Below are 72089 nucleotides of genomic sequence, written 5' to 3'. Positions count from 1 at the left end.
CTCGTGTATCCGAGGCAGGCACTCTTGCCACTAGGCTATATCCCCAGCCCCATTCCTATATATTTGAGTTTGATTTCTAGGTCAGTTGAAGTGACTACATGTGTTAAATATTGTCTTGTCTTTTTTCCTTAACTAAAAACTAAATTGCATCAAACACTACAAAATCATTTTGAATATTTTAACACACTTTGTGTAATTGTAGTTACTTAATACTTAACACTACAAATTTGACCTCTTCTCTTGCTCAAGACTAGTGCTCTACCACTTGAGCTACAGATCTACTTCCAGCTTTTTTTTTTTTTTTTTTTTTTTTACCAGTCCCAGGCCTTGAATTCAAAGCCTGAGCACTGTCCCTGGCTTCCTTTTCTCAAGGCTAGCACTCTACCACTTGAACCACAGGGCCACTTCTGGCGTTTTCTATGTATGTGGTGCTAAGGAATCAAACTCAGGGCTTCATGTATGCAAGGCAAGCACTCTACCACTAGGCCATATTCCCAGCCCCTACTTCCAGCTTTTTGATGGTTAATTGGACTCAAGAGTCTCACAGATTTTCCTGCCTGGACTGGCTTGGAACCTCAATCCTCAGATCTTAGCCTCATGAGTAGTTAGTATTACACTTGTGAGCCATCCCGCAAAAGGGGATTCTTAATTACATATTTATCATTTGCTTTCTATTTATACTGTTTAATAACCTTGGGCATAACTTGCCAAACTCAAATTCTCTTTAGTGCTTTTTGAAAATTCTATTGTTCACAGCTTCTAGCTACGGAAGTATTGCTAGGAATTGCTTGAACACTAAATTTTAGATGTGCAGCATTAAGAAGTGGATTTAACAAGTCGGATAAGTAATGTACTTGCCTTACATATGAAACTGTAACCCCTCTGTACTTCACTTTGACAATAAAGAAGAAAAAAGAAGTAGATTTACCTTATCACTACTACAAGAGAAATGTGCTTAATGTATATCACTATATGCTGTGTACATGTTAATTTGTTTTTATGTGAAAAGTTGGCTAATTAGTTCACAATTTCCTTACAACCTCTTCAAGAAAGTGTTTCTTTGCCTTCTTGAGCAATGCTGGTGGAAAACAGAGTGGAGTGGAAATGGTAGAAGCAGAAAATCCCTGCTTCTAAAGGGCAGCCAAAAGACTGAGTTTCTGCACATGATAGGACTTCAACCTTTCTTTCAATATGGTTCTATTTTGTTTTTCTTCTATGTGATTTTAAGTGTATTTTCCCCACAAGACTGTTTGTTACCTTTGATGTACAGTGACTGTATAAATCACTGCTTTTAGTGATAATCTCTAATCTTCAAAGTATAATACATACCTTGGCTGCATTGCAGGTGATAGGAATATCAATATATCAGATGGAAAATCTTGTTTTCAAAATAAAAAAGGCAGAATCTTATGTCTGTGTTATTTTATAAATTCACTTTTAAACCTTTTAACCAAGTAGCATAACAGAACCACAGAATAATGACTACAAGACTTGTCAAATAGGGTTTGTAAAGGATGGCTGATGAAAGACATGTTAGCTTCAATACCTATTTCTATTTATTTTTTTCTGAGTTGTGATCGTTTGTGTAAAAAGTCATTGTGCTTATAAACTGACATGTTGAACTGACATCACTTCGTAAAACTACTTAAAGATAATTCACATTTTTAACAGAAGTCCAGATTCATGCATAAAAGTCATTTAAAAAATTGTAAGCTTATTTACTTATTTATTTGTTTGTTTTCAATGTTGGGGTTAAACCGAACCCTCATCACATTATACAACTATCACTGAACTATGTCTTCAAACCCTAAGTGGCATTAAAAAAAGTTAGCACCTGTTTAAAACTGAGTATGCTCTTCAACTAAACTGATTCAGAAGTTTGAGAGGATGGTCACAAATATTTGTCTTTAAATTGTGTTACTAATAAAATCTAAGTTTGTTCTTTACCAAAGCAATGAAGAAACACAGAAATTGGAAGTGGTGCTGTGGCTCAAGTGGTAGAGCGCAAGCCTTGTGCACAAAGACAGTGCCCAGGCCCCATAACTGACAAAAAAACAAAACAAAACCAGAAATTATTTCACTTGTTACAACACAACATTTACCTGCTAATAGGCACACATGAAACAGACATCTCTGTGCCTCGCCTGGTATTTCACAATGGGCATGCATGTCATAACAGTGTGTTTTTCTTTATACAGTTTGATGAGTTCAGACATGTAAAGCTCTAAATTAATATTGAGAGAGGAGAAAAAGCTGAGTCAGAGCACAATCAGTCAGTCACCAGCAAAACAATGCAAGAAATTGAACTACATTAATCTAGGTGGCACAAAAAACAGAATCTTTAAATCAGATCATAAAAATCTATGATCGAAAAAATCTATGACTTTCTGTAATCCTCTCTTTTGAATATGGGCAGAAACTTACACATTTGTTTGTTTATATATTTATTTACGTATTTATTATTTATTCATTGCTGGAAATCAACTTGGGACCTCATGTAGCCCTTTAAAGTTAATTTTTACCAAGGGCAAGAGATCTAGAGGTGAGAACATCTCTAAAGGACCTAAGTAATCATGGTCTACACTCCTGACCCTCAGAAATTGTGTGATAATAAATGTGAGTTGCTTTATTCTGCTAAGTCTGTGGCAATTTAATTTCCAGTAACAGAAAAATAACTTCAAGGCTTTATTCTCGGGCAAATGAAGACTGAAATGTCCAGAGCTTTCATTCCGTTTTAGCATTTCTTTTAAAATCAGAATTGTAGCTGAGAGTATTGCTGAAATTCACGTAAGTAGAAGAAAGATGCAGGGCCATTGAACAGTGTATACTTAGATCTTGAGGAAAAATAGTGAACTGCTTGTTAAATTCTCTGGGAAAAAAAATGAGTAAACCTTGCAGAATAAAATGGTTTCAGTGACCCGGGAGCCAGTGGCTTGTGCCTGTAATCCTAGCTACTCAGGAGTTTGGGATCTAAGGATCTAGATTTCAAGACAGCCCCAGGAAGAAAAGTCTGTGAAAGTCTTATCTCCAATAAACTACTCTGAAAAAGCCAGAAGTGGTGCTGTGGCTCAAGTGATAGAGCATTAGTCTTGAGCAAAAGAAGCTTAAGGACAGTGCCCAGGCCCTGAATTCAAGCCTCATGACTGGCAAAAGGAGAAAAAAAAAAAAAAAAAAAAAGGAAAGTTTCAATAGATTAACCTACAGTTTTTATCATGTGAGTATATATTTTATCATCTCTTTAATTTTGTAAAACTATATACTTAAATATGAGTGTATTTCAAAAGTAAAAAAATGTAACAAACACTATAGGAGCTTTGACCAAAAGATCAAAGTTAGGAGAGATGGGGAGAATTTTGTCACTTTGATATCTATTTTTTGTCAGTCATGGACTTGAACTCAGGGTCTGAGTGCTATGCCTGATCTTTGTCACTAAAGACTAGCACTCTACCACTTTGAGCCACAGTGCTACTTCGGGATGGGAAGAATTATGAAAGGAGTGATATTGATTACAATGCCTTATGCTCACAAACTGATACATTGAATTGAAACCCCTTTGCATAACTACTGAAGGACAATAGTTCTAAAAAAGAGATAAAAGTTATTGTCATTAATAATAGTTCAAATTCAAATCCTGTGTCAACAGGATAGTGCACAATAAAAGGTACATAGTGTTTTCTCTGTGTTATTTCTGCCAAAGATGCCCATAATATGAACATAATCATGAGGATACATCAGACAAATCCAAATTAAAAGGTATTCCACAAAATAACTGACCTGAAATTTCAGAAAACTGGAGCCATAAAAATCAAGGAAAGAATGTGACTTTTTTTTTTTTAAAGTGAAGCATGGTAAGAAGAGACATGACAGTCAAATGCATCGTATGATTTGGAGCTAAATTGTTCTGCTGTCAAGGATATTGTTGGAACAACTAGAAGAACCTGAATGGGCGGGAAGGATTGTAGTAACATTTCAATGTTTATTTTGTGATTTTGATGGCTATATTAGAGCTATCAGAGAGGAGAATGCCTTGTTTGTGTAAAAAAAAAATTCACACATTTTAGTGTTTGTAAGCATGAAATGTCCATGAGTAATAACAGTTTAGAATGATGAAAAAGGGCGTTCTTGAGCTCATTCTTGAGATTGTTTAAAATAAGAAATACACAAAAAACTAAAACTTAGACTTAAAAATGGATTAATTGGAAAACCCCTAGAGAAACTACTATGATACACTGTTGTAAAACTGTTTTGTTTTTCTTTTTGAAACATATGACAACTCTAAACAAAATTGTTATGCATGCAGCAACCACATAGTTTTTCTACTCCTTTTTTTAATTGTAAATTTTATGTTCAAATTGTGCTTTCAGTAACCAGTTAATGTTTCCTTTTTCAGTGATTATGATTTGCAAAATAAAATACCTTGAAAAGGTTGCAGGAACATTTTCTAGCAAAAATTATTTTCTCACATCTTCATGTATCTGTTTTATATTTTTCTCTAAAATTGGTGTTAGATTTTTCACTTACACATCTTTACGTATTATTAACTGTAATATTGTGTAAGTTGTAGCACGTATAGCAAATCCATCATAGATACACAAATGTTTAGCATAAATTACAAAACATAGTTTGAAAAATAATTTCTGATCTACATTTAGATGATTAAAAATTTAAGATTCCTAACTTTCTGCTATTGTTACTAGATTACAAAAAGTATCTTCATATGCACAATCACTATAGACAAATTGCATGTTTCAAAACATTATATAAATGGTTCTGTTTATATGTGTGTTCTAAAGAAAACTATTTTCCATTAAATATTTGGACATCAATATTCCTTGTTATCATCATAAAACTACTATATTGGGATCATTATCCCCAGTGAATAAAGGAGTAATAAACAAAGCAAGGAAAGGAATGAAGGTAGATTTCAAACTAAAACAGCAAGGTTTGCTCTCTTCTGGCCTGCAGCTCTAATATTTGGCTCTTTCATCACTGGGGCTGCAGAGACTCTGACTTCCTAGATACAATTCACCTTCTTCAATTTCTACTTTCCAAGAAAATGTGCCAATAAATACTGAAAACTGAATACTGTGAACATAAGCTAAAGCTTATAGCTGAGAGCAATTTTTGAAACCCAGAGTAGCAAAAGAAAAAAGAAAGGAGTCCTTTAAAAACTGTACAGTAGGGGGCTAGGAAAGTGGCTTAGGAGTAGAGTGCTTGCCTAGCATGCAGGAAGCCCTGGGATTCCTCAGCACCACATAAACAGAAAAAGCCAGAAGTAGCGCTGTGGCTCAAGAGGTAGAGTGCTAGCCTTGAGCAAAAAGAAGCCAGGGACAGTGCTCATGCCTTGAGTCCAAGCCCCAGGACTGGCACAAAACAAACAAACAAAAACCAAGAAACAGAGCTGGGGATATGGCCTAGTGGCAAGAGTGCTTGCCTGGCATACATGAGGCCCTGGGTTCAGTTCCCCAGCACCACATATACAGGAAATGGCCAGAAGTGGCGCTGTGGCTCAAGTGGCAGAAAGAAGCCAGGGACAGTGCTCAGGCCCTGAGTCCAAGCCCCAGGACTGGCCAAAAAAAAAAACAACAACAAACAAACAAGAAACTGTACAGTAGGTAACAGCAGAAGAAAGTCAGTTACGAACTCGAAATGTTGATATAAGCATTGGGAACTAAACAGACAGTACTGACCCAGACATATATAAAACCTTCACAAGGAATAATTATCTATCATGCAAAAACTAAGATTACACATAAACCAAAGGAAGGCTGCATTTCACTCCAATGTGTGATCAAAGAGCTCAGGTTTTAAACAAGATGGGTCTAGGCTCAACTGTAGCCTTATTATAGCCAGTTGGATAAACTCTGATGGGTAATTCAAACTCTCACTGCCTTAGCAGCCTTGTCTGTAAGCTGACGATAATCATGTCAGCTTTGTGTGGTGCTGTGATGATTAGATAAAACACATGGAAAATATCCAGTCAAAGGGACAGCATGTAATAGGCACTTAGGAAAATAATTATCCTTCCTACCATAACGTTGTGAGAGAAGGTACCAAAGGCAAATCCCACTGTAATGTGTAAGAATTGTTTTTATTAAAGTAATAGATTCACATGACTTTAAAAATGAAATAGTACTGTACTAAATATAAAGAGAACTGTGCTAAGTATAAAGAGAGCTAGTTCCTTGATCATCTCTCTTTGTTCTTCAGTCTTACTGCTGAGGGAAAACAAATTTCTGCTTTTTTTCAGCTTGTTTTTCTAGTGCAGATTTATGTTCCCAGTTTTTATTCAATCACTCAAATATTTCTACATATTACAAAATAACACAACTCCATGACAAAGATAATAGTTTTTCTGCCAAAATGCATGCTAGCCTCCAGCTTTTCTCTTAATATACTATAGAATCCTTTCTGATTTACCCCCTCCCCAATCTTCAAGAGCTTTTAAACATAATTTCTGCATAGCCATCAGAATCAATTACCAGTCATCTTTACTCATTTAATCTTCCTAGAGATATTGCCTCTTGTGTTTGTTCCTTGTGGACGTGGCCCATTTTCTGAGCCTGTTGTTTAAAGAGTAAATAGCATCTACTCGAAATGACATTATTTTGGCAGAGAAAATTTCCACATTGTCATGATGATCCTTTCAGGAATCTCACATTTCAAAATCTGATCAGAGATTATTCCTTTATTTCAACTTTTTCAAGATAAAGTATATCTAGGCAAAAACTAGACCCAAATAAAATGTTATTTCTTTTATATCAAATTACTGACTTCTTATGTTCTCCCCAACTCTGTTACAAACATCCAAACTTGTTTACTTGAATGAACTATTATGGCAGTACCATATGTTTCTATTTTAGGAGATCATTCAAATGTTATAACTGGAGATAACAGATCATTCTAAAAAGTGTTAACACTCTGGAAGGTCTGAAAATTTTCTCACCAAACAACCCCCGCAAAGCCCTTGCACATGTGATTTTGAAATGTATTGTTTAAAGGGACAATTTTCAATAGTCAAAAATGATATCACTGTTAGAGAGAGGAATGCCTCTTTTTTTAAAAATTGTTTTTTAGCAGTGAATTCTTTTTTTACTCTTCACATTCCTAATCACTGTCTCAACATAGAAGAAAGGGAAAATGGTGAATTTGGAAAATAAAGGAGTTCAAAATGGAAGCAGCGTCTTCACATATGAAGGCAAGATGTGGTTGTGAGAATGCAAAAGAAGTCCCTATTCCTAAAATTCCAGGAAAACCTACATTCTATTACTTTTTGGTGATTTGGGGTTTAAACTCAGGGTTTAATACTTGCTAGGCAGGTGCTTTACCACCACAGTCATAATTTCAGCCCTTTATTGCCTTGGTTATTTTCAAAACAGCATCATACTTTATGCCTAGGCTACCCTGGCCCACACAGTCTTATACTTTCCTGTGTTGCTGCAGTGGACACACACCACTGAGCCCAACCACTGTAGCTGAGATAACAAGTACAAGCCGCCACACCTAAGCCAGTAAGTGAGATGGAGTCTCTTTAACTTTTATGCCCAGGCCTGGCCTCAAACCTGGATCTCGGTATCTCTACCTCCCAAGTAGTTACAATTAAAGGCTGAAGCCAGTATTCATTTCATACAAAGTACTGCAGCCCTAGGTTCTCCAATGAGGAATTAAACTGTTGTTCTGAAGATATGTTAGCATCTAAAGACACAAAACTAGCTTAACCATGTTGTATTTATGGCTGTTATAAAAGTATAAAGCCTGAACACATTTGTAAGTTAAGTACAAGTGAAGTTACTGAAGTAATCAAATTGAAGCAGCTTTCTGTGGTGGATAATATTTTCTTCCAGAAACCAAATTACCTATCCTAGGTTTAGTTAGAACTTTAAAAACAGAGATTATATTTGAAATGAAAATTTGATATCCATAATTTTTTGGTAGAGAATTAGGAAACTGAGGTATAGCTCAGTTGTTGAAACAAAAAAGCTTTCTTTCTCCATTCCTGTTACAAAGAGAAGAGTTCAAAGATGGATTGTGGGGCCATACTCTTGAGCTAGAGCTTTCAATATGCCAAGCAAGGTGGTTAGAGACCTAGCAAAGATGGTGTCTTGGAATATTTTCTCATCAATTAGGGAGTGAAAGAGAGGCCCTGGGTTTGCTACTGCCAGGGGAAAAGCCCGTCAGAGCAAGCCTCCCCAGATCTATGGTCCTCTTTCTCCCCGATTTCCTCCTTTTACTGATTGCAGTATCTTACACAAGCCTTCAAGTCAGGGAGATGTCTGAAATCTAACAAGACTTAGAAATTGTATCTCCGCAAAGAACATGTTCTGCTTTAAGTATCCAAAATCCTAACAATGACTCAATCTAAAAATGATCACTGCCTCTCATACTGCAAGAAAGTGGGAGATAAATAGTTGCAAGTCTCTCTTCAGCTGCTGGATAATGCACAGTAAGCTGTGTGTTCCTTGCTTCATAGTTGCGAAATGACTGGTAGTGTTCAGAATCATGTTCCCACTCCCTCAGGAACAAAGGGAAGAGTTAGTGCCACCCAATCTTTTTGCTCTTTCCTCCCCTTCTCTTCCTTACCCTTCCTCCTTTGTCCTCCTGTCCCCTCTCTGTTTTCACTTAAGCTAGGCTTGGCGAGTATTTATGTTTTCTAGTCACGTAATGGAGGTAGGCAAGGGAGCTTCAGGTTGGTGGTGGGTGTTAGGTTATGACAACCAATATGTCTGTCACAGATGGTGACAAAGAAAGTGCTGAGCCATTGTCGTTCCCATTCTCCACCCCAGAGGACAGGCTTCCAAGCCCTGCAGAAGCATATGCATGTGACAATAATAACAGAGGCCTGGAGATAAGCAACGGGGTGTAATTAGGCACAAATGTACAGTTGTGATTAACTTGTTGAAGGGTCTTCAGACAGTTGAAAGGGATATAAATTAATATAAAGTCAAAAGCAGTTTGGAATGGTTATCACTGGAACAAAGTATGGGCTCTATTATTTTTTAAAGCTCTGCTGAATGTGCCCCAGATTGGGGGTGAATCAGGAATTAGCCCAAACAGCATATTCTAGAGATGAAACAGACCCCAGAAGAATGAAAAAGAATATCCTACAGATAACATTTGCAATGGATCTCCAAAGCAAAAACAAAACGCACAACCAAACAAAAGAAAAAACTCAAAAAATATTGAAATATTTATATAGATACAATTTTAGAAAATATTAGGAGGATTCATTGTTTGAAAAACCAGCAGACACAGATATTTAAATTCAGGGATGGTTGTTTAAAAGCAGAGTCTCATTTTGTGTTTATTTTCATAACATATATTTCCCAAGAATTTTCAGTTCAAGTTAAACTTGATGTAGAAGACATTAAAGGAAACAATTTTCTTATAAACAGACATGTTTGTAAACTGAATTTCAGGCTTATTTTAAATTAAACTTATTGTTTTGGAGTATGGAAACCTATCCAGATTTTCTGAGATTAGAAGGATGTTAGTATTCTTTTTTTGTCAGTCATGGGGCTTGAACTCAGGGCCTAGGCACTGTCCTTGAGCTTTTGTGCTCAAGGCCAGCACTCTACTGCTTTGAACTACAGTTCCACTTCTGGTTCTTTATCGGAGATAAGAGTGTTACAGACTTTCCTGCCTGGTCAGGCTTTGAACGGTGATCCTCAGATCTCAGCCTCTTGAATAGCTAGGACAGGCATGAGCCACCAGTGCCTGATAGAGAGCTCAGAATTTTTTGTAAGATGTATTACTTTGTCAGGAATCTAATGAGTCATTCCCAATGCCTGACCAGTCCAGCAAAAGGCACTGAAAAAGTAGTGGAAAATATAAAGAAGACAAGACAACTAGAAAACTAGGATAAAGTACAAATGGATGAGAGAAATACCTAATAGTTGTGGGGCACACAGAATACCACCTGGAGTATTTGTGTAGGAATAGGGAACTGAGGATGTTAGGAAAGTTTTCTTAGACCTAGTAATGACTAAAGTGAGCTGGAGGGAAAGAGCAGAAACTAGCCAAATGAAAAGCACCGAGGCGGGGGTATTGCAATCAAATGACAGCAATTTAAGGATGAAGAAACCAGGCAAAGTAAGGCAGTTTCCAACAGCCAAACCAGACAAGGATCTCAACCCGGGGTCAGGATTTGGCTTGAAGACTTAGTTCCATTATTTGATAAGACTCTGAAACATTGGGAAATCCACTTATAAGCATAAGGTCTCTTTTGATGAGATGTGTTTTCTGATTGATTTACTGTTGATTTTTTCTTCTCTCAATGTATATGTAGGATACACAGCCAACCCTTCCCCACCCCCCCCCCCCCCCACACACACTTTGTTGCTACTGTTTTCTTTTTCAGTCTCCAGAGTGGCTGGAATTAGAGTTGAGTACCAAGACCAACATAAGATTAGACCTTATTTCTGATGTATCATGGGTCCTAGGCTGGTGTTCTGTAGCCAGGACTACAGTTTGAAACCACATTTAAATGTATCAAGTAGTATTCCAGGGCTCTAAAACTGAAAGATCATCTTCTCTTTACTAGTAGCATTATGTTTTTCCTTTAATTTGTTTTCACTTTTAGAGAGTCAAATCGAATTAGCATCACTTCAACTTTTAGTCTCAAACATTTACTTATGGCTAATGTTATAACAAGGAGAAATTAAAAGAAAAATAAGTTAGTTCTTAAAATGATTTCCCTGGGTTCAAATTTACCTACCCCTTCTTGTTTTTGCTTGCTTTTTAGATAATTAGCTCTTTTCTTTTGAATTTGAACTATGCAATGCTAGATTCCTTTGTAGTCATTCCAAGTAGAAGGCTATAAAAGAATCTTTATTAATACTGCATGTACTTGAAAGTGTCATCTGGGCCCTTGACATGTTGTGTCGGCAGCATTTTTAGTTGGGAATTAGGTGAACTGTAGTGGAGCCAACTGAATGAATCATGAGACCTGCTAATTAGAACTGGAAAATGTATTTTTGCTTGTGCCTTTACTCGTATATAAGGCAGTATAAACTCGAACTTTACCGACTGAACTCAGCAAGAGAGAGAAACGATACCCTATTACCACTTGATGTAAGCATGCTCACTGGAAAAACATAATGCTTTGTAATATTGGAGTCTTTTAAAATTCAGTAGTTTATTACAGCCATGGATTCAACTCTGTTGTCTGTCAATAAAATATACCTAAAACAATCTAGTCATTACCTCTTCACAGTTAATTTTCACTCCGTGAATTTGTTCATTTTCAAAAATAATTCTTAGAAATCTAAACATTTGTATTGTAGTTTTAAAGACAAAATGGAAATTAACACTTATTTTTCTCAAAACATGACTTTTTTAATGATGTAACCTTAGCTTCGCCTGTTAAATTAAAAATGAAAGAATGGATACTTTTTCAGGGGTGACAGTTGGTATGGGAGCACCTGCCTTTACACTTGGGAGTGGTGATCAGAGGTGATTATCTCTATTGTTTGATGACTGAGCCAGATTTCATACATAATCTAGGCTTGTTTTTGTCTTTTATTTTCCTTCCAAACATAAGCTAGCAAGATCTTTTTCATAGTAAGAAAGACAAAAAAAAACCCCAAAAATCGGGTGACAACTTTACAATATTACTGTGCTTCTTTGAGAAGTAATATAAAATGCATTTCCTGGACTTATAGGAGTTTCATCTGGTATTTGAAGAGAAACATATTTAACATATATCCTCAGTACCTTTAGGGCTATCATCTGATGAGATTTGGATGAGAGCTGGGTATTTAGTGTTTCTTTAATTGGGATGTTTCCTCCTTTTAATGGGAGACTAAATAAGTGTCTTTGACTTTTTAAAAATTTTTCTCTGTGGTATTATAGCAGAAAAATTCAAGTGTGACTGAAAAGCTTTAGGAATATTTGAGATTTTTTTTTTTTAAACAGAGGAATACTATACCTACTGGTACTTAGCAAATGGAATCTGGTGGTAGAAGTCAAAATAATGACCAGAAGTTCAAGTGACTTACTACTTTTATGCTTTTATGAGGCAAGCACTTTACCACTAGGCCATATTCCCAGCCCAACTTTTATGCTTTTAAATCTCCTATATATCTGATCTATAACTTTAATAGGCACAACATAGAAAGGTGAAGTTACCAACCATGTATTTTTCCCCCTCTGTTGTTTCAATTGTTGTTTCTACTCAGATTTGGTTCATGTTTACTTAATAGTCTTTGTTGGTTGTGGTGCTAAGGATCAAACCCAGGGCTTTGTGCATGCTACACTCAAGGCTCTACCACTGACCTACAGAGTAGGGTCTTTCAGTTGCTACCTTCAGTAATGACAACTAAACACTAAGGTTTCCAGTAATTACCTCATGCCTGAAGAATTCCAATTGAACATCCTTTTTTGTTTGCTTGTTGCTTTTGCTTCTCTCATTTCCAGATAGATTTCCTGTAGAAAGCTATAACTTAGGATCATATAATTCTAATTAAGGACATTAAATGAAACTAGGGACAGGCAAGTTGTGTGTTTGAATTAACATTTGCATATCGAGGCAAAGCAAATAAAATTTGATTTTTCATTTTTTTCTCGTTATATTAAATTTGGTCTTCAACTTTTAGGTTGTCATCAAAAATATGCTTTCTACTTTTTGGTCTTCCAATTATTTCATAGCCTATCATCTTGAATTTCAGTAGCACATTTCTATAAATATTGAACAGTTATAAAATTGTTATGTAAGCTGAATTACTTGGAGGCTGAGGCTGTAGGGCACTTGAGTTCAGGAGTTTAAGGCCAGATTAAAATCATAGTGAGATTTCCTCTCTGAAAAAATAAACAAGACAAAATGTAAGTCACTTCCCTGGATCAATTTATCATGATCCTTTAAAATCACCCTCCCCCGAATAACACTTCGGCTGACCCAGATAAATTCTACGCACATATCCTATAACGAGCTAACTTTTAACTTTCCACGTAAATACCGATCAAGTCAAAGGTCAGGTGACTTTTCTTGTGACAACTAAGTAAATTCCTGGTGGATTAAAAGAGTAAACACTTTATGTTTAGCTTTATATAATGAGAATATGAAATAATAAACACTTTAGGACTGGAGGAAACACCCCCAGTAATCATTCCCTCCCCACACTAAAAGTCCCAGGAGAATTGACAATGGGTCAGGGTGGTCGGCTCCAGCCCTTCACCTGGGTTCCCAAGTGCAGAGGTGGGAAGGAATGATTTAGTAAATACAACATCAGATACATTTTGCCTGTAGTTCACTAATTGGCCATCACCCACAGTTAACCCTAAACAATGGAAGGCCTGGACCCCATTTGAAACAAAGTAACCGCAAGCACTCCCGACAGGGCCTCCCCCAGACTCCGGCCTTCCCAGCTCTGAGCCCGCCCAGTGGGCTCAGGACCCGGAAGGGCGCGCCAAGAGGCGGGGCTAGGGGGTCCTGGAGGCGGGGCTAGCCGCGATGGGCGTGGCCCCGACGGGGCGGAGACAAGATGGCCACCCTGAGCGCTTGGAGGACCTAAGAGGCGGAGTCCGGGGCCACGCCCCGGGCGGGAGGGCCGCTCTGTGCGCGCCCGCTCTATGATGCTTGCGCGCGTCCCCCGCGCGCCGCGCTGCGGGCGGGGCGGGTCTCCGGGATTCCAAGGGCTCGGTTACGGAAGAAGCGCAGCGCCGGCTGGGGAGGGGGCTGGATGCGCGCGCACCCGGGGGGAGGCCGCTGCTGCCCGGAGCAGGAGGAGGGGGAGAGTGCGGCGGGCGGCAGCGGCGCCGGCGGCGACTCCGCCATAGAGCAGGGGGGCCAGGGCAGCGCGCTCGCCCCGTCCCCGGTGAGCGGCGTGCGCAGGGAAGTCGCTCGGGGCGGCGGCCGTGGCCGGGGGCGGTGGAAGCAGGCGGGCCGGGGCGGCGGCGTCTGTGGCCGTGGCCGGGGCCGGGGCCGTGGCCGGGGACGGGGCCGGGGCCGGGGCCGGGGCCGCGGCCGTCCCCCGAGCGGCGGCGGCGGCCTTGGCGGCGACGGCGGCGGCGGCGGCGGCTGCGGCGGTGGCGGCGGCGCCCCCCGGCGGGAGCCGGTCCCTTTCCCGTCGGGGAGCGCGGGGCTGGGGCCCAGGGGACCCCGGGCCACGGAGAGCGGGAAGAGGATGGACTGCCCGGCCCTTCCCCCCGGATGGAAGAAGGAGGAAGTGATCCGAAAATCTGGACTCAGCGCTGGCAAGAGCGATGTCTACTACTTCAGGTATCCCCGGGTGGGGGGGGGGCGGGCGGGGTCAGGTCGGGGTCAGGGGTCGCGGGCTGGCCCGGGGTGGGGTGGTTCGGTGAGAGTAGGGGTCCTGGGCCCGATGGGGTGGGAGCCAGAATCCCACCCTTCCCACCCCACCCCCCACCCCGGGGTGAGATTTCACCTCACGTCGGTGACAGGCTCAGCAACCGGCAGGTGAGGGCCCGGCTGGGGTGGGGGTGCAAGCCGTGCAATGCAAGCAAAGGGTTACTGGGAGCGATGCTCGGCTGGGCCACCGAAGGGTTAAAACAAGGTGTAATTCATCGAAACAATAAAAGCCAGTCATCCTTGGCTCCTGTCCCAGCCTGTCCCAGATTCATCATCCCAAGGGTGTTTAATCATGCACATGTGGAGGCATTAGCTATCTACACGAACCGAGTTTCAATTACTTTGTAGGAGCCAGGAAAAAGTTTCCTATGAAGTAGCCCATTCGGGATGCTTCAAGTTTTTCTGTTGTTGTTGTTTTTTTCTTCTTCTTCTATTTTTTCGCAACTCCTTTGTATGCTGGAACATAGTCCCCTTTGACAACGGAAACACCGTATTAAGTTGTTAAGACTTCTAGATCAACGTTTGCCCCCTAGGGATCATCTGGCAACGTCTGGAGACGGTTTGGGTTCTCGCACCTGGGAAGTGGGGGTGCGGCCCGGCGTCTGGTGGGTAGATGTCAGAGTTGCTGGCAAGCTCTGCTGTAAGATACAGGGCGGTCTCTGCAGTAACGAATTTTCTGGCCTCAGATGTTCCAAGGGTTAAAAGTTTCACCTGAATGTAACCTTGCAATCCTGTGGTCATACTGCCCATGACCTTAATTTGTATCATGTACAGGAAGTGATCTGTGGATCATATTAGAGACTTATGAACAAATTTGCTAAATTTTATTGTACGTCATTCTATTTATAGAAGAGAGTATAAACATATTCAGTGGTTTGGAGGGGCCTGTTTAGGGACTGAACCATTTTTTTCAGGGGCTGTATTTGAATGTAGGAGCCGCCATTTCTTTCATCCTCCTGAGGAAATATGTATACATATATATTATAACTTTTATGAGTTGCGAATACTCTTAGGTGTAAAATGTTAAAAAAAAATAAAGCGGTCTACACACAATGTTGTATAAACAGACATACACTACACTCAAGAATGTGACTACTGCTGCTACAGCATGTAAATATGATTATGGCTTTCCCCTTGTCTATGGTGCTGGGAATCAAGCCTAGGGCCTTGCACATTGTGGATATGCTATCTACCACCGAAAATTCAGAGCCTTGGGCACTATCGGTGAGCTTTTCTGCTCAAGGTTAGCGCTCTACCACTTTGAGCCATAGCTCCACTTCCGGTTTTTTGGAGGTTCATTGGAGATTAGTCACCTGGACTTTCCTGCCGGGCAGGCTTTATCCCCGGATCCTCAGATCTGAGCCTCCTGACTAGCTAGGATTATAGGTGTGAGCCACCAGCCCTGGGGTTCCTGAACACATTCTTGATGGTCTCTCACATATATGGATGAGTAGTGTCAATTTGTTTCACCTCTCAAGAAAAAAAAATAAAAAGAAATGAAAATAGTGTTGCATGGAGGGGGGGGGGAGAAAAAAAGGAATTAAAGTGGTGTTTCATTACAACATTTCACTTGACTTCAGAAAGCCCAAATAGTAAATGGGAGACTTTTTTAAAAAAAATGTAGAGGTGTGTGATTGTCTGGCTTTGCATTTCCTAGTCGTTACATATTTGATTTACTGTTAGGGAATGGTTTAATGAATGAAAGTTGCTGTGATTTTGAAAAAAGGGTATTCCAAGTTCATTTGTTTCACAATTGTTCATTTTTGGTATTTCATTTACAGCATGTTCTATTTTCTAAGTAGGCAGCCTCCAAACCTTCTGGGAACTGTGTGTGTGCTGCTGCCTCATACACGGTTACATTTGACGAAAAATTCTGAGGGGTTGAATTCTTTGAGTAATGGATCTATTCCTAGTTGAACACCTTCCTCCCCCCCCCACCCCTTGTCTGTCCTGGGTCTTGAACTCAGGGCCTGGGTGCTGTCCCTGAGCTCTTTTGCTCAGTGCTAGTGCTCTACCACTTTGAGTCACAGCTCCACTTCTGGTTTTCTGGTGGCTAACAGACTTTCCTGCTCTGTCTGGCTTTGAACCTTTATTCTCAGATCTCAGCTTCCTTAGTAGCAGTGTTAAAGGTGTTAGCCACCAGTGCCAAGCTCAATTGAACATCTCAAACTTTGAATTTCATGCCTTGTGACAGTTCTCTTGGGGTGTGTTTGACATGGTTGGGGATGATTTGTTTGAACTAGCTTTTGATTATTTCAGATTTTTTTCTTGTATCTGGGAAAAAGCTGGAAAAGTTATTTTAAAAAAGTGAAGTTTGTCAGGCACTGGTGGCTCATAATCCTAGCTCCTCAGAAGGCTGAGATCTGAAGATCACTGTTTGAAACCAGCCAGGGCAGGAAAGAAAGTCTATGAGACTCTTATCTCCAATTAGCCATCAGAAAACCAGAAGTGGTGCCTTTGCTCAAAGTGGTAGAGTGCTAGCCTTGAGCATAAAAGCTCAGGGGTAGTACTCAAGCCCCACAACCGACCAGAAAAAGAAAGAAACAAACCAAGAGTGAAATCTAGTAAGGTTTGGTGGTTATAGGCTGATTAGCCCTGAGGTAGAGGAATGATGATTATGAATTTGAGGCTGACCTGGGCTATATATATAGGTCTATCACAAAAACCAAACCAAACAAAAAAAAACCCCAATGAGTCTGAACAATAATAAAACAACACCAAAAGAACAGCAGTTCAAAAGTCTAATCCTAGCTCCTCAAGAAGCTGAGGTAGAAAATCACTTGAGTCCTGGGTTTGAGGGCACCCTGGGCCACCTAGAGAGAGACTCTGAAAAAAAAATCTTGAACTTTGGGCTAGTTGAGTGGTAAAGCTCTTGCCTGGGTTCATTCCCCAGCACCACAGGGGGAGAAAGATTGCTGTGCTGCTCATTTAGTTTTGTGGCCAAATACCCTCAAATGTTTTGTAACTTCTTATGTTAAATTTTTGTATGAACTCGATAAATACATTATTGTAACGAAATCTGATGTGATCAACTTAAAACAAAATTTCTAACATTCATCTTATAGAAAATGTATTCCTAGTGTTTTAAACCGAGAATCTTTTTGTGAGTTTCTGGAGCACGATTGGCCTTTTACTTGTTTGAGCAAAATGGAAATACTACCTTGAACAGATTTGTGCCATATGTGTTGAGTTCAGAGCTACAGGGAATATTTTCGGCAGCTTATTGACTACCTCCACTGTTAGGTTTTGTAGGCATTCCTGATACTTGCAGTACTGTGACTCTTGAAATAAGTTGTTACTTGTGACTGTAGCTTGCAGTGAAGAATGGTGGGCTCATGTACTGGTTGTAAAGGGGGAGAAGTTATTTTCAGCCCACACTGCTTCACATGCTTCCCCATGTACACCTTGCCCTTATAAAAAGTGGGCAACTCACAAAGCCTCTGCCGTGTCTGTTAACAGATGGGTTAAGAGTGAACTCCCCTGTTGATAATGTGAACACCTGCAGCCAGTGGCTCACAAAGACTCTAATAATGTTAACCCCTGAATTAGCCTGCCCCTGGGGAGATTAAACTGACTGGGGCTATTAATGAAGGGCATGGCTGACACGTATTGATTGAAAGGAAATTAAAGAGAAAGCCTCACATTTTGGTAGAATATTTTTTACGCCTTTTTCCAGATGCTGCCAAGTTCTAATAGGAAGATGTGTCTCTGGTTGCCAGTTAAACAATGTAATTATGCCTTCTGTCAGGATTACTGATAGTGCCGTGGCAGTTCATATTATCGTCTGAAGTGTGTTTTTCAAAAGGGTGTGGTTTGTTAAATTGTTGGGTCCAGTGGTATAGTTTCTGAAAAAGTTTGGTGCCACTGTTTGAACACAGTGTTTGAATAGTAGTTTTATACGCTTGTCATTCCCAGTTCTTGGTTTCCTGTACTTGGTGGTTGGTGTTTTTAAAGTATTTTTCTCCTCTTTATAGGAGCCTTTAGTAACTTTCTCCTCCTCCTCCTCCTCTTTTTTTTTTTTTTTTTTTAAATCAAGTTTAAATGTGTAGGTTCTGACTTGTTCCCAACTGGGGTGAAATAACCTGGGAATTATGGCAGAATATTATCTGGTTGAGTATTGGAAATGTAATAGGAAACCATTTTTGACTTTTAACAAAACTATGATGCATTTGTGTCAGATTGCTTCTCTGAAAAATAAGAGTGGGACCAGAGCATGAAAATAATTGCTTGGAGCAAGCATATGAAGAGGCACTAAAAAGATTTCTTGATCTTGAAAGAGGAGGACTCAAACGTGATTGAGTGATATTAATAAAAGTGGGAAGTCGATAGGGAAGACATCAGAGCTCTGAGGCCGAGGAAACCTGGACTTGGTAGAGGCTTAAACAGGTTATTTAAATTCTCTATGGTGCTTCTTCATCCTTTAGATGAGTGCAACTATCCCCTGTACCTTTCTGTATGTGCTACAGGGACTCACTTCCACAGCACTAAGAAAAATATCTAGATTTCTTGGAGTTTTAGACATATTGAAGAACTAAGAAAAAACTGAATTCAGTAGCTAATTCTTGTTTTATGGGTTGAACTTACAAACAGGTGTATATATGTGTATATGTGTGAATATATATTATATATAATTTGTTATTATGGTGCTTTAGAATTTTGAGCCAATATTTTTGGATTCTGAATAAAGGCTTTTGAAATCTGAATAACTGAAGATATCACAGTTCAATTCTGACCCTTCCCTCCCCACAATTTTGCCTCAAAGACCAAAACAAAATGTCTCCAGGTAGTATTTGGAAAAAAGTGGCCTGAATAGATGATGTGACCATTGTTAAAGCTCTGACATATATAAGTTAAAGTCACCTTGACTTTTAAGTAAGAAGTGCTTTCCCACATTATAGATCGAGCATCTCTGATTCAGAAATCTGAAGTTCAGAATGCTCCAAAATCTGGAAAATTCTTGAGTGTTGATAAGATACAAGTGGAAAATTTCACATGTAATCTCATATAACAGGTCATAGTCAAAACAAAGTTATATCATTTCTATTGTGTAAAATTACCTTCACGATATGTGTATAAGATACATGGAATATGATGCATAATATGCATGTTCTATCGCCAGAATACTTCATTGTGTAATTTGCAAATATTCCAAAATCTGTGAAAATCTAAAATCACAAACACTTCTGCTCTAGCATTTCAGATAAAGGACCCTTTTTTTTTTTTTTTTTTTGGCAGGTACTAGGGCTTGAACTCAAGGCCTGGGCACTGTCCCTGAGATTTTTTTGCATTCAAGGCTAGATTTCTACCATTCTGGCTTTTGCTTTTTTTTTTTTTTTTTTTTGGCAGTAATTGGACTGACTCTTATTTTCTTGCCTCTGCTGGCTTAGAACCTTGATCCTCAGATCTTAGCCTCCTGAGTAGCTAGGATTACAAGTGTGAGCCACTGGCACTGAGCTTACGTTCATTCTTGAAGATAGCTTTCTCAAATAAATTTTTTCTTCCCCTTAACCACAATGCTGGACACACAATTGCTCAGTGAGTATTTTCCTATTGATGTTACATTTTCCGTTTTGTAAAGTAAGTCTTAAGTGACTTAATTTTTCTTTATTTATATTGAGGTGTGCTAGAATAAAATTGATTGGGATATTTTATTACACCTAAACATTTTTTATTTTTATTTCTTTTGGTTGGTCATGGGGCTTGAACCTCAGGGTTTTGGCACTGTTTGTGTTTTTTTTTTTTGTTGTTGTTATTTTGTTTTCCTCAAGGCTAGGACTGTACCATTTGAGCCACAGCTCTACTTTTTGGCTTTTGTGTGTGTGTGTGTGTGTGTGTGTGTGTGTGTGTGTGTGTGTGTAATTAGTGATAAGAGTTGCACAGGACTTTCCTGCTTGGGCTGGCTTTGAACTGTGATCTTCAGATTACAGGCGTGAGCCACTGGTGTACATTGTTTGTCTCATACAAGGACAGAAAGTCTTTTTCTGGGCTTTTGGATATTGGAGATACAGTGCAAGTGCAATGTAGGATGTTCATTGTGCATGGGCATAAGTAAGAAGTCAGCATTGGAATTTCATTCACTATATGGCATGGGATTAATATAGGCATAATGTGGGCATTAATTCTATGTGTTATTTTATGTTAATTTATATCTGTCCTAGGCACCTGTGCCTAGGACAGGTGCCTCCATTTTACAGATGGGATGTACGTGTAGGGAAGTTAAGTAATGTGTTAGGGATTGTACAGTTGGTAAGTATACAGTCAGTCCTGGAGCAGTGACTGCCTTACCTGCCTGACACGCAGACCTGTGGTTGAATTCTCACGTATCTCACCTCATGCTTAATACACTTTATTAAGCTGCTGTGTCGCCAAAATAATTGTTTACTATTATATTCATATTACAAAGCTGTTAAAAGGTAAAATTTAAATCATATTTGGTAGTAAAGCCATTGTACCAAAGGATGATTTTTCCAGGTTTATGTCATACTGGAGGGAAAGAAAAACGGGAAGAATTGTGGTAAATTATTGTAATTAAAACAATATTTTTCTGGATAATAGAAGTGATCGATTTGTTTAGAAATACATATTTTCATATTTATGTGCATTCTAAGGGTTAACACTGTCACTTACCAGACATTTAGATAGTCACCATATTCTCTAAAGGGCAAGCTACAGTCTTTATGTTAAAGGCTTTCACTTAAATTTGAAAGTCAAGTTATAACCTGGAGGCTAAGTGTAGCTTATGAGATAGTTTTGTATGGTTGCTGAGGATATTTGTTTCTTTGAGAGTTGAGGTGAATTTGAAATGTACCCAAAAGATCTTTATTTATTTATTCTTTCTAATGCTCTTTAACTGGAGAAACGAAAGACAAAGGTTGGCTTGAGTTTTGTCTTTTTCCCTGGTATTATTTGAATAAAGCCTGTATCCAGAGATGAAAGATATAAAGGTGCGGAAACTGTTCTGTCATACTTCTTTCTCAGCTGTATCATCACATCTCTTTGTGGTATACTAGAGGAATTGTTAAGGTGCAACATTGCCATCTGTCTTACATCTGATTTTTATAACCTGACATGCAGAAAGTCCAACACCTACACCATCAGGGTTAGAGCAGGTGCATAGCTCAAAGGAGCAGATTAATGTGCATGCTAAAAATGATGAACTGAAATTTTATGTTTTTTGTTTCATTGTGATACACCTTTTTTCAGAATAATTGCTTATTTATTGTCAGAGTGATGTACAGAGGGGTTACAGTTTCATATGTAAGGCAGTGGGTACATTTCTTGTACAATTTGTTTCCTCCTCCCTCATTTCCCCCCTTCCCTTTTCCCTCTCCCCCCACATGAGTTGTTCAGTTGGTTTACATCAAATGGTTTTGCAAGTATTGCTTTTGGAGTTGTTTTTTTTATCCTTTGTCTCTCGATTTTGATATTCCCTTTCCCTTCCCTAGTTCTAATACCAGTATAAACAGTGTCCAGGGTACTCAGATGAGATATAGTGATAGAACGGGGACAACCACAGGAAGGGATTCAAGAGGATCATAAAAAAAAAGCTATAGTTTCACATGGCATGTTGAAATTAATTACAACAGTGATAAAACACTCATTTCTATAACATGGAGTTCATTTCACTTAGCATCATCTTATGTGTTCAAAAGGGCTTAGCTATTGGGCTCTTGTGATCCTCTGCTGTGACTAGCCTAAACCTGTGCCAATTATTCCCTATGAGGGAGACCATAGAGTCCATGTTTCTTTGGGTCTGGCTCACTTCACTTAGTATAATATTTTCCAAGTTCTTCCATTTCCTTACAAATGGGGCAATGTCATTCTTTCTGATAGAGGCATAAAATTTCATTGTGCATATGTACCACATTTTCCTGATGCATTCATCTACTAAGGAGCATCTGGGTTGGTTCCATATTTTAGCAATGACAAATTGTGCTGCGATGATTATTGTTGTCCTGGTGGCTTTAGTGTATTCTTGTTTGTAATCTTTTGGGTTGATGCCCAAGAGTGGGGCTGCCGGGTTGTAGGGGACTCTGTGTTTAGCCTTCTGAGGAATCTCTATACTGTGATATACATTTTTTTATAACTTAGTTTTGATTATTAGGATACAAGCAGATAATTTGTAAAGGACCTGATACTTTATTCTTACATAAATTTGATAATGTGACTTATGGAAAATTCACATACCTAATGAGTACCTAATGAGAAGTAACTTTTTTACTCATGTTTGAGATTGTCTCAAGACTTGCATGATTAATTAGAAACCACCTTTTTTTTTTTTTTTTGGTTGGTTTTAGGGCTTGAACTCAGGGCCTGGGTACACTGTCCCTGAGCTCTCATGCTCAAGGCTAGTGCTCTACCACTTTGATCCACAGCACCACTTCTGGTTTTCTGGTGATTAATTAGCGATAAGGATCTCATGGACTTTCCTTCCCTGGTCTGACTTTGAACTGTGATCCTCAGATCTCAGCCTCCTGAGTAGCTAGGATTATAGGTGTGAGCCACCAGCACCTGGTGAAATAAATCAATGTTTATTTCATGAGCTCTCTGCTCCTTTTGAAATTTAAAGCACTCTTTAATTGCTTTTAGATATTTCCACTAAAAAAATGAAAAAGTTGTATAATGAACTTCTATTGAATTTCCCTGCAACTTTTAAAAAGTAAAATTCCCCAAAGGCATGAAATAGAATAAAATTAAAGGGATACCTATGGATGTTAGGGTCTTACTGTCTTCTTTCTCAGTATAATACCAATTGAACCTCATTGGTTTGGGAATGGTGGTAAATGAACTCCAAGTTATGGAAACAAGTGGTATATCATTGTTGTTATTTTCAACATACTTTGTGAAATTATGCCCTTTTTTGTATTTCTTTCCTGTGGTTTTACCCGATACTACTGTAACTGGTTTTAGTACCCTGGATATTGTATATACATGTATTGGAACTAGGGAAGGGAAAAGGAATACCAAAAGCGAGAGACAACAGATAAAGAGACAAACCAATGCAACAGCAATACTTATAAAACTATATGGTATAAGCCAACTCTACAACTCATTGGGGGTGGGGAGAGGGAAATGGGGAGGTAGAGGAAAATGAGGGTAGAGATAACAAGTTGGATAAGAAATGTACTCACTGCCTTACGTATGAAACTGTAACCCCACTGTACATCACCTTGACAATAAAGAAATGAAAAAAAAAAAAAAGAGTCTCAGGGACTTCCTGCCCTGGCTGGCTTTGAACTACTACCCTCAGATCTTAGCCTCTGAATAGCTAGGATTATAGGCATGAGACACTGCACCCAACATCTTTAACAAGCTTACACATCTTTAAGAAAAAAAACTAAAAACAAACTTTCTCCAGAGGCCTACAGGAGAAACAAGCTATTATTTAGGGATTTTAAATATATTTCTATTAACTCTTCTCATATTTGCTTTAATGTTTGGCAGGTATTTGTTTAGCAGATTCAGAGCTTTTCAAGGTCAGGGGCTGATTCAGCTTGAGTTTTTGGTGTTGGTGGTAGGGGTTATACTCAGAGCACCAGGCCTGCTAGGGGAATGCTGGCTCATAATCCCAGCCCAGCTGGATTTTTTCCCCCTTTTTTTTGGTCAGTTGTGGGGCTTGAACTCAGGGCCTGCTGTTGATGAGCCTCCTTGTGCTTAAGGCTCTCTACCACTTGAGCCACAGTGCCACTTCCAGTTTTTTTTTTTTTTTTTTTTTTTGCCAGTCCTGGGCCTTGGACTCAGGGCCTGAGCACTGTCCCTGGCTTCTTCTCGCTCAAGGCTAGCACTCTGCTGCTTGAGCCACAGCACCGCTTCTGGCGGTTTTCTGTATATGTGGTGCTGGGGAATCGAACCTAGGGCCTCGTGTATCCGAGGCAGGCACTCTTGCCACTAGGCCATATCCCCAGCCCCCACTTCCAGTTTTTGAGTGGTTAATTGTAGATAAGAGTCTCATGGGGACTTTTCAGCCCCTGCTGGCTTTGAACCTTGACCCTCAGATCTCAGCCTCCTGAGTAGCTAGGATTATAGGCATGAGCCACTGGTACCCAGCTGGATTTATTTTTGAATCTTCCATACCCAGCCTGGTATCTGTTAGGTGGAAGTTCATATCCCCGCGCCCCCCCGCCCCCCTCCCCCCGTTCACGGCCTCCATTTGAGCCTTGCTTCTAGCCTTTTATTTTTCAAGTAAGCTTTTTTCCTTTGCCAATTTTCCTACCTCTGCCTGTCTAGTAGCTAGGATTACAGTCTATGCGTCACCACACTTGGCCTTGGAAGATTTTTTATGAAGTCTTGCTGAATGAAACAGAAAGTTAATTTGTTTATCTATCTGAAATTTCTGATTAATGCTGGCTGTAGATGGGCTTCACTGCCCTGCAGTGGTGGGAATGTGTAGCCTGTAAAATCATTTGTTATGTCATGGGACAGACATGCATGCTTCTCCTTAGCTTCTGGAGGGAGGCCTGTCTGCCTGTACTGATAGTTTTGTATGGCTTACAAATGATGTTATAAATATATAAAATTGTCATTGGCAGGAAATGGTTCCCTACTCCTGTTGCAGTATCTACCCTGTGTCCCCCACCCTGCCCAGCATCATGCCTTGTACTAAGTCAGACACACATGCACTGAGTAGCTGAATAAACACTCATTTAAAAAAGTGTATGTGTGCCCATGTGCATGTGCGTGTGTGCGTGTGTATGTGTGCCTGCCAGTCCTGGAGCTTGAACTTTGATCTAGGTGCTATCCTTTAGTTCTTTTGCTCAAGGCCTGTACTGACAGCCTCATATCTCAGACTCCTAAGTAGCTAGGAATACAGGCCGTAGCCACTGGCACCCAGCTGGAATTTTCCTTTTTAATATTACAAATTTGCTTGCCAGGAGAGTTAGAAAATAGAACACTGGTGTTTCCTTCATTGCTGAACTTTTCTAGTGCTGTAGCTTACAGAATTTTTAAAGATGAGGACTTTATTACTTCCCCTAAGTACTTCCTGATACTGATGGGGAGTGTGAAGTACCTCTGGCCTTGCTCATTGGCGGTGTAGGTAGCCATAGCCATTTGTGATCTTTCTTGTCACAGACAACTTCATCTTATTCTACTTTATCTTAGTAACTGGCTTGAAGATATATTTCTGTTTTCTCTTCATAACAATTTAAACATTAGCATGATGACCTAGGTTATAAAAATAACATGAAAATATGATATGTTGTGTTGTCTTATGGTTAGATCCAGGGTGTAGTTTCACTGGCTTGCAGCAGGTCTTGTAAAGATTGGAAGTGTGATGGACATATCTTCCTCAGGCAGTGACAACTATAGGTGGGTTCATAGTGTGAGAGAAATGTAAACACCACTAAATTAAGGTGACTAGTTTAATTAAGTATTCTGGTATTTCTGTTACTTTTTACTTATTTCATTTTTATTTTTGCATTTTTATTTAAACTGAGTTGCCATTTAACAAAGCAGTTTATGAATACAATGAATGCATTTGATCAATGACTTTTAGATTTAATTTCTTTTTGAAAACTTATGCTTAAAAAATCTCTAGGATGAAATCAGGATTAAGAATTGCTTTGCATAGTTTAATCAAAATGAAAGGAAGCGAAGTTCAGGTGATTCTGTGTTCTTTATGACCTGGAAAAACACACTAGGTCTTTTCAAGGTGTTTAAACAGTGGGTAGGAGATTAAAGGTGTGATCACAAGTTCATTCAGGAGCACTCTGTTGGGGCAGTTGATTGGGAATTTTTTGTGTGGTAGAAAGTGAAATAGTATTTCATTGCTGGCATTAAAAGTCATCACTTTGGTCAGAGAAAACTGAAAATGACTAATACTCTTCAACAATCTAACAGGGTTAAAAAAAACCCAAACAAAATATTTCCATTAAGTTACTAGAGTAAAAGCTTAATCACATTTTAAATCCTGGTGTATCTGAGAGGAGGTGTTTTTGGAAAAGGCTAGAGCTTATATCCTCAGCTCTCTACTTGGAGAGTTAGTTTGCCACTGTGCAGATGACCTGTATCTCATGAGTACATTTACTGCTTCCCTTGGGCTTTGTACTTCCTTAGCTTACCTCATCTCCTGCCCAGAAAGGTCACTACATTGTGTTTTTTTGGTTTTGTTTTGGTTGTTCTGGAACTCAGGGCCCTCACTTGCCAGGCAAGCACTCTAATGGGGTTGCCCTGACCCCAGGGTCCCTGGTCTCAAAATCACTCGGGGCATGAATCTAGGTTGACTTTTCCTCCAAGTGGGATGTTTAAATTATAATAAAGTAAAGACAATGGCTTGTCTAGCTGCTTTGGAAGGCAGCAGTCTGCGTGAGAAGTATCTGTCAGATGCTTCATACAAGTTCAGCTTTAAAATGGCAGGCGCCGGAGATTCAGAATGAATTAGAGCTTGATATTCCAGGTTCCTTTTGGATATACTAATCGTTATTATTTACAGTTTAACTTCTGCCTTTGTTTCCTTGTTTGCCAATATAGTTTATTGGTGGGATATTGAGACTTTCTTTTGCCTTTCCTTTCCCTTCCCCTTCCCCTTCTACATCTGTTTCCCCTTTCCCTTTTCTTACCCTCTCTCCCTCTCTCTTTCTCTTTCTTTCCCCCTCCCTTCCCCTCCCCTCCCCTCCCCTCCCCTCCCCTCCCCTCCCCTCCCCTTTCTTTGTGATTGTGGGTCTTGAACTCAGGGTCTGGCCACTGCCCCTGAGCTGTTTTGCTTAAGGCTTTGCCACTTTGAGCCACAGCTCCACTCCCCCTGTTTTGGTGGTCAGTTCGAGTCTCATGGATATTTCTTCCTGGACTGGCTTTGAACTGCAGTCCTCAGATCTCAGCCTCCTGTGTAGCTAAGATTACAGGGGTGAGCCATCACACCCAGCTTTTTCCTTCTTGTTAAGTAATACCACACATTTGTTCTTAAAAATCCACAAAGACCAGAATAATTTTGTGCCATGCTAAACTGCTAAACTTACACAGTCATGTTATTGATTTTGGAGGTATTTAGGGAATGGTGTGTGAAGTGGATTGCTTCCTCTGTGTTTTGCTCTAGGGAGGAATGTCCTCCAGGAGGGTTTCAAATGACATTTCAGTTGTTATGTTTAGGAACTACTTATTGCAGATCGAATTTGTGGATTTTTTCAATTGATTCTCTCAAAAATGACTTAGGGTCTAAGCAACACACTAAGAACTGGTACTTATTTTGGTAAAAGTGGCTGCCTGAATATTTTCATCTTATGGAAAATTAGTTGAAATAAGGTCCATTATTGGGCTCACTCATTGTGCTGAAGAGATCTTTTGAAGGAAATTTGTTTAGAATTGTCATTTTAATTTGTGGAGAGATTTGTTTTTATTTCTCATTTTTGAGGCATATCAAATAACTCCTTAGCTTTTCTGTAATGACAATGTAAGTATCTGATTAGAAGTTCTATGACTATCCAGCTTATTTAGAATTAATTACAATTATATAAGTGATCCAAGATAGTTCTTATCAACTTTTCACATAGACTTGATCATTTAGTAAGACTATACACAAAATGAAGTATTACTAAATGATCAAATCTATGTGAGAAGTTGAAATACTTCCCAGTTCAGGTTTTAAAATTTCACACAATATAACTTTTAAGCATAGGATTTATCTTTCCTAAGTGTGTGTAAGTGAAAACCACATTCTTGATTTTTGTTGATAGGCTTGTTTTTGTCCTGGTCCTGGGGCTTGAACTCTGAGCCTGGGTGATGTCCCTCAGCTTTTGTGCTCAAGGACAGTGCTCTACCACTTGAGCCACAGTTATACTTACAGCTTTTTGGTGGTTAATTGCAGATAAGAGTCTCATGGAATTTCCTGCAGTGACTGACATTGGACTGTGTTTGGCCTCTGATAAGGCTCTTTGCTTACCTTGTTGAGTAGTTGCCTGTATATGATATTTGAAGTTTTTTTTAATAGTGGAATCATTAAAGAAATGTATAGGAGTTGCTATGAAACAATTACAGAGAGTAGTAGCATTTTCTTTTCTTTTTAAAATATGGACTGCCGAAAAACAGCAGGCTTCCTAGAGGAGGTGATGGTTTAGTTCTCCTGATAAGGCAGGATATTAATAGCTTGTGTTTATTCTTCCATCTGGAAGCACATGTCTGAAAGAGTCAAAGGTGAATGCATGTGTACTTGGTTTGGGAATGCAATATCAAAGCTGTTGGGAAAAGCGTCTGCAAAATAGATGTGTTAGGGGCTGGGGATATGGCCTAGTGGCAAGAGTGCCTGCTTCATATACATGAAGCCCTGGGTTCGATTTCCCAGCACCACATATACAGAAAATGGCCAGAAGCGGCGCTGTGACTCAAGCGGCAGAGTGCTAGCCTTGAGCAAGAAGAAGCCAGGGACAGTGCTCAGGCCCTGAGTCCAAGGCCCAGGACTGGCCAAAAAAAAAAAAAAAAAAAATAAATAAATAGATGTGTTAGATTGAAAGCTTTTTTTTTTTTTTTTTGGCCAGTCCTGGGCCTTGGACTCAGGGCCTGAGCACTGTCCCTGGCTTCTTCTTGCTCAAGGCTAGCACTCTGCCGCTTGAGCCACAGCGCCGCTTCTGGCCATTTTCTGTATATGTGGTGCTGGGGAATCGAACCTAGGGCCTCGTGTATCCGAGGCAGGCACTCTTGCCACTAGGCTATATCCCCAGCCCAGATTGAAAGCTTTTGATGTGCTATTACTAAGGAGGTGAAATTATTTTGTCAGCATTAAGGAGTCTCTGAAATTGTGTACTTGACATGTGGCTGAGGAGTGAGGTAAGCTAGCTTGGAGTTTACATGCTAGAAGGGCTATGGTGCCACTAACAAAGATGAGAGGAGTACAAGTGGATAGGTAGGCGTGAAGGACTGTGATGGAAAGAGAGGATTCAGGTTGTAGAGAGCATTAGAAATGACGAGGGGGCCAGGAGCCAATGCTCCCGTCTATAATCTCAGCTCCCCAGAGGGAGATAGTAGAGAACCATAATTATAAGCCAGTATGCACAAAAAGTTAGACCTCATTTCATCCCTCAAGTTGTGTGTTTCCACTTACATTGGAGGAAAAAGGGGAAGAATCACTGCCTAAGGGATAGACAGGTTTGTCTTAGGGAAAACAATGCTAGAGACTTGTGGAAAAAGTTGGAAGCATTGTTCACGTGGTAGAGCCCATGCCTAGAATAGACATTGCCTTGAGTTTAGATCTCAATATAGTTAAAAAAAAAAACCAACCCTGAAAAACTTGCTATTACTGAGCATATTTGTAAGTTTAGGTTAGAATGGGTGTTGAGGTTTGCTCTGTATAAACCCTCTGGTGTGTTCTGGTTGTTACTTGAATTCTTTTTCAAGAATACTTGTGTTACGTGATTTGAAAAAAGGTCATTGATAAGATCTTCAGTTGACTTAAAGTTTGTGATGGCAGACAACTGTTTGCCTTTGTTTTGATTTGACAGGTTTGTTTTTTTTTTTATTGTCCCAGGGGAACATTTTATTGTTGGTTCTCCAGCTGTTTTACTTGTGTTTGAATTAATTCTCCTTTGTGATCTGATGGCAATATTAAATTTCAAATGACATTCTGGCTTTTTAGAAAGTTTTTCTGAAATTCTCAGAATTTTCTTCTGATGACATCAAACTGGCTAACAGTCTAGCACATTTGGCTCAAAATTTATTAGATAAGACATTGAGGACATTTTTCCTATAAAAAACTTATTAAATGCAACACAGGGAAACATCTTTGGAAAGAGTAATTTTTAATCTTCAGTGTCATAATGCTTTCACAATTTTCCAGTAGTGGCAGAATTTTTTTTCAAGAAGTAAATTATTCTTTTTTTAAAATGGCGATTATAAAGATGATGTACTGAGAGGTTACAATTATATACGTCAGCTAAAGAGTACATTTCTTTTTGGACAATGTCACCCTTTCCCCGCTTCCTTCGTTTTTCCCTCCTGTCCCTACCCACAAGTTTTATAGTTCATTTTCAACATAGTGTCCAGTGAGTACCATTGCTGCATTTGTTCACCCTTTGTGAAGTGAATTATTGATAGGTAAATTATTCTCAAAGGTAGCAGTTTGTCATGTAATAATTGTATAAATAGGTTCAAGGATATTTGCCCTGGCTGGGAATGTGGCTTAGTAGTAGAGTGCGCACTGTGGCTCAAGTGGTAGAGTGCTAGCCTTAGCAAAAGAAGCTTAGGGACAGTGCCCAGGCACTGAGTTCAAGCCCCAGGACTGGCCAAAAGAAAAAAAGAAAGGATACTTGCCTTGTTTTCTTTTTATTTTAATAGTTATGGAGGCATTTAAATGTTAAAAGTTTAAGATTCTTTTTCCATTGTAAATGCTCTGAGTTGGACACCATGAATATGTGTGTTTTTAAAAGGATTATTGGCTTTCTGAAGTTTTTGTCTGGTTCCTGTTGATACTTCACAATAAAGAAGCAGTAGCCAGCATTTTCAGAAGTGAATTTGGAAAGACAGTTTGTAAGTTTGAAGACATTAATAATTGCCATGTTGTGCTTTGCTGCAGGTTATATTTCAGTTTTTTTCTGTCATTTGCAGAGTCAGTGATTAGTGTAGTCATCTGTGCAACATCTGTTCAGTGCAATTTGTAGCATTTCTACTTACTTTTTGGACACGATGTTGTGTTTTTGACTGGGTCACTCTGGGCTGTGATCCTCTTGTTTACAACTCTTTGTAGTGGGAATGGCAAGTGCATGTCCCCATTGGTTAAAATGGAGTCTTAACTTTTTGCCTAAACTGCCCTCCGTCTTCAGTCTTAGCCTTCTGGAATAGCTATGGTTACAGGCATGAGCTTTCACACCAAGCAAACTTACAGTATTTCTTTAAAAATGAACCTGTAAAACTGTAACAATTGAAGCAGGCAGAGAAAGAAACACAGGAGGAAAGGACTTGTGTAGAGATACAGAATGTTATTACAGCCTTTTGTACAATTAACATTGTCTTTCTTTTAGTCCAAGTGGAAAGAAGTTCAGAAGCAAACCTCAGTTGGCAAGGTACCTGGGAAATACTGTTGACCTCAGCAGTTTTGACTTCAGAACTGGAAAGATGATGCCTAGTAAATTACAGAAGAACAAACAAAGACTGCGGAACGATTCTCTCAATCAAAATAAGGTTGGTTAATTTATTATATATGCCATTTCCAAATATTTCCAAAAAGTATCCTATGCTGTAATTATACTATTGAAATTTTGGCTGTCGGAATTGTCTTTTGCTTTCATGCTTTTCAACTTGTAAACATGATTTTCCATTATTTGGAAGTATACACATACAGAAAAGGCTTAAGTAAATTCTGCATAGTAGAATATGACATTTCTCTGTCTCTCTTGGACAACATGCATTACACTTTTTGACCTATTGGAACAATTTACAGAAGACTTCTTTGTTATTATTGTCCAGGTTTCTTCCCCCCTCCCCCTTAAGTTTCTACTGCTTTAAAAGGAAAAATTTTAATGTGGCAGGTATCCTTAACACATAGATTTTAACTAGCTTAGAATTTTTCAGGTTCAGAATTTGAAAAAGGGCATTTTTTTGAGTTTTGATAATATTGAGAGCATTGAATTTCAGGCACAATATTCCATGATTAGAGATTTACCATTAGCTCTTAGTTTTACTGAGAAGCTTGGTTGATAGTTTATTGCACAGCACTTTAAACATGTCACATTTGAATTATAATAGTGATTTAATTGTAATAAAGCACCCACTATTGTTATATGGCAAACTTCTTTTCCTCCAAGTGCAACTAAACCTGTGTCACTGCAAGTGACTCATTGACTTGTCCCATCCTTGCAGGTTGTCATGCAGATGATTTCCCTCAGTACTCAGCCAGAAATGGAGGTTGAAGTCTTCGTTACTGATGCAGATGCCCAAGTCAGCTGTTTTAGTAATCTGATTATCAGTTGCGACTTTTTTCATCCCTATGGTTTTTAGAGATCTATGTGTATGTATTTTGACATTGACACTATGTCAAGCTACAAGTATGAAAATAATAGCAGGAATGACTAATACAGTCCTTTTGAGTGCAGTACTGATTTTGGGACCCCAGAGGCTGTGTGGACCCCGAGGCTTTGGACCAGGTAGGCTTGGTTTGGTGAACTGACTACTACCCACTAGCTAATGTGGTCCTAAGCAATTTTCTTTGGTTTAAGACTCAGGCTTTTCATTTGTAGAATAAAGATGCTAAAAAGTTTCCCTTAGCATTACCATTATATAATGGAATTCACATGACAATATAAAATATATGCCAAAATATTGAACTACATTAAATCCTTTTCTGTCTCCCCTTCCCTGAGCTATCATCTGCCTTAGCACTGAGTTACCTTGATTATCAAGCTTAGTGTCCAGTGTAGGAAACTTTCTGACCCAAGCTATTTTCTTTGCAATTTTTCACTTTGTGTGAAAGGTTAAGGTATTTCTACATCATACTTGGAAAAACAGGTATTCAGAATTGGATTTAATAGGTTGTTTCACAGTAGTTCATAAAAATTGGTTTGGAGGTCAGAATGCATTGTTTGCACTTGCCATAAATTATCTGTCACTGGCTTCCATAGGGACATCGGCAGTTAACTTGTTTGGAGAGGCAGCATAGGAAGGGAAGGCTAAATTGCCTTTACATTACTTAATTTTGGAGTTTGGACTAACACTTGTGAAAGTATTTAGAGAAATAAGAGATAATAATGGAAGTAAAAGGAGCTCAAGTTGGCAAAAATAGGATAGGTGATTTCATCTATAAGCTATGATTTCAGTTTAAAGAAACCCCTTTTTGGGAGTAGTTATTATGCCCATAGGTGTGACACTACATGCCTGTAATCCCAGCTACTTGGGAGGCAGAAGTACAAGGAATGAGGTCTGAGGCAAAGTTAGCATGAGACACTATTGAAAAGCATACTAGATGTAAAAAGCTGAGGGCATGGCTCAAGTGGAAGAGCATTTGCCTAGCAAGTACCAGGCCTTCAGTTCTAACTCATCAAAAAACAAAACAAGGGAATATGGCTTAGTGGTAGAGTGCTTACCGAGCATGCATGAAGCCCTGGGTTCGATTCCTTTGCACCACATAAACAGAAAAAGCCACAAGTGGCTCTGTGGCTCAAATGGTAGAGTGCTAGCCTTGAGCAAAAAGAAGCCAGGGACAGTGCTCAGGCCCTGAGTTCAAGCCCCAGGACTGGCAACCTCCCTCCCCCCAATAATCTGTCTATCTAATCTATCTATAAAGTAAAACAGAAAACTAAGATTTATATCTCCTAAGATTTATATCTATATTTTCTTTTTAAAACTAGCCACAGTGCCACATACAGAAAGGTTCCATATATTCACGAAATGAAGAACATTCAGATTACCTTTGTTATCAGACATCAAAGTTTAGCTACGTGTAGTGTAATTTGAAGATTTACTTCCTAACAGTTATGGTTCCCCATTACAAATCCAAACCTAATTCATCTCTAGTTTGTGTACACCTTTCTGCTCTAGTTTCGCTGGACCACTCATCCTGCAGCATGGCATGTGCTTTCAAGATTCTGCTTGCTTATGTGCTGTTTCCTCTGCTTGGAATGCGCTTCCCCTTCCCCTCCATCTGGCGATCTACTCATCCAAGGCCCAGCTCCACTCTCTCCATGTCTGGGACGCCTATCCTGCATTCTCCAGGCAGCAGCAGCCCTCCCATAATGCTCCCTATTGCTTTGCCATTGTGTCTGTGACTGTCTGCTTCAGCTAGACTGTGAGCTCCTTGAGGGCAGGGCCATGTCTTTTTTTGTCTGTGAGTTACAGTTTTGTACATGTGGTCCAAAACCAAGTTCATGGTAAGTACTTTAATAAATGCTGCTAGATGTTTAACTCTACCTCTTTTAGAGTCATGTAGTGGTGATAAACATTTATTTAATAAATGAATATGCCATACAGTATTTTGAAATGCCTTTTATTTTTATTTTCTGACTTTATTGGTGAAGATTTGGGGACCTGGTCCAGTTTTTTTTTTTATCTTGATGTATTTAAGTACTCACACTGTAGAAATTTGTGTTTTTAAAAAGCTCTCTTCTGAGGTATTAGTGACTTAATAATTCTAGCTTCTCAGGAGGCTAAGATCTGAGAATCAGTGTTAGAAGTCAACTCAGGCAAGAAAGTTCATAAGACTCTTATCTCCAATTAACCACCAAAAAACCCAGTCAAAACAGAACAGCTGGAAATGGAGCTGTGGCTCAAGTGAAAGAGTGCCAGCCTTGAATGAAGAAGCTAATGAAGAAGCCGCCCAAGGTCCTAAGTTCTAGCTCCAGTACCGATACTAAAAAAAAGAAAAAAGAAAAGCTCACTTTTGGAATAACAACAACACTAAGTATTTCTGTTAGGCAGAAAATATATTTGTGACTTTTTCTTACTTTTTAAATGATAGTATAAATATGAAAAAAGCTGGAAGATTTAAAGCAATGGAAATTGGAGTGTTTTCCTATTTAATTGTAAGTCTGCTGAAAGTATATTACTGTGATTTATTGAGTGACATTTTAAAGATTACAGAAATAGAAGACAAAATAATATTTGATACAGGCTCAATTCCAATTTTTATTGAGTATAAGTTATCTTAATGTAACTTCTGTGCCAAAGGTAAGATTATTGGTGATAAATATTTCAACTGTGTTTAGAAAGATAGCTTAGGATATCTTTGCAAAAATATTTTAAAATTACTTTAGGTTGACAGTAGGGTGGAGAGGGCTTTGTCTTGCAAATAATATGCACTGCTAATTGTTACTACTTATTTCTACTTGTCTCAAACTCAGTCTTACCCTTACCCTAAAAATCAATTCCATTCTTGATTACACTATACTTTATTGATTTCCTTGTCACTGCCATAACCAACCACTCAGCTTTCTCATAGTCAAAGCAGAGTTGAACTCAGACAATTGAGCGGAGATCTTACATTAGGATAATGGAAAAATAAACCACAGAAAGATTTGTAAGCCATCATCAGTCAGAATTGAACTTGAAGCCAGCAACATTCTTAGAGCTCACTGCTAGGAAGGTATTTCAGAACCACACAGCTCCTGGAACTCCAGTGATGATGCAGTTCCCCGAGCCACAGCTACCAGTGGCTGTAGAATGCTTGATATGTCTGGTATGACTGAAAACCTAAATGTTTATTATTTTTATAAGTTTAAATAACCATATTTGACAGTACACTCCAACAAAAGCTAGATTTCAAATGTCTAGATAGGCTTAGACTTTTCAAAGAAGAGATATTCAAAGTTCTGGAGAAATGACTCAGCATTTCAAGGAGAACAGAGCAGAGACAAGTGGATAGTTTCTAAACGAACTTAATTGGAAGCAGTTTATAATTAGAAGAAATAGTGATTCTGAAAGCAAAGTATGTTCAGATAGCTTATTTTATTTTATTTTTGCTGGTTATAGCCTTGAACTTTGGTCCTGACTGAACTTTTGCTCAAGGCTAGTACTCTACCACTTGAGCCATTGTACCACTTCTGGCTTTTTCTGTGATTAATTGGAAATAAGAGTCTCACAGACTTTCTTACCTGGCTTTGAACTGTGATCCTCAAATCTCAAATCTCAGCCTCCTAAGTAGCTAGGATTACAGGCAGTAGCCACTGGTGCCTAGCTAACTTACCTTGTTTTTGTTTTTGTTTTTTTTAACTGTAATTTGTAATGTTTTATATTGGAAAACATCAAAGTGAATTCCTTTTGTTTCTAGCTCTTAATATCAAAATTATATAAATTAAACCTACAAAGCTAATAAAATTCAAATTCCCTAACTTATATAACTTATGATATATTTTTTCCATTGCTTATAATAAATACAGTATAGAACAAGTTATTTCAAATTTGACTTGACAGTTCTAATACTATTGACTGACATAGTTCCGTCATCACATTTATCTATGCACATTTGACAGATTTGGAAGTAAAGAGCATCGTATTTTTTTGCATGGGATCTGCTGTAAAGTCTGCCATTATTCACTTCTCATAAATCGTCCTGGGTTAAGATGCATAGTGTATTATCATGCTTATAAGTACAGACTTAGATTCTGTATGACTTGTATCCTAAGTTCTCAGCTATGCTTAGAAGGTGCCTGGTTTATGTATTTGCACAAAATATTTAAGTGATTGAGAGAGGGGGCTAGACTAGTATGTACAAGGTGGTAGTTTCCACTACAACATAAAAGCATACTCTCATTGCCTTTCGAATAACAGAACTTTAGAGAAGGGAATGTCTTCAAGGGACAGTGTCATTTCAGTAAGGCCAGCAATTGGAAGTCATATTTAAGAAAACACTGAGGTTGTAGAAATGTCTGCTAATCAGTTAGGAAAACATATATCATGTTAGTATTGAGACTAGAATGATAAGGTTGTGAGGATTAAACTTCAGATTATTACTATAATGGCTCATAGCTAGAATTTGAAAACTATACAAGTAATCAGTGTGCATCATTTTAGTACATTTGCTTTAGGAGACTTTATAATACATACTTGTGTGTACTAAACAAAACTTTTAGCTGAAGTACAAATATTTAGAAGTGGATGAAAAGTACTACAGGGATGAATAATGGATGATTTGTGATCTGGAGACAAGCACATTTAGTTGATCTGAATAAACAGGGTTGGGAGGTGGAATGGGATTCATTTGGGTAGAATTTTGGCTAGAATTGTGTGCACAAATCATTCTTAGAACAACTACGACCAATGTGAGCCCCACAAATACTGACTTTATTCTTGGCCTTGATTTTCAGACTCCTATATGGTGATTTATAACCACACTGTTCATTATAGTACAGGCTCCAGAGGAGAAGAGTTGAACATTTGGCTAAAGTTTGATTATTTAAGGTTTATTAGTATCCAAGGTTATTAGCTGTTTATTTCTAAGATACAGATTATTATTATTTACCACTTACCCCTTCTGTACAACTTATCTAACAGCTTACTGTCAGCATCCTATTATTTGACCATACACTTTGTACTTTCCTTTGAGATATTAATCTCCATACCAGTCTTCTTTGTCTAGAACCACTGTGCTAGAATTTAGGTTACTTTCTTTCCTAACCATACAAGATAAAGCTATTGTGGTATGTTACAGTGAGAGGATCTAAAATTTGTGATTCATAATTGAACCCTTCTGGACATTAGTTCTTTTTTTTCTGTCTCTTTCCCTCCCTCTTTCCTTCCCTCCTCTCTCTTTCTCTCCCTTCCTTCCCTTCCCTTCCCTTCCCTTCCCTCCTTCCTTCCTTCCTTCCTTCCTTCCTTCCTTCCTTCCTTCCTTCCTTCCTTCCTTCCTTCCTTCCTTCCTTCTTTCCTCCCTCCCTCCCTCCTTCCCTCCCTCCCTCCCTCCCTCCCTTCCCTTCTCCCTCCCTCCCCTCTTCTCCCTCCTCCCCTCCTGTCCCCTCCCTTCCTTCCTTCCTTCTCTCTCTTGCCTTCTTTCTTTTGGTGTTGGTTCTGGGGCTTGAACTTGGGGGCCTAGGTGCTGTCCCTGATTTTTTTTTGCTAACACTCTTACCATTTGAGCCATCACCACCACTTCACTTCCAGCTTTTGTTTTGTTTTGTTTTGTAGGTTTATTACAGGTAAGAGCCTCATGGACTTTGCTGCCTGGAATGGCTTTGAATCTCAATCCTTAGATCTCAAACTCCTGAGTAGATTTACAGGTGTGAGCCTCCAGTTGCCAGCCAGTGTTTTTTATCCAGTATACAGTTTGTTTTGATGTGTTAGTCTTGTTTGTAGTTTGATTTGATAGATTATTTTTCCATTCATAATACAACAGTGTATGTTTTATGACTTTGCTAAAACCACCATTTGTAGTTTGGGTTATTTTCCTACTGGTTGCTTTTGTAAGGTTGATTGATTCAGAGGAAGTTACTGGCCAAGTTTGTCTTTAAGTGTAATTTAACATTACATAGTAATAGATGGAACAAGTCTAGAGAGTTTCTTTGCCATTGATGAGCTGGAGGTAGATAATACATATAACTGCATTCTTGGCTTAATAATTTTGGCATGGATCATACACATTTAATTATCTAGTTATTTAACACCTGTAAGTTTAAGGAGACAAATACAGAGCTTGCACAACATAGGACCTAACGTCATAGCATTTTACACATCTCCAGAAGTTCTAAAACACATTCTGTGTGCTTAGGTATGATTTATTATTATTTTTAATCCTGGGCTTGAACTCGGGGCCTGTTGTCTGCCCCAGAACCTGTTTTTTTTTGGTTAAGATTCTATCACTTGATCCAAAGCAGAATTCCTGTTGCTGTCAAGTTGGCTGGTTGAGAATAATTTCTTTGATATGATAATAGGTTTATCATAATATTGGGGCTTTATGTGTGTTTACTGATAGTTTTTGAGACTTGGATATCATACAGTAGTAAAAGGTAGATTTGGGGATATTATTTTCTCATATTATGGCTTTGATAAGATTTAGTTTGAAGCTCAGGTTTCTCTTTTTTGAAGTCTTTGTTTCATGGAATTTTATAAGTCCTGAGCAGCTTTCCTAACTTTGTAGGTTCTAGGTCTGTGAGAATATTAAATCCTACAGAAAAGCTTTGATGTGACTATTTGAAATCTTGCTAAGAAAAGTCATTTTTACAACATATAGTGGTAAATCCTTAGAGTTCAGATTGGTATGTGAAGGTGTGGTGTGGATATTTCCAGTGAAAAAGTGATTTGAAATACTGGATTGAGAAAATGAACACATCTCAACAATAGTTCTCACAAACTTTGGAAAATTAGTTTTTGCTGGCTTTCCATATGATATGGTAACAACTCAAAGAAGTTCAGAGATTTGAGGGACATAAAATGTCTTATTCTACTCACTTATATAAACAAGGGTTTTCAGTGTTATATCTATAAAAAAGAATGCTAAGAATAGAATTAATGCTAAACTCTTGTCGCAGTGTAAGAGCATGAAGTTGCTTAAATTAAAAAAAAATTTTCCCCACAAGCTGGTGCAGTTTGTTTACCTGTAATCTGAGGTACTTTGGAGGCTCAAGCAGGAGTACCACTGGAATCCAGCATCAGGGGCAGAAGGGACACCTTTTCAGTTACCCACATTCATGTATCTTTTCATTTTCTATTTTATGTTTAATACAACCATTAACATTTTCAGTAGAACATTATTATTATTTTTTTTTTGGCCAGTCCTGGGCCTTGGACTCAGGGCCTGAGTGAGCATTGTCCCTGGCTTCTTTTTGCTCAAGGCTAGCACTCTGCCACTTGAACCACAGCGCCACTTCTGGCCATTTTCTATACATGTGGTGCTCAGGAATCGAACCCAGGACCTCATGTATAGGAGGCAAGCACTCTTGCCACCAGGCCATATCCCCAGCCCCTCAGTAGAACATTCTGGGAGGCTTACATACTAGGAATTGTAATAAACCAGAAAATGTGACAATACATAAAGCTTTTGAAACTTAAAATAGGAAGGAACTGAAAATGAAATTTTTAACTCAAGAAGAAGAAGGAATAAATGAAATTTTAGCTACTCAGGATGTGACGTGTAAGAATTGGAGGTAAAGCAATACAAATTTGGAGAAGCCTGGGAGCCAGCGAGCTTCTCGCAGGCTCAAGATCAACCATACTATATAGGAAAAGAAAAATAAAAACAGCCTCTGAAGAATTTACCATGTGTAAGTTCAGATTCTGTTACATTTAAAGTAATAGAACAATTTATTATTAAAGTGTCATGTCAGTAAGGTACTTGTGGTCAATACATTCTTTGTAAGTTTATTAAGTAAAATAGATGGTCCTGATCTCCACTTTAAAATGGAGATATATTTTCAAAATTCTCTCCCAAGGTAGGAATATAAAAGATCTTTGACAAGCACTTGTCTATGATACATGCTTTCATTTACCTGTAAGCCATTCTGTAACCAGGTTCGATGAAGTCCTCAGAATCACTGTTACCAGTTGTTTTTACATTTTTAGCTTTTATGGAAGGTTAAGGAAGAATGAAGCACTTCAAATGTGCTTCCTATTCATTGTGTCATTGGCTTTCTTTTTACATTTTTTGTAGGTTCAACACTGGGATGATTGTTTCCTCATTAACTGATGTCATTTCTGACTATGGCTATATATAATGTTAATTGATTTTTCACCGTGTGTGTGTGTGTGTGTGTGTGTGTATGTGTGTATGTGTGTGTGTGTGTGTGTCTGTGCATGTGGTGGTCTTAGGGCTTGAACTTAGGGGCCTGGGTGCTGTTCATCCTTGCTGTCTTGTCTTGTCTTTTTTTACTAGGACTCTACCTCTTGAGCCACTGCTACATGTCCAACTTTTAAAAATTTTTTAAGTTTATTAGAGATGAGTCTCAAGGACTTTCTTGCCCGGGCTGGCTTCGAACTGTGATCTTTAGATCTCAGGTTCCTGGGTAGCTAGGATTATAGGAGTGAGCCACTGGGTTCCCAGCTTAAAGTTAATTTTTAACTTTATTTTTAACTTCCTCAACAACTAAAGGGATAGGTTATTTGCTCAAGCATGTAAACACTTTGAGACAAGTACACATATGAATCTGAAATTCATTTAAGTTTTGATTAGAGGGCCAGCCTGTTCAATGGGATTTGACAAACTTTTGAAACTTAATTCTAATGTTACGATGTATTTGCCCTTTTAATTCTGTATATAAAAACTTAGGCTTCACTCTTTTTAATATATAGATTTGAAAGAATCTATTCCATACTTGAATATGGGAACACTTACAATCCTGTCCAGTGTAAGAATGCTTGCTTTTAAACTCCTAAGTTTGTGGCAGATTGGTAGTTTAGAAAAACTCAGCCAGGGGCCAGGCCTGCATTAACAGTGACTGGCTGGCAGTCTACTGGGGGTGGGGGGGGTGGGGGGGGTGGCGCTAGTAGTAATATAATTTATTGGTTTTGTGACTGCTTCTGGGAAAACCTGTTAGTCTAACTTTTAGATTACTCGGCTTTACACGATACAGTTTTGGAACACAACATTAATTAGTAAAAAATGAGTTGTTTAGCTTATCTCCAGTTGAAAAGAGAAAAGACCGTAAATTCCTGAATAGGCTCAGGGCCTGGAGCAGTGCACTCTTGAATGCCTTTTCTGGGCCACTGGGGAACAAATGGTCTCATAGGCCACAGAAGTTATTGTGTATTTGGGATATTTTAGCCAGCCCCTCCCCCTTCTTTACTGCTCTCAGTTCATTTTAATGTGAGAAGTCAACATTAGTCATTATAACAGCAGTAGTTTTACAAGTTCTGTATTTCCTTCCAGTCTTTGGATTTGGGATTCATAGGATAGTTAGACCCTTCTGCCTCCGTTTTTTCTTTGTAACACGAATAAGCTAATGACTGATGCTGTTTGCTCATACAAACAGCTACAATATACTTGTGTGCCAGTAGATGTTCTAGTACACGTGAAGCATATTCTTCCTCATTACCAAACAAAAAGGTTAAAAAAACAAGCAAAGTATTGTTAATGAGGCATACTCATATGATTATACTTAGTGCCAGAAACAGTCTCCCTTAGGCATTTATATGTTAAGCCTCTACAGGATTGAGTGTTGCTGACTTCTGGCCTCAGATTGCTGAGTATTGATGATTTCTAACCTCAGATTGCTAAGTGTCATAAATCAGACATTCCCAAACCTTTGCATCACAGAATTACCAGGGAAGCTTTTAAACGTGCTTGGAGCTCATATTTTAGAGGTGACGTTCTTAGGTGGTTATTTTGCAGCTTGTTAAATCTGCAGATTCATGAGTTATTTCTTGTGAAGCTAGCAGGACAATATTGAAGTCAACTGAGATGACTATCTCAAAGGTAAGCATATATATATGTATATATATATGGGGAGAAAATTAAGATAATGAAATGATACAAATGCCCATTGTGCATAGCAAGGGGACAGGTTGTAGGAAGAGAGAAAGGGGTAAAGATCCCATTAATAGTGGATCCAAATAATATTGTAACAAGTTCTGGAAAATATTCTTTAAGCAGTGACCACAAACTATGCCAGTAGGTCCCAGTTAGGTAATTGAATTGTGAGGAATGTTGAGCACCCATGACTGATCACTTCTGGCCGGTTGTTGTCAAACTAAGTCCAACCCAGCATGTATACATCTTTCAGTGTTTTCAAGAAGCTGGAATTGTAGGTTTTGTATGATGATTCCAGATCTTTAGCTATTGGCTTAATTTACTAGAAGCATTAAAAGTTGAATCTATTGCTGACAGGTAATTTACCTGCCACTAGGGCAGCCTCTGGGAGTATGGAAGTTGATGTTTCAGTTTCTGTCTGGAAGTAGCAGTAAACACAAAGGCTCATCAAATATTTCAGAAATTAGTCATGTATACTCTGCCAAAATGATCAAGTATATATTGTTTTCATTAAGTGTACACATCAAAACAGTTGAAATTGGGCTTTCTCCCTATTCTTTTTGTTGAGTGTTGCAAAGGAGGTTAATTACAATTTTATGCCACATTTGTCCTCACTACAGTGCAAGTTATATTTTATTCTCTGGTTGCTAAATAGGTTACATAGCTTTCTAAAGCTATTTTAAATCTCATGTAAAGGCATTAAATGTGTTATATCTTTAAAAATAAGGAAAACAAATTAGCCTATTGGGGCTAGAAGTGTTTCATGCTGGGGGGGGTGTTGGTTTTGGAATATATTATGCCTATGGAAAGAAATTTCTGAGCAGGGGATGGCATCCAAGTCTGCAAATGCAGTTCATTTGGGTTTCCTGCACACTTTGTTACATGTAGCAAGAAGCAATTTTATACAATATTTTTTAGTGAACCTGCACTTTGATTGCAGCATGTCACATGAAACTAGGTGTGAAATTTCTCATTATGGTGTCACTGGTACTGAAAACATTCTAAATTTTGAGATTAGACATGTTCAACCTGTGCCTCCTTATTTCATCACATTGTTCTAAATTGAGTTTTGTTTTCCAGAATTAGTAATTTCACTTTTATATCAAAAGAAATTTATAGGATTTTATGTATAGGCTCTTAACTCCTGAAAGTCCTTAGCTTGCTAATCAAGTTCATTACAAATTTTATAGAGAGAATTTGCTTAAATTTGAAGCACGTTAAAAACTTTGCACTTGTTATCAGACAATTTCATATATGTATGTCTTGTGTCATGAAGTGTTTAAAGTGTACGTGTGTGTGTGTCTATCGGTAGTGGGATTTGAACCCAGAACCTGGTGCTGCCCCTGAGCTCTTTAGCCCAAGGCCAGCACTCTATCACTTTGAGCCCCAGTGCCACTCCCAGATTTCTGGTGGTTAATTGGAGATAAGAGTCTACTGACATTTCTACCCAGTCTGTCATTGAACTGCAATCCTTGGCTTTCAACTTCCTGAGTAGCTAGGATTACAGGCATGAGCCACCTGTGCTTGCCTAAAATGTACAGTCAGTGTTTAAATTATTGAGACAAAATGAGAATTTTGGAGTAGTCTGGTTCAAAATAATAAATTTTGGACTAGAAAAGGAATTCATCCGATTATGTTTACATGTAATATTTATTAATGAAAACACTTATATTCACAGGGTAAACCAGACTTGAATACAACATTGCCAATTAGACAAACAGCATCAATATTCAAACAACCCGTAACCAAAGTCACGAACCATCCTAATAATAAAGTGAAATCAGACCCACAGCGAATGAATGAACAGCCACGTCAGGTATGGATCAAATTCAATTTTATTTTTCAGAAAATTCTAGTATTTTTAACAGACATATTCAAATAAATTTTAATCAAAATGGAATACTTGAAAAATGTTTTATGTGTTAGGGTGTTATGAATATAAGATTAGGTGAAATGTGTTGATAAAAAATTAAAAATAAAAAGATCTACTAATATGGACTATGACTTCATGTTTTTTGTACAGTATTAAACATCAGATGATTCTCCTAGTTTTTTTTTTTAAAGGTTATCTTGTCTAGGGATGGTATTTCCATTTGAAGCAAGTGGTTTGTGTTACTTATTTTAAAAAATATCTTCTGTCATTTGGAAACTACTTTTCTTTCATTTTTCTTTGGTTCTGATTTCTTATTTCATGAAATGTGTCCCTACTCCTTTTTAAAATAGATTAGAAAAATTTCGCCAGTATGCTATCATCCTGTGAGTTCTATGTTGTTTTTTTTAAATAAGCTCAGTGCATTTTTTTCTCCTTTATTGGTTCAAACTATATTTCACCGGACTCTTTTTCTTAGAAAAAGTGTTATCTGAACCTGCTGTTAAATAATACCACAGAGACAGGGGTGGGAGACTTGACAAATGTTAAAACTTCCACAAAATGTTGCCTGTTGACTTTGGAATTGTGAGAAGCTGAGAGGAAGGTCATGAAGTTTTCGTAATAATTAGGGTGAACAAGTGAAGGGAGAAACATCTACTTATTTTTTTCTTCTCCTTTCTCTGCCTCCTACCTAAGGATTTGAAACACTGACTAATGTGCAGCAGTCATCTTTGCTCATGTATTCCCTTCCTAGGCATCTCGCTGCCCCCTTTCATTGAGTTTTGATTTTCCTTAGTCCTTTCTTCAATTGTCTCTTCTCCAGATTTCATAAGGAATTGGGCTGAAACTTTCAGACAGTTGCTCTAGAACAAAGTACATAAAGAAATACAGTTCCCACATCCTCTGTAGTGTTTTTTCCTCTTCAGGTGAGCCAGGAAAACAGAAGATATTTGGAGCCACATTGAATCCGCCTCTTGCTCTAGATGTCTCAAGACTTGAAGTTCTAAACTTGCTTTACTGTTGGTCCCCAAGAGATTCAACAGGGGCCATGTAAGTGTATCACATCCAATATAAAGATGGGTACTTGCATGTGTCTTAAGGCTCTTGTCAACATTTAGGTTTTCTTCTGCCTGTACAGCTTTCAGTGTGATGCTTTTCCCTTGTATTTTGGTACTATACCCAAAATGATCACCAAATTGCTGGTCGTTTTAGTATATTCATTTCAACAAGGGAGGAAATCTATCATCTTGACCTCTATCCTCCTTTGATAAAACCATTTACTGGTTGTATTCTTTCTCATTTACCTTCTAGAGTCTTGAACATCTTGTCCTTTGGTTTTTTTGGTGATTGAAAAATTGCTTCTTTATCAAGTGTTTTAATTAGGAATAATTTTGAAAAGATGTACTTGGGTAAAGTAATTTTCTTCAGAAATCCCAAAATGTAAAGTTAGAATATAATCTTTAGTAAAACTGTTCTTACATTGGAAATTTGAGTTGTCTTCTGAGAACTGGTAGTATTTAATAGATTTTAGCCTCTCCTTTGTGAAGCCATACTCAGTGTAGTCTCTAAACCCACAGGCTTGCTTAAAGAATGGTCAATTATAAATGCTTGTTATTTTAACATTATTTTTAGGTGCAGAAACATTGTTTTTGTACCTAAATTCAGTCATAGATCTTTCTTCATACCATCACTAGAAGTGTAAGTATCTATAGAAATATTAACCTAGTATTTTAGTCAGTTTGTGCGTATGTACATAGACCCCTATATGAATTATAATTCATGTTTCTATTTTAGATCTACCCTTAAATGTGGTTGATATTCCATGAATATTGCTTGCATTTCTTACAAAGCATTAATCACTTTATTTTGTAGGAGTGATGTGAGCAATTTTTTTCTTATCTGTTCTAAATTTTTCTTGATAAAGAAAGCAAGTGATATCACCTAAAAACCTTGCAGAGATTAGCAGTTAAGGGAACCTTGACAAACATGGGTCATTCTCAGCTCCCTACTTCCCATAAAACTTTGATTCTAACCAACTTGTCTCCTCAATCTTTGCTTGTTCTTTGTTTTGCTTTATTGAAAGCCAGTGATGAATGCATTTATATCTTCCACTTTATAATAGATTTTTCCCTTTGATTTTGTTTACTAATCTTCCTTCCAAAAGATAAGAAACTTCCTACTATTCCTTCCCAGAAATCAGCCTTTGCTTTTAGAATAAATGGTTAATAATATATTAGAAGAAACTTTCCAGATGGAAAATAAATTTTACAACCATATAATATATTAATAGACATTGTTTGATATTTGTAACATACTTCATTTTAGTTCCTGTAACCCCCCAAAATTTATTTTCTCCTAATCTCTGAGTTATTTTTAGTATAATCTTATTCTTGTGTACTTATGATTGAGATGCAGATCAACTTAACCACAGAATACATGGAGGATATTATATTCCTTCTCCCCAGATAGAAAAATTGGTTTCCTGGGTAAAGAAAATACATAATGTGTCCCATTCTACTAATAAGTATTACTTTCAGGCATGTTTGGGAGATGCCTTGTACAAAGCACCAAATAACTAGTACATTACAAGTGCCATGAATTTATGAGAAAGGCATTGTTACTTTAGTAGGAATTTGGGGGTAAGCTTTAGAGAAGATAAGGGACATATCCTGGGCTTTGAAGATTGAGTAGTATTTAAGAAAGAAAATGGGGGCTGGGGATATAGCCTAGTGGCAAGAGTGCCTGCCTCGGATACACGAGGCCCTAGGTTCGATTCCCCAGCACCACATATACAGAAAATGGCCAGAAGCGGCGCTGTGGCTCAAGTGGCAGAGTGCTAGCCTTGAGCGGGAAGAAGCCAGGGACAGTGCTCAGGCCCTGAGTCCAAGGCCCAGGACTGGCCAAAAAAAAAAAAAAAAAAAGAAAGAAAATGGAAGCTAGAGAATACAGCAGTTGAGTCAATTTCACAAAGTTGATATTTGAGAACAGGCAAAGAATGAGGACATAAGTTGGTTAGAAATAAGGGTTTTATGGGAGATAGTGGGAGCTGAAAATTGCTGTCCTTAAAAATTGAATGGACAAGTTTCAGTTCTTAAATTACTTGAACTGCTTTGGTCTTAGGTGCTATGACTAACCTCTGCCTCTGAATCATTGTATGAGTGGGTGGTGGTGGTGGTAGTGGGGTGTGTGTGTGTGTGTGTGTGTGTGTGTGTGTCTTAGTCTTAGATTTCTTCCATTCTCTTTTTTTCCCTCAGTCTTCCTCCTTGATTCTTCTTTTCTCTGTCCACTTTTTAAAACTTTTTGGGGTTTCCCAGGGTATCAGTGCATCCTTCTCTGGGTGTTGCCTTATTCATCCTCATTACCACCCATAGGTTATTGATTCTCATCTACGTTGTTACCCTGAACTTCATGTTGCTTGTACCAGTTCGTGCCTAGATTGTTCACTTGAAAGTTCCACCAGCACCTCTCATTTATCTTACTTAACTCTTAATATCCTATAAACTCTTAATATCCTATAAGCCTACTTACTTCTTTGGGCTATATTTCATTTAAATACCTACTTTTGGTTCCAGCCAGAAATTCTTGGTTATTCTTATCTTTTACCCTAAACATCTCAGCCAATGACTGCCGAATGCTTATCTTGCTCATTTGCTACGCCATCTCTCTGCTTCCTGTCTTCCTCAGTCTTTATATTATAGTCAAGAAGCTCTTCTGACATGAAAGTTTTATAGTATTATTCTGCTGAAAATTCTTGGTGCTTTGCTACTAGTTACTCATTTTTTGAGGCATGATCTTACTATGTAGTGAAGGCTGTTCTTGAATTCATGAGTCTACTGCTTCAGCCTCCCAATTGAGGCGATTAAAGGTGTGACCTGCCACTCCTGGCTTGTTAAGTTTTTAGGGTAAATTCGGAGCCCCTTAACATGGCTTACAAAACCCTTGATTTAGTTTTCATTACTTTTCTGCCCTCATTTTCTTGTCTTGTTCTTTACTCATAATATTTAGAACTTTGTTTTCAGATTTTTGAATATGCTGTTCATCTTTCTCATCCTTATATACCCTGGTCATATTCTTGCTGTTCCTTTTCCAGCTGGTTGTTTCAGAATCATTTCTGTCAAATTTAAATGTCACTACATTTGATTAATCAAATTTGGGTTTAGAGACCCTCTTTCTTCTTTTCTGATTATAACTTTATTGTAGCTATTCATTGCTTTATCTACAGCCTGTCATATGACAGTCCTTCATATGAATTTCTTGAATTATTTGATCGAATGAATTGAGTCATTCAAGTATCATCTTTTGAGCTTTCAGCCTATGCCAGACACTTTGAACAAAGTCATGCCATGTCATGCCATGTAGTGTGATGTGGAGAGAGGAAAATTAGATAATAAAGTATGTACTATCGTTAATAAACCCAATGAAGACAGCAGACAAGTGAGAGAATATATGGTCTTCAAAAGTAGAGGGGTACAGGGGAGGGGGACATTCCAGACAGAGGTTGTATTCCTTAGTCTGTTTTATGTGTTGTAGCATGACTGACTTAGCGCTAGTTTATTGAAGAAAAATCTTGTTGATAGTTAAGACATTAATGATAAAGCTTGTTTTATTTGGTCATGAAATGGTTGACAAAATTTACTGACTGATCAGCTGTGTCTTGTGAAGACTCTTAAAATTACCAGAATGGTGTAATTGACAGGAATATGGACATATTAAAAGCTTAGTATTACAAAAAATAGTGAGATATGAATTTGAATTAGGAAATGTATATTGTTAAGTAATCATTGGATATCTCGGTAGCAAAAAATGATGGTTCGGAACCTATGGGAGAAAAATCAGTTTTGATGTATTAGCTTATCATTGTTTATGGAGGAAGAAAGAACTATAGCTGAAACATTATGTATGAACTTTTAAAAAAGTATGCATAGCTTATTATGTACATCTAATATATTTTTTCAACTGTTTTAAAATATGACAACTATCTTGTGTAAGGAATCCATGAATTTTTTCTAAAAACCAGAAATACAGATGAAAAAAAAAGAATATTAAAACTGATTTTTAACAAAGTAGTTTATGTCTACATTTTGTCTTTTAGTCCCATTCACAAAAGCATTATTGTTAATTCTTGTCATTTCTCTTTAAAAGTAACTCCATTTTTCTAAATAATTAACTTACTAGGCTATACTCTTACTTATTAATTTTAAGCATTATTTCTTGAGTTCCCACAGTGGTAGATTAACACAGTTTTCTTTCCGCATTCATTCAGAGAGTCAGGGTTTTAAGTAAACAGATTAAATGAGGTTTACATTATGAATATTCATGGGCAGGGCAAGTGATGCCATCTTACTCCTTTCCCTCAAAATTCTCACAGCTCAGGCTGGTTTGAAGCTTGAAGTCCTCCTGCGGGGACTTCCAGAGGGCTAGGGTCATAGTGTACACCAACACGCCTGGCTTGTTCTTGTTGTTCTAGTCATTGTTTTCTACATTTTCTATATCATTGTAATTTATCTCTCTCCGTTCAGAATTTCTGCTACATGCTTATTTTTTTCTCTTTCTCTTTCTCTCTCTCTGTGTCTCTGTCTCTGTCTCTCTCATGCTAGTACTAGAGTTTGAACTCTGGGCCTGGGCTCTGACCTGAGCCTCTTTGTACTCAAGGCTAGTGCTCTACCAATTGAGTCACAGTGCTGCTTCCAGTTTTTGAGTGGTTAATTGGAGATAAGAGTCTTGGGGACTTTCTCATAGGGAAAATGTTTTTATGTGTGAAAGTGCGTTTGTGACCCTTTCGCTGTTCCTTTGATCTGCTTGCATGTTAGTCTTTTCTGGGTATTTTATTGGCTTGTGTATTCTTTCATAAAACTACACTTTTTAACTTACTATTGCTATATCAAAAACTTCCTTCTCCCTTCTCCACTTCTCCCCTCTTTTCCCCTGCACTTCCCCTTTCTCTTTCTTTCCCTTCCCCTTTTGAGGATTTATAACCTGATTTTAATTCTAGTGGTTACTTAATGATGTTTTAAATAATACATATGCATTTGTATTTTGTGCTTTATTGGTATTAAACAAGAAATAATACCCATTAGTGACCTACTATAAAAATTTAGGAATTTAATTTAGACTATTACATTTAGTTTCAAAAAGCTTTTCTGAAAGGTCTCTTCTTATGAGCAACTAATGAAAAGCCTGTCTATTAGAAATCAAAATTCCTCTAGTTGAGTGGGTTTTGAATAACTGATTCACTTATTCAACAGCATCTACTGGTGATGACATGACAGAAGTTGCATAGACAAAGAAGTTAGACCCGCACCATGCCCTTAAGAAACTTTCAGTGTCGTTAGGAAAGTGAAACACTGAACAAATAATTCCAAGTGTGCTGACAAGTGACAAGTATGTAGGAGGAAGACTGTGCTGCAGTATGTGTATGTGCCTAATACCAATAAAATATCTCTCCAAACTTTTTTACAAAGCAGCAGCATATGAAAAACAATTAATTTTTAATCTTCAAGTGGTTGTGTGTGTTGAAATTTAATACGCCTCTTTATATGTACAATGCATCTTGTTCAGAGTTCCTCCTCCCAACATTCTCCCTCCTACCTCCATCTTTCCATTTCCCTACCAGTTACATCAAGTTCCCACTGCCTTTTTCACATACATACATTGACTATTATGACTGTATTTGTTCACTGTTCCTTTTACCATTCATCTACCCTGCCCCCCTCATACTAGAACTCCATTCAAAACTTGTGTAAGTTTCCCAGTGTTCATTTTGTTAATTGTATGTTAGTTTTTCAAAGACTTTACACTGTGGTGTTTTACTCTTACATATACTTTGCTCTAGTCAGTTTGATGACTATATATGCATATATCCTGTGTATTTTTATGGGAGTTTGTATTTTGAGCTTAACAACCACATATGAGAGAAAACCCACATGAGTAATTTAAGCATGGTGAATGAGAGTCTTATTCTATAACTGTACCTTTCAGACATTTGACAAGCATTATGTGCCAGTGTGTGAGTTAAGAGAGTATTTGTGGTCGGGTGCTTGTGGCTCATGCTAGCTTCTTAGGAGGGTGAGATCTGAGGATCACGATTGGAAGCCAGCCCAGGCAGAACACTCACAATTAACCACTGAAGAACCAGAAGTGGGGCCTGGGAATACGGCCTAGTGGCAAGAGTGCTTGCCTTATATACCTGAAGCCCTAGATTCGATTCCTCAGTACCATATAATATAGAAAAGGCCAGAAGTGGCACCGTGGCTCAAGTGGTAGAGTGCTAGCCTTCAGCAAAAAGAAGCCAGGGACAGTGCTCAGGCCCTGAGTTCAAGCCCTAGGACTGGCAAAAACAAAAAACAAAAACAGCAACAAAAAACCACCAAAAACCCAGAAGTGAAGCTGTGGCTCAAGTGGTAGAACACTAGCCTTGAGCACAAATAGGCTCAGGGACAGTGCCAAGACCCTGAGTTCAAGCCCCATAACTGGAAAAAAAAAAGTATATTCCTGACATAGTTTAGACACAACTACAGCAGATAATTACAGTTTCTTTGTCTTTATGAACTCTGATGTTTGCCTTTTGCTTTCTTTGTCCTTTCTCTTTATCCTTTTTTTTTGCCTTAACAGATCACATTATACTTTGTACATCACATGCATGAATCAAGCTTTGCTTTGCTTTACATCATAATTTTCTTGTAATTTTCTAGTTCTTCTAGAACACTATGACAAATGAAAGGTTGTACATGTTGCTCCTTTGATGTTTGCAGCTCATCTTATTTGAGTTTTTGTTGACCATAACTGGACACCTCAGGTACTACATGGGGCTGTTTTAAGCAGAGCGGTTTATTTGTTTTGTTTTTATTGCCAGTCCTGGGGCCTGAGCACTGTCCCTGGCTTCTTTTTGCTCAAGGCTAGCACTCTATCTCTTGAGCCACAGCGCCACTTCCGGCTTTTTTCTATATATTTGGTGCTGAGGAATTGAACCCAGGGCTTCATGTATACGAGGTGAGCACTTTTACTACTAGGCCATATTCCCAGCCCCAAGCAGAGTGGTTTATAAGAGGCCTGGTGTGGGGACAGTGTTATTAGCAGGGCAGCAGAATCCTTACTTCTGTGAAGGGAGACACCTTCCCAGGTAGAAGGAAGACATTTCTAGAGATTCAGGATATTTTAGCCCCTGATGTTTCTTGTCAGTGGAGTCACTTACTATAGGCTTCATGGTTTAGGGCTAATATTTAGCATATGGTCTCTAAAGCTAACAAAGGGAAACGAGTTTGGCCATAGAGGAATTTTTAGTCTTTGTTTCATTATTGACCTCAGCATGTCAGTGCTAAAGTATGGTTAGTGTACTTTTCTTCTAATGGAAATCATATTTTCAAAAGGGAAAGCAAATGCATTTCAAGATGATTGATAAGTGTTGAAATAAGTTGTACTTTTTGTGGGGTTCTATTTTTCCTCTGGAGTTTTAGCTTAGAAGTAGCCAAGCTTAATGATAACTGTGTACTAAGAAGTTGTGAACATTAACGTGTTCTTCTCTGCAGTGTGTTTTACATTATTGCTGTACCTGTACTTGAACACTTCAAGTCATTCCTTTGGGCTGGAACTTTTCTCAGTAGTATGTTATAGATTGATATATGTGCATGATCCCTATTCGTCTGGCAAATAAGACTGTTTCTAATAATATCTTACATAATTTTCTTTCTAACTTATGAGTTGTAATGTAGAGTTTCACATTTTAAATATTGGGAGCTCTGCATCTTCCAACAGAAAATAGTATAATGGTTCTAGTATCTCAGAACAGCCTATAAGAGATCAAATAATCTGAATTGTGTCCAAATTATTAAAAATAATTACTGCTTCTAGCCATGTTTCTATCAGGAAATACATTGAATTTCAATGGTAAGACACATTTCTCCAGTTCTGCTTTATTTTACTTACCAGTAACTGGGCCTCCTCCTACTGCTTACTTGGCTGGATCAAAGGAGATACTAAGGTCAGGCTACATAGGTGAGTCTCACAAAGCCCTTAAAGGAGGAGCGGGGTTAGGGGTTCTCTTTAAGGTTGAGAAAGCAACTCACACACAGTACAGTGGTGGTATATATCAGTGGAGGACTCTCCTGATAGCTGGGTCCCTGCTAATTGTAAATATTTTCTCTCCCCCCTCTCTCTCTCTCTCTCTCTCTCTCTCTCTCTCTCTCTCTCTCTGTCTGTCTCAACTCTTGTTCTTGTTTCTCCCTCTCTCCCCTAAGACCCAAGGATGTTTAGCAATGACCAGAGACATTTTTTTGTTGTTACAACTGGGATTATGCTATTGACATCTAACGGGTATAGACTAAGGAAGCTGCTCAATATTTGCCACAGTGTATATACTGCCAGGATTGAAGAACACTGCTTTAAGACTATTAGGACTGCTTAGGGCTTTTTTTTTTTCCCCCTTCTGGACTCATTGTAACATAGAAACATCTCAGTTGCCCAATTCTGTCCTATCTTCTGTTTGTGAAATAAACTCAAAGCCCTTCTGAGGATTTTCTAAAGTTGGTACTGTCATCACAATATGGAAATGGGTAGACTAAAAATAGGAGGAAAATTATACTTTGGGGAAATCTTAATTAAAAGCCATCTATGTTATCCACTGGAGTAGAAATAGAACAAAATTCTGATCTTCTCTAGGCTTCTGTTTTTCTCCATAATGCTTTGCCCACCCCCGGGCTTTCCTGGTTCTTTACCCACACTACTAGCTAGTTGGATCCCCATAGCAATCTTTTCTGTGGTTCTTCCCAGTGAGGAGCTTCAAGGAGGAAAACTTCTTGGGCTATTTTTTTTTTTTTTTTTTTTTTTTTTGCCAGTCCTGGGGCTTGGACTCAGGGCCTGAGCACTGTCCCTGGCTTCTTCCCGCTCAAGGCTAGCACTCTGCCACTTGAGCCACAGCGCCACTTCTGGCTGTTTTCTGTATATGTGGTGCTGGGGAATTGAACCCAGGGCCTCATGTATCGGAGGCAAGCACTCTTGCCACTAGGCCATATCCCCAGCCCCTCTTGGGCTATTTTAATAAGGAATTCGAGCAAGGTTTCTCTGTACTACATAGATCTGGTCAGAACTGTGTTCTGTTGTTCTCCTTTTGCGAAGTTGACAGGATGCAATTGCATTACAGCATTTCCCTAAGTATGTGCATGGTGTGGAGGCCTCCTTTCTCTTCTCTCCTTTCCACTATTGACTTCTACCACCACTATTACTTCACAGCTTGAGTTAGTACCCAGCCTAGGTAGACTTTTAAATACATTTTAATACATGTCCTCCTGCAATGAAATAATAAGAAGGTTAGTATCATCCTACAGTCTTCTACAACCAACATGCTAGAATAATTTCTGCTTCTTCTAGTATAACTAGAATTAAAACTCAGTAATTACAGTACACCCCCTCTCTGTGTACACTATCATTCTCTCGCCTCAAACCAAACCAGTCTTTCTCAATCCAAGATAATTTATACCTGTATCAGAATCACCTAAGGTGTTTATAGATAAATAGCTAAACAAATAAAACAAAACCAGACCTATAGGACAGAATTTCTGAGGGTGAGGCTTTAGGACATATTTAAAACAGATCACCTCAGTTATTGTTCAGTATAAAATTACTTAGAAACACTGGCCTTTTAATAAGTTCAGGGTGGTGGAAGGTAATAATGAACATGAACCTTGATCTGTTGTAGGAGTATGTGTTTTTGTGTGGTTGTGAGGATTTTTTTGTTTTGTGATCCTTATTTTTTTCCCTCATCCTCTTCTATATTCTGCATGAAAGTTGACAAATCTCCCAAAGACCAAGTTCAATTTTTAGCAGTTGAAATATGAAAATGCACCAGTTGTATCCTGAGGTAGTTTTACTTTCAGTACATGTATTTGCCATCCCGTCTCTCGGAAGCAGCAGCTTTTGTGATATGCTATCCTGTTTGTCCTCTGGGAGGCTAAGACATAGGCTGAAGCACTTGGCAGTAGGTTTTCACTGATGTCCTAAGTGTGTGTACTATGTGAAGAGAACTGTGGAGAGAGGTTAATGACTAGCTCTACTGACTAAGATGCTTTCTCCAGAAATGTATTGTCCTATCAATGTGTTAGGCATTTTTGTGGGTTTACATGACCTTTAATCCTATCCTATGTTTCTCTGTCTTATTGGCTTATAGGATATTGCCTAGACCATTCCCAATAGAAGGTGATGTACACAAGAACTATTAGTTTTCTAATATTGGATTGGAGAGGGATGTAATAACCAAGAGTGATAGCACTATGTTTTTGGATTTTATGCAACTGTTAATTCACTGTTCCTTTTGCGTATTATATTTATTGAATATTTGATGTTATATCAGATGACAAGATGAAGTTGAGAAACATGGTTTGATTAGGCAGGTGAAATCAAGTGTCCGGATTAGGATTGATGACAGTAGTAGTATTCTAGAGTGTGCTGGAGGACAGTAGGCACCTGTGGTGAAGAGGGGCAACCTCCACGTTTGGAGAGAGTGATGTTTTCAGTGATACTGTCTTTGGCCGTAGGATGTTTGGGGAAGAGTTTTCAAACTTAGGCTGAGGAGGTCATCTCCCCTGCTATACCCTTTCTAAAGCCTTGAGGGCTACACAGTGGCTGAAACTAATGAAAAAAGACCATAGAATTTGAGGAGAGGCGCTGTTTTTTTCCTTTTGGTAAGAACATATTTTGTGCAAATTGAAAAGAAATGGTGACAGTGTAATAGAGTGGGCCTGGAGGGAGGGAGATAGTGTGTATTGAACCACTCTGTAAGGAATGTACCATACCTTGGTCATTGTCTAAATGGATTAAATATGGGTCTATTAAAAACCAGAGACTAGAATCCTAAATTCCTAAGTAGTGCCTTGTGCTGACCCTTCTTCCACCCAATCTCTAACAACTATTCCTATAGCCTTGTCTTTTCAAGATACTCTATCAAGTGACTAACAAAGTGTTGAAAATACTAGCTGCTCTGTGTACATTTAAATGCATTTTCAATAGAGAGCCCCATACCAAAACCTTGAAAACAATAAAATGGGGAAGAAGCCGAGAAGATGCATATAGAGCAAAAAAGAATTAGTCACATAGATGTAAACTAGGAATTGGCCTTGATTTAGTGTTTTCTCATCCCAGCCTATACACACACACACACACACACACACACACACACATATACATACACACACACCTATTTTCTTGGCATAACATTCCATATTTTCTGCTGAACTCTGTAGATGATGCTTTTTTTTTTTTTGGCCAGTCCTGGGGCTTGGACTCAGGGCCTGAGCACTGTCCCTGGCTTCTTTTTGCTCAAGGCTAGCACTCTGCCACTTGAGCCACAGCGCCACTTCTGGCAATTTTTTATATATATGGTGCTGGGGAATCGAACCCAGGGCTTCATGTATGCGAGGCAAGCACTCTTGCCACTAGGCCATATTCCCAGCCCGAGATGATGCTTTTAATATCAAAAGAACTTGAGCAGTCTGCGCATGCTTGTCAGATTCTGACAGCTATAGTTGAGGGCTGTCAGATGATACTGGGACTTAATGAAATCTGGAGTTACTCATGTTTCAATCTAAGAGTTACTTTGCAAAATTTTCCTTTTTGTGTTATCTCCCTTATTGACAGATGTAAAGCAAGTGAATGTGGCAGGATCGGGCTGAAAGTATGTATGGCTTAAGTGGTAGAGTGCCTGCCTCCCAAGCGTGAATCCCTAGTTTAATTTCCAGAATGCCCTCCCCTCCCCCAAAAAGGGTAGGGTCAAAAATTATCCTCTCTTATCTGAAACAAGAATTTTTAGACATAAAATATTAGCAGTCATGTATGTTCATAATTCACATGGTTTTAGTTATTAGTGGTGTTGACTTATTTTTGAAAAGTAAATTATATTGTAAGTCATCCTTCAGTATCCTCAGGGAATTGGTTCCAGGACCCTCTGCTGATACCAAAATCCACAGATGCCCAGATCTCTTGTAGCAAATGGCATAATACTGGTATTTATTTATGAATATCCTCCCATTTATATTAGCTTATACCTAGGTATCTTGTAATACTTCATCCAGCATAAATGGTGTGTAAGTGGCTGTTATGATGAATTGTTTATGGGATATCGACAAAAGAAGCATTTATAGATATTCAGTAGATACAACTTGTTTTTGAAATTTTTGGTCTGTAGTTGGTTGAAAAAAATGCAGAACCCATAAAGGACTGACGGTGTATGTATATACACACACATACACATCTCGGAGTTCTGCCTGTACTAATTAGAAATTAAGTGACCTTTGTTTTCCTTGCTCTTTCCTGTAAATATGATATTTAATAATGGTATTTAAAACAAAAAGGGCATTTTTTTTTTTTACTAAGGAGTAAATAGTAAGCAGGGTTTCTTGGGACATTTATTAAGGCATATTTATTACAGTCATCAATTATCATCATAATTCAGTTCCTTGTATTCACGGAGATTAATGTTCTCCTGTCTTCTCACTTTTGATGTAATTTGTAGGGAGAAAAAAGGAGATGTAACTGTACACCAAAAATATTTAGAGGACAGAAAGCTCTTTCTTGGTTGCTGGTTACTCCTGATGGTAACATTGAGGGTTTTATACTGTTATTCTGTAATAAATATAGTTATATTCCCATACCTTTAAATTTGTGTGGGGGCAATTATTCCTAAGAATGACCAAAATTTGCTGGAAGCAAATATAATAAATCTTATGGCTATATGACAGGTGCTATGTTTCTTTAATTCTCAGTCATCTTATATGAAAGCGATTGCTTTCATGTTTGCAGAAGAGGAACATAAAAGCTTCGGAAGAGGTTATAGAACATGTCAGAGTCATCCATCTTGTGGGCTCTGGGGCTTCTGCATGTGTTCATGTGTCCTTCATATCCTTAGGCTGAGTGTAGTTGCTCCTGTGTTTTTGATCTTTAACATAGTATTTTTTTCAATACTAAATGCCTTTAATCCATGATTTAAGATACTAGAGAGTCCTCCAGAATCTTCTCCCCCATTCCTATTTGTCTTCATAAATGTGAGGCAGACTAGAAAAGAAATAAGGCTTGAGAATGAGGACAAGCTTTACCTAATTGTCTATTGCACCCAGAGGCCATGCATAGCACATAGTAGGAGCTCAATAAATATATGCTGAATGAGTGAGGTAAATGAGAAGTAATGGCTAATTAGAAAAAACTAAAGTACAACAAGGACAAAAAAAATTAAAAACACAACTATCTAGGACAATTTAGTATTTCAATAAGCGATTGTATACCTCGGTAGCCCCCTAAGACATGAAGAACCTTCCAGTATTCTCACACATCCAAATGATGGCCTGGGCCACTGAGCGACTGTGGTGTGACTTAGTCCCTTTGTGACAGGGAGAAAGGCATTTGTAAATATAAAAACCAGGATAAAAGCCAAGCTCATACTAAGCTATTTTGGAAGGCTTCCTTTTCCCCCTGTAAAGTGTGCTGAAGGGGTAGACATCATTGTCTTGGAAGCATCATTTATGTAGGGTGGCTCGTTTCCTAATTGTATTGAATACAGACACTGATACTTGCCTTAATTATTTCTTTTTCCCTGATAAGTTTAACATTAGAATTTCATACCAAATGAGCTTTTTTTTTTCCTTTGGCTAGTCCTGGGCCTTGGACTCAGGGCCTGAGCACTGTCCCTGGCTTCTTCCCGCTCAAGGCTAGCACTCTGCCACCTGAGCCACAGTGCCCCTTCTGGCCGTTTTCCATATATGTGGTGCTGGGGAATCGAACCGAGAGCTTCATGTGTAGGAGGCAAGCGCTCTTGCCACTAGGCCATATTCCCAGCCCCCAAATGAGCTTTTAAATAACTCAAATTATATTCTTTGGAAGATACCTTTTAAAAACTGATCATGGTATACAGTATAAATAGTCTGTAGTAATACTATACAAATGAATAGATTGCATAAAATAACATATTTTGAGTAATATCAACTAAAAGAGTTATACCGGGTGCTAGTGGCTCATGTCTGGGCCAGCCTGGGCAAGAAAGTCAGTGAGACTCTAATAAACAACCAAAAAAGCCGGAAGTGGAGCTGTAGCTCAAGTGGTAGAGTGCTAGATTTGTACAAAAGAGGCTCAAGGACAATACCCAGACACTGGTTCAAGCCCCAGAACTAGCACGCACAAAAAAAGTCACGGTGTGTTGAAATAACTCATGTTTGAGTATTGTTTAGCCTGTCATAGGGAAAAGTTTAAAAAAATTATAGGAAATTATCAAAATGGTTTTATTTTCATTATTCAACAGCATCGATGCGCTACTTTCTTGTGTCAAGAATGTATCTATTAACAGTGATATTTTGCCTTTCAGCTTTTCTGGGAGAAGAGGCTACAAGGACTTAGTGCATCAGATGTAACAGAACAAATTATAAAAACCATGGAACTACCTAAAGGTCTTCAAGGTATTATCTAAGTTTAGTTGAGCAGATATTTATTAAGTACCTACTGTGTGCCAACCTAGATTCTGTGGATTCAGAATTGACTCTCGGCCATGTTTCTTGCTGGTTTGTGGACCTCTTGTAGTGGACCCAGGGAACATGAACATGAAAATCCTACAGGTTGTAGGGTTACTTCCATGAACATATTACTGCAGATTTTTTTAAAGGCTCGAAACCTGTGGCTCAAGGTTAGGTTCATCATCTACTTGTGTTGCACATGTATGCTACATGAGCTCTAGATGCAGATGGAGTTTCTCTAGCTTCTTGATTACAGTAGCCTCCAGCCCCAACATTTACTCTCTTTCTCTCTCATCTTCTTACCAAAAGAACAGCTAACAGCTGTTGTTCTTTCTGTTGTTCTTTTCACAAGCCACTGCTGTACATAGGCAGAGGGAACTTGTACTTTGGTCCCTAATGACAGCTAATGGGTTCTGTCAGTCACAAGATAACTCCAAGTTCTAGGGAAACGTTACTTTTCTATTATTACAATTTTGCTTTCTAAATCTTGATGTATCCTACATGAACCAAAATCACTATAATTTACAGTTGGGCTATTGTCTCATTGCTTCCTGTTCTTGAAAATTATTGCTTTAAGTTAAGTTTAGAACTTTAAAGCAGCTCACTTAAATTTTGCCATGATGCCGGTCTTCTACAAGTAGTCAAGATGTGCAAGTATTCACTCTATCAATCCGAAAAGGCTGGTGAAGCTACAGGAGTAGTATGCTTGTACTGGCTTTTTCTTTCATGTCCTGAAACAAAGGAAATAATCATTGAAGTATTGCTGGAAATTAATGTCCAAAATACAAGGGAAAATTATTCCAGGATTTGTTCTTTGGAGTCTTGATATAATATAGTGCCAGTGTAAGGGACTTTGATTATTTAAGTAGTTTGCTCTATTTTGAGCAAATGTGGCTGACTTTTCTGAAGTTTAGTCACCTTGGAAAATGTATTGAAAAGTTTAATTTGGGGCTGGGAATGTGGCTTAGTGGTAGAGTGCTTGCCTAGCACTTGCCTAGCATGAAGCCCTGGCCTCAATTCCTCAGCACCACATACACAGAAAAAGCTGGAAGTGTTGCTGTGGCTCAAGTGGTAGAGTGCTAGCCTTGAGCAAAAAGAAAAGAAGCCAGGGACAGTGCTCACCCCCTGAGTTCAAGCACCAGAACTGGCAAACAAGAACATCAACAACAAAATCCACTTAATTCTTTTGCTACTGTTATTTTAATATTAATTCTTTGTTGGTGTGTATACTACTCAGTAAGTGGACATGTATTGTTTGTTGCTTTGGTTTATGTTGATTTTAAATAGGTGATCCCACTGAATACAACTATCGGTTGTGTCATGTGGGGTTTGCTCAGCACAGTGGGAATCTTCCACTCAGTGGTGCTTCTTTCTTCTTGTTGCAGGAGTTGGTCCAGGTAGTAATGATGAGACCCTTTTATCTGCTGTGGCCAGTGCTTTGCACACGAGCTCTGCACCAATCACGGGACAAGTCTCCCCAGCTGTGGAAAAGAACCCCGCTGTTTGGCTAAACACATCTCAGCCCCTCTGCAAAGCTTTCATTGTCACAGATGAAGACATTAGGTAAGGTACTTTACCTTGACTTGGGAAACTTGGGTTTTGCTTGTGGATAAATATTCTCCTGCATGTTAGACGTAGCTCCACAGCTGCACATCCCTCCTTTGAAAACTGCCACAATGCTACAAAATCTGAGCTCCACAACAATGACACAGGTGAAATTTTGTACTGTAAAGCTTTAATATATATATGTATATATTTTATTTATTTATTTATTTATTTATTTATTTATTTATTTATTTTTTCCCAGTCCTGGGCCTTGGACTCAGGGCCTGAGCACTGTCCCTGGCTTCTTCCCGCTCAAGGCTAGCACTCTGCCACCTGAGCCACAGCGCCCCTTCTGGCCGTTTTCCATATATGTGGTGCTGGGGAATCAAATCGAGAGCTTCATGTGTAGGAGGCAAGTACTCTTGCCACTAGGCCATATTCCCAGCCCCTCATATATTATTTTTAAATGGTGTATTAAATTATCTCCAGTCTTGGTGTACATGTAACAAGTGAATTTTTTATATGGGCTTAGGTCTCATCCCCATGATACCTTATGATACATATACAATTCCTCCAATTCAAATTGGTGGCAAATGATAATAGACTTTTTTTTTTTTTTTGCCAGTCATGGGGCTTGAATTCAGGGCCTGAGCACTGTCCCTGGCTCCTTTTTGCTCAAGGCTAGCACTCTACCACTTGAGCCATAGCGCCACTTCTGGCTTTTTCTATATATGTGGTACTGAGGAATTGAACTTAGGGCTTCATGTATGCGTGGCAAGCACTTTACCATTAGGCCATATTCCCAGCCCTATAATAGACTTTTGTAACAAGTATATGCTCCGAAAAGATGGACAGTGCTGCATATCAGAGGAATCATTACAAGAGTGTCTATTGCCAGATCAGTTATATTCTCTACACATCGTTTTTGCAGTCTTTTTTCTAATTTGGCCTTCACAATTTCTGCCCTAATGAGCCTCTTCAATTCGTCAGGCCTTTTGTATATTCTTTTGTTTTTCTTTCTTGAGATTGAACCCCGGCTTCCAGATGTAAGGCAAGCACTGTAACGCTGATCTATATCTTCAGCCTCTTCTTCATCCCTTTTATAGTTGCTTCAAACCAAATTTGTCTACAAACCAACTCTCTTTAAAGGAGATGATCGGCATGACCATACTGCTCTAAGTTAGGTTGTATTTTCAGAGGTCAGTTTAGTTCTCCTTATTGTGTTTATTACCTCTCTTGAGCTGAATGTAGAGATTTTTCTCTATTTCACTTTATTCCAAGGAAAGGTGTAAGGAAGTTACAAAGTCAAACAAACATACACACTTATATACATACAAATACACATTTATAGCAAGATAAGAAGCAAATGAAAAGGAGCAAAGATTAAAGCTGTAAAACAGAGTCAGGGATAAGAAAGGATAAAAACAGCATGTATTAACATCTTTTACTTTTTCTAATTCTGGGTCACAATTTAGATTTTTAGAAGCAAATAAACAGTGAAAGGCAAATATACAGCTCAGACTGGTAGAATCGTGAAAGCATAAGAAAACCAATGCTTAGGAGAAGTAAAACTACTCTGGATAGTAAGACCACAAAGAAATTCATGCTAGGATTTATGAACTTCAATACTGGAGTACTATTCCTAGCAGAAACCAGTAGATGGCACCTTTGAATCATAATTTAAAAAATAAAATTTGTATTCTGTCCTAAACCTATAAATAGTTGGTATAAAATGTTTCTAAATGCACAAGTCTATCTAGGTTTATAATTAGAAAGCTTCTTTTGGGTTTTAAAGTAATTCCTTTTGCAAAGATATGAATGAGTTCCAAGTTGTATTCATATGCTTTGATTGCATGGGATATATGATCTTCCATTGTGAAAAATGAGAATAACAAAATGCAAAGTCAAAGCAAGAAATCAACTTGCTTTTTTAGGTTATTCTTATTTTCTTTTTTTAAAAGAACTTTACTTTTGCTTATGTGGTACTGTGGAATCTGAACCCCGGGCCCCATGCATGCTAGGCAAGCACTCTACTGATAGGCCCCATTCCCAGTCTATTCTTATTTTTGAGGTAGGAAATCCCATGGGAAGCCAGTGCTTTTCTGCCTTTGATGAGCACAGAGTGAGGCAGCAGGGGATCCAGGTTGTTCCTTGGGGGATTCCCTGGGCAGGCCATGCCTTTGTCGCCAGATCTTTGGAGTAGAAGGAATTATCAAAAGACAGATCTGGACTATTTCCTGTTTTGGTAAAGTTCCCTAACAAATTATTCATTTGGTTTAATCATTTTAGCAGAAATTATTAAGCAAACATTCCTTGTTGAATTAAAGTAGGCTCAAATTAAGTGACTGCAGATGAAATTATTATGCTTCTTCTCATTATGTAGTCAATATGCTGAGTATAGTAAACCCTGACCAAAGATAGCATTCTTGCGTAGGGGCCATGCTATCTTCTTGTGTTCCATTTTGTCACATGTGCTGCCAGAGCGAACACTTAACTGAAGGTTCCAACATTAAGCATATATATTTTCAGCAAAGTCGATGTTTTCATTCATCCATTTCATTCATTTCTAATAGTTTGTAACAAATTGTCACAATTTTTTACAGCCTAAAGATTAATCTGTGAGATTGCAGTCCAGGTCAGTAGCTCAGGTTCTCTTTTGATGTCTCACAGGATTGAAATTGAAGCTGGAGACTGTTGCCTTCAGGAGCTTGGGATTCCCTTTTAAGCTCATGTAGTTGTTCATTCTTACGGTTGTTAGGCTAAAACTCTGTTCTTTCATTGGCTATGGGAAAGGGTCTGCTTTCAGCCCTAAAGACGGCCTACATTCCTTGTCCTCTGGCCCCTGAATGTGCTTTTACATATTTCTTTTAGGAAAGGTATAGGCCCATTAAGAGCTCTTCATTTTCACTAGAGAAAATTAACTGTACAAAGAGATGTTTTTCATTTTGATTTGTCATACATATGACGTACTTTGATCAAATTCACCCTTTCTGTTTTTCTTTTTTGGCCAGTCCTGGGCCTTGGACTCAGGGCCTGAGCACTGTCCCTGGCTTCTTTTTGCTCAAGGCTAGCACTCTGCCACTTGAGCCACAGCGCCACTTCCGGCCATTTTCTGTATATGTGGTGCTGGGGAAATCGAACCCAGGGCCTCATGTATATGAGGCAGGCACTCTTGCCACTAGGCCATATCCCCAGCCCCTCTGTTATTCTTTCTTAATCCCTTTCTCTCCACCTTAAAAAAAGGTTTTATTGGGTTTCATTATGCTGTATTCATATCTCTATATATGTAATGTGCTTTATATTCATGCCCCATCACTAAGGGCTGTTTTTATTAGATCAGCTGTACTATACTGAGTTTTGTTTTTAATTAACTCAAATCATGCACAAGAAAATTAATAGTGGGCTTTAGGGTTTAAGACAAAACACCGTTTTCTCCATTTGCCCTATCTTTTCTGCGGGATTATGCCTGTGCATTCTCTTGTTTTCTGCCAGGGAAGCTGAAGGCATAAACTTTGAGTCACTGGGCTGAGGGGAGATTCACAAACAAGCAAATGTGTTCTTTTTGACCCTATTCCATTACGTAAAGGTCTGTTGATTTTATTTCTTTCAATAGGACAGCAGCTGTAGAGCTCAGATTGACTCAGTAACTACTCCCTGCTCCTCAGCTGCCTGGCTTTGTTTTCAAAATTTGTTTTAAATATAGAATAAATATTAACTACACAGTTTGAGGAGCCTCCAGGGACTGAATACACTGACTGAATACACGGAGGTGATTGACTCTTGCAGTCATGGCTCTGCTTCTTTCTAATGTCCCAGGTCTGGGTAGGGCTGGAGTCTGTCTTTCTCAGTTACTGGTAGAGAACTTCACTTGGTTGTCACTTCAGGCCAAGAGTTTCCCTGTGCTAATCTATATTCTCATCTTTATCCATCTTCCTCATCTTTCTTCTCTCAGAGGAGGGCGCGACCCCGCTCTCTAGTTGAAGCTTGTCTTTCTACTTCTGCCTTTGCCTCTCTCCGTTTCTTCTGTGTTTTTTTTTTTTTTGTTGTTGTTGTTTTTTGAGGCATTGGGCTTTGACCTCAGGGCCCAGCACTTGCTAAGTAAATGCTCTTTCACTTGAATCAGTTATCTTTTTTTGATGTTATTGCTAGTCTTGGGGCTTGAACTCAGTGCCTAGGCACTGTACCTGAGCTCTTTTGCTCAAGGCTAGTGCTCTACCACTATTGTTTTTTTTTTTTTTCTTCTTCTGGTTTTCTGGAGGTTAATTGGAGGTAAGATTCTCATGGACTTTCTTGCCTGGGCTGGCTTTGAACTGTGATCCTCAGATCTCAGCCTCCTGAGTAGCTAGGATTACAGTGGTGAGCTGCCAGTGCCTGGCTCACTTAACCTTTTTGATTTAGGAGAGAGGGTCCAGAGCCTTACTCTGTGATCCTGACTCTGTCTCCTGAATAGCTGGATGACAGATGTGAGCAGCACGCATGCCAGTGTTTTTTCTACTCATGCTTCTCTAGCTGGTTCTGAGTGTAAATTCTCTCTTTCCCTTTAGGGAGCTATTCTCAATTTTTTCTTTGGTTTTAAAAGATAAAATATGTACTGGCAGCTGAACTTCCTCCTAGATTTTGTTTTTCTGTCTAATGGTTCAGGGCCTTTATTTGTGCTTTCATCTTCCAGGTCTCCTGGTAGTCAAGATTTGACCTGGTGTCTTGTACTACTTTGCTCATCTCAGTTGAACAGATGCTTTTTGGCTTCTGTGGTCAGTTCACCAGCTCATGTGGTTGTGGCTCTTCTGTGCTGACCTGCTGTCTGCAGACATGGGAGCTCAGGAATGCTCTCTCCTAACAAAGCCATGGAGGGAGACCCAGTCCATATTCCAGCCCTCTCTGCCTATGCTTTGTGTCTTTCTCAGTCCGTCACCAAAGAAGGTGCTTTTCCTTCATTTTCCATATTACCTCCCACTTTTTTTTTTTGCCTGTTTTCAAGTTATTTCTAATTATTCTTCATAGCAATAAAGGCAAACCTTCACTTGGAACTTCTCAAATTCAGAAGAAGTTACAGAAATAAAACTACTGCTTCCAGAATTCTCTGAGACAAGAGATAATTGTCTGTGAACATCCTTTTTTTTTTTTTTTTTTTAGGAGAAAAGTCTGTTTTAAGGAATTTAGTGACTTTTTTTTTTAGTGAGGATGAACTCTTGGAGCAGTTTCAAGCACTGGGGGCATGGCTTCAGTGGTCGAGCGCATGCCTAGCAAGCACAAGGCCCAAGTTCACATCAAGTGTGGCAGAAGGAAAAACAAAAACAAGACAGAGAAGCCCCAGTGTAAGATGTAGCACTTTCTTCCTTTCATTACTTGTCAGATTGTCAAGGTTCTTTTTCTTGTGCTTTTGAAAAGGAAACAGGAAGAACGAGTACAACAAGTCCGCAAGAAGTTGGAAGAGGCGCTCATGGCAGACATCCTGTCGAGGGCTGCGGATACAGAAGAGATGGAGATTGGAATGGACAGTGGAGACGAAGCCTAATGCGTATGATCAGGTAAAGGGACACCAGACACAGAGGCAGGTGGAGCTTACAATGTTTATTTTCCCTTCGCAGCCTCCTCAGCAGAGAATAAAAAGCTGCCAAGTCTCCCATCTGAATTTAGAGCCATCCAAGTGATTCCATCCATTGTTCTCATTCTGTGAGGACATTTGGCCCCAGGTGGAACATGTGCCTGGTGTTAGAGTGAAGCAGGAGGAGATCTGGACGGGCTCAGGTGGGAGGAAAGCTGCAGGAGAGGAATCCCATTGCATCCCATTGACCTGAGCTCCACTGAGTCCCCTTTAGAATGATGCTTGCAATATAGGCAATATCTTTCCCTTGTAGGTTCTTCCTACCATAGACTCAATATAAAACAAACAAACGAACAGACAGGGCTGGGAATGTGGCTTAGTTGTAGAGTGCTTGCCTAGCATGCATGGAGCTCTGGGTTCGATTCCTCAGCACCCCATAAACAGAAAAAGCCAGAAGTGGTGCTGTGGTTCCTAGCACTACAAATTTTGGTCCTAAAGTCACTAGCATGATACAAGTACAATATTTTTTGTTGTTGTTGCTGTTATTTTACATTATTTCTCTAGATTATGCTCAGATTTCCACAGCTTCAGTGTGGCAGCTTGTTTCCCAACTTCTATCCTGCATCTTGGCATTTTGAAGCTAGAACTGAGGAGAGACAAGGGGTAGCTAACATGAGCCTTTCCAAGGAAGTGACATTTCCCTTGCACCTGGTAGATGTGTGGAAATGAGTCAGGGGACGCGCAGGTAACATGTGGTCTCATTAGAAGGTATAGCAAAGATTATTTCAGGACAAAACAAAAGTCAGTGTGGTAGACTACAGTGTGTCTAAGGAAGGGTGGGGTGTACGTGTGTGGGCAGCACCCCTAATCGGAGCCTAGGCGCCATGATTAAGGACTTTGAGCTCAATCATTCAAACCAGTGGAAAATACGGAAGGGCCAGCAGTGTGATGAGATTTGCTTAAGTACATGATCCTCTGGTAGGCCAAGAGCGCCAATGACTTATGCCTGTAATCCTTGCTTCTCAAGATTCTGGCACCTGTTGGGTGATGGTTCAAGACTAGCCTCGCTATAAACGTCTTTTAACTCTATTTCCAAACTAATCTGCAAAGAGCAGGACTAGAAACAGGGCTCAAGTTGTGTAGGGCCAACCAGGCAAGCAAGCTCAAGGCCCCCACTGCAAAGCCTAGTATCGCAGCCCCCTTCAAGAAAGAACGATCCTTGTAGCTACTGTCGGAAAAACGCACTGGAGTAGAGAAAGCTCTGAATCGGGGAGGTGAGTTGGGATGTGGATGTACCCAGCAGAGATGGTGGTGTTTTTCATGAGACTGGTGTTAGAGGGGAGGGAAAAGAGGAGGCAAGTGCAGGTCTGAGATATATTTTGAGGTAAAGGTAACTTGACCTGTGGCAAGAGAATAGCAAGGCAGAGTCAGGTTTGCACTGGAGCTCAAGGCTGACAGGAGCGAGTTCTGTTGGATAGAGGAACAGATTCAGGGTAGGGAGTACCAGGATGATGAGTTTAATTGCTGACACCATCTTTTCCATGCGTTCCTTAATTCAGGAGTGGCTTATGCCTCAGTGGGACCGACTTGTATTTGCCTGCCCAGGATCAGCAATGCCATTCCATCACATAGTTTTTTTGACCTCACAGAACCCTTTAAATCTAGTTCAGCTCGATTTTTAAGTCTGTTTGTTTCCACAATGAGGACAGGAAGACACTGTTGACATTCTGAACTCTGTTTTCCAAGCTGGCAAGGATGTGCTCTGTGAGCTTTGATGAGTGTAGTTTGGTTTGTGTTTGAAGTCTACCAGAGAGAAACCTGAGGTTTCTTTCTTTTAGCCATGCTGCGTCTGGAGCCACGAGGGAGCGTGCTTTATGAAAGCCCTTTCCAGGTTCCTCTCCGTGCATCAGAACGGGCCAGGGAAGCACTTCTCTTCCCCAGCTTGGCATTTCTTAAGACTTTTCTCCTGAAATCACTTTGGAATAATCAAGGGGCTGTCCAGTTGAAGTGTAGCCTGTATTTCTTCTGCAGATTACCCTACATGTTGCTACCAGTGAACACTACAATAACTTCTATACACCAATGTGTTCTAGGCACTTCACACTTACAGACAGGAGCATCTATCAGCTCATTGTCTTGTACATGTGTTCATAGCAAAAATAATAAACTAGTTATTAAGTGATTGAGTTTTAATTGGTTCTTTAAAAAGTGGCTGCTATTTTAGTGGATCACACCTGTAATCCTAACTCTTCAGAAGACTGAGACCTGGAGGATTGTAGTTTGAAACCAGCCCAGGCAGAAGAGTCTGTGAGACTCCATGTTTAGTTAAACAGCAAAAAACTGAACTGGATGCATGGCTTACGTGGCAGCACACCAAACGTAAGCAAGAAGAAAAAAGAGCCAGGGGTGTGAGGCTCTGAGTTTAATCTCTGTTCTGACACATGCATGTGTGCACGCGCGCACACGCACACACACATACACAGTGGCTGTTATTTTGGCTTAACTTGTGTCTCATATCTTACACTTGAGGGAGGCATGATTAGAATATGGTATAATTAGACTTGTAGGTTCTGAAACACTAAGAAGTACTTCTTAGTTATTATCAAAGTTCATTTACATAATTTAGCCTCATATGCACCTAAAATGCTTAAGAAACTGGAGCTTGGCCACATGACTTAGTTTCTGTTAATGATGTGTAGAATAGGTGGACTTTTAACTTAGCCAAGGGTGGGCCTTGGCCAGCTTCTGTGCTCATGAGAGAAGGACCCTGAGTCTTCTAGGTTGAAATTCTCTTCAGGTGTGCTAGTCTCATTTTGTCACAGTTCTTTCTAATACTCCATCTTAACAAAGTGGACTTGCCTTTGTGTATTTAGCTAGTTAAATAACAAGTTGATGCTTACTGTGTTACTTAAATTGTACAATCATAGGGACATGCACAAGGTGTCAACATTTTAGGAATGATTGCCAAGAAGAAGGTAACTAAGGAAACAAAGGTGTGAAAATATTTAGCTGTGAATGAGATATATCTGCAGATAAATTGCACAGGGCTATTTTATTCAGGATCAACACTAAAACTCAGAGCATACCCATATGGTCTCCAAATGCTCCAAAGAAAATCAGTCATTCCAATTGATGTTTAAGTAGATTTATTATTAAGTAGAAATCTCCTCCAAATATGTTTGTTATACTTTTTTTTTTGGGTCTTTTCTCTCTTGGTACTGGGGATCGAACCTAGGACGTTGCACTTGCTAGACAAACACTTTGCCACTGAGCTACATCCCAGCCCTGTTACACTTTTTTTTTTCTGAATAATTATTTACTTATTATCAAAGTGATGTACAGAGGGGTTATTTAGTATGCTCTCTGAGTTCTTTTGGTATACTCATTTAGTTACTTGTTGATACGGAATATATTTAAACATACCAAAAGGTGATATGATTTCTTTGAAAATTAAATGGGGATTAAAGATTATCATCAAAATACTTGAGCAATGGGCCCTTTCAATGTATGAATTTATTGAAATTTTACCTACAAAGTGTTATAACTGAATGCTTAATCAAGATTTCAAAAACATAGTTTTAAGTGAAATGTAGCTTCTGATTACTTTTTCATACTTTGCCGACCTTTCACTTAAGCAGTCGTGCAATTACTTAAGTTTGTCTGTTTTTTTCTTACAGGTTACTTTCAACTGACTTTCCCCAAGAGAAAATTCCTAGAAATTGAATAAAAATGTTTCCACTGGGTTTGCCTGTAAGAAAAAATGTACCCGAGCACATAGAGCTTTTTAATAGCACTAACCAATGCCTTTTTAGATGTATTTTTGATGTATATATCTATTATTCAAAAATGATGTTTATTTTGAGTCCTAGGACTTAAAATTAGTCTTTTGTAATATCAAGCAAGACCCTTATGAAGAAGCAGAGCTTTTGATGCCAGGTGCAATCTACTGGAAATGTAGCACTTACATGAAATATTTGTTTCCCCGCCTACCCCAGTTTTAATATAAACACATCAGGAGTACCAAATAAATTCCCCAATTAAAGATTATTATGACTTCACTGTATATAAACAGATTTTTATACTTTATTGAAAGAGGACACCTGTACATTCTTCCATCATCACTGTAAAGACAAATAAATGATTATATTCATAGATTGATTGGATTCTTTCTGTTAAAAGCACACACAGTAAGTAGCCCTGATACACATTCAATATTTTGATCCTGGGCCTTCGATTTGACTCGGAGGTGGTGGAGAAGAGTTCACGCCTTTACAGTATGCTTCTGGCCAGCGTGGGAACTACGTTTTCATCAGGAGTGTTACATTGCCTTCTAGCATGTGCAGTTTTATTTTTTTTTTTCCTCTGAGGACTACTTTGATAATTTTGTAAAAGCAAGACTCTTTCTCCCCGATGGTGTGAATTATGTGCACAGATACCCCTTAGGTGTCAATTGAAGTCCATATTTGTCATTTTGCTAGAATGTTTTGCACTTTTTCATAACCACTAGCTTGTTACTGCTTGTTACTGAGTTAAACAGGTGCAGGACAGACCCTTCACCATGGTGACAGAGTTGCTTAAGGAGTCGGATTGTAGTACTTTGCTAATCCATGTCTCCAAAACACTAACATTGTTCTCTGTTAAAGCCTTCAGAAGCTTTACCATTTTGTGATACCTAAATACTAAAGGTGGTATTACATTATTCAATGAGTGTTAAAATGAAAACAATCTGTCAACAAGATAGGGGTGGTTATAGGCAAGTTCAAGCAATTGTGAGAAATGGAGCAAAAATATTGTCACCTTAGGGGAAACATGTATTTCAGATCTTGATTTCATTTAAAATTAGACCCAGTAGAGCAGTTACCTAGCATGTGTGAGACCCTGGCTTTGATTTCTGGTACTGCAAAAGAACAAAATGAAAAGCAAAATAAAATCAGACTCAAAATTCTGTGGTCAAGAATGTGACCATTTATGATATGTCCATATCATCAGTGCATTTAATTATCCAGCTCTCTTTAATCCCAAAGAAGGGAAAGAGGAGGGGGCTACTCAAGTAACATGACTGGCTAAGTTGAGGCTGCTGTATTTCCAGGCCCTTGTTACCAAAGTGTATTCCCTATCTTGGAATTCCTGGTTTTATATTCAGGTGATAGGCCATGTATTTCTGTGGAGTGGTCTTCATGGAGGGTGAGCAGGCAGTCCTACCATCTTTGCAAGGACTGTTGATGGGGGGTGGGGGAGGAGTGCCCTTCTCTGGGTACATCAGAAAGCTCCAAATGGGCTGGGGTTGTGGAGTTCATGTTGACTTCTTTTCAAAAGCTAGTATGACTAGTTAGGATGGATATCCAAAGGACTGTTTTCCCTCCTCCCCAAGCCCTTGACTTTTCATTTCTAATTACCTTAATGATCATTTTAGAGTGCATTGTCAACTAGGGTAGATGTACATTATAAACAGATTTTAAAAAACAAAACAAAGTCACAGCATACACAGTAGAAAACTTGATTTTTCTTTTCTTGTATACTTTGCACAGGGAGAGAGCACA

General features: G+C 38.8%; 1 protein-coding gene across 2 annotated transcripts; it reads left to right on the top strand.

The window, feature by feature from the left end:
• Positions 1-13551: 13551 nt before the first annotated feature.
• On the top strand, positions 13552-70699 carry Mbd2 (methyl-CpG binding domain protein 2). 2 transcript variants are annotated; one of them, XM_048363062.1, is made up of 7 exons: positions 13552-14215; positions 31246-31405; positions 43786-43923; positions 59315-59405; positions 60845-61022; positions 66393-66532; positions 70227-70699. In XM_048363062.1, exons 1-6 carry the CDS (start codon positions 13677-13679, stop codon positions 66517-66519), a joined length of 1233 nt encoding a protein of 410 aa, XP_048219019.1. In that variant the 5' UTR covers positions 13552-13676; the 3' UTR covers positions 66520-66532; positions 70227-70699. The 2 variants fall into 2 exon arrangements, with proteins under 2 accessions (XP_048219019.1, XP_048219021.1); XM_048363064.1 differs by lacking the exons at positions 59315-59405; positions 60845-61022; positions 66393-66532; positions 70227-70699 and adding an exon at positions 44904-45300 and having other exon boundaries at positions 13594-14215.
• Positions 70700-72089: the final 1390 nt, after the last annotated feature.

The sequence above is a fragment of the Perognathus longimembris genome, chromosome 15 (genome assembly GCF_023159225.1).
Source record: "Perognathus longimembris pacificus isolate PPM17 chromosome 15, ASM2315922v1, whole genome shotgun sequence".
Taxonomy (NCBI): Eukaryota; Metazoa; Chordata; class Mammalia; order Rodentia; family Heteromyidae; genus Perognathus; species Perognathus longimembris.
This window is presented reverse-complemented; position numbering and strand designations above follow the sequence as displayed.

Excerpts from the sequence above, each read along its gene's own strand:
- Mbd2 (XM_048363062.1), top strand. The coding sequence starts at position 13,677 with ATGCGCGCGCACCCGGGGGGAGGCCGCTGCTGCCCGGAGCAGGAGGAG. Across the intron at positions 43,924-59,314 it reads TGAATGAACAGCCACGTCAG|CTTTTCTGGGAGAAGAGGCT; the intron begins GTATGGATCAAA and ends TTTGCCTTTCAG. Across the intron at positions 61,023-66,392 it reads GTCACAGATGAAGACATTAG|GAAACAGGAAGAACGAGTAC; the intron begins GTAAGGTACTTT and ends GCTTTTGAAAAG.